The 72,089-nt window shown below is 29.4% G+C and overlaps 2 protein-coding genes across 3 annotated transcripts; both read right to left on the reverse strand.

Annotated features, from left to right (window-relative positions):
- Nucleotides 1-18,574: 18,574 nt before the first annotated feature.
- Nucleotides 18,575-32,581, reverse strand: LOC100206697 (protein DGCR6). 2 transcript variants are annotated; one of them, XM_065792150.1, is made up of 5 exons: nt 32,052-32,578; nt 31,604-31,764; nt 30,099-30,205; nt 25,789-25,887; nt 18,575-19,121 (listed from the first exon to the last, which is right to left on the reverse strand). In XM_065792150.1, the coding sequence occupies exons 1-5, from the start codon at nt 32,330-32,332 to the stop codon at nt 19,023-19,025; spliced, it is 747 nt and encodes a 248-aa protein (XP_065648222.1). In that variant the 5' UTR covers nt 32,333-32,578; the 3' UTR covers nt 18,575-19,022. The 2 variants fall into 2 exon arrangements, with proteins under 2 accessions (XP_065648222.1, XP_065648223.1); XM_065792151.1 differs by lacking the exon at nt 25,789-25,887 and having other exon boundaries at nt 32,052-32,581.
- A 23,508-nt stretch (nt 32,582-56,089) lies between these two features.
- On the reverse strand, nt 56,090-56,647 carry LOC136078417 (histone-lysine N-methyltransferase SETMAR-like). The gene has a single exon (XM_065794189.1). It carries the CDS (start codon nt 56,645-56,647, stop codon nt 56,090-56,092), a length of 558 nt encoding a protein of 185 aa, XP_065650261.1.
- Nucleotides 56,648-72,089: the final 15,442 nt, after the last annotated feature.

Here is a 72,089-nt window from a genome sequence, read left to right on the forward strand (position 1 = left end):
CCGTCTTGTCCCTTTCAACGCACTACAGTTACTTTGTCTTGATCACCCGAAAAACCTGTTTCATCACAATTCTAAATATGCGACCCAGAAGTTATACCAGTCTGTTAATATTGCTTGGCGACGCATTCAAAATAACGATCAATTATTTCTGGCGTACAAGAAGCGGCTCTTTTAGATGCTAAATTATCCGCTTTTCTTGTTGAAATTTCTTTTGACCATCTTTTCATAAAGGCATAAAACCAGTCTTTACCAGGCTTGCCATTTTTGAATAAGTGTAATTGATCTTTACGTTTAAGGTAGCCAAATACAAATTCTAGGATTTCATTTCCGGTTAAACCATAACCCCAGCCACCAAGTAATTGGAACGCATGCACCATCAATCTTTCTGTTTAATTTGAGAGTACCGTTGTTATACCTTAGCCATGGAAGCCTTTGTTGTTGTTACTTTTGAGATCTTTGAGCGTTGAGACTGGAAAGCCATTTTTAAATGCAGCTTTTCTCAGTGATGTTTTATTTTCTTTCATATCAGTCAATGTGGCTAGTATATCGTCTTCCTTGTATGCTTTTGTTTTTTAAGTTGACATGTTAAAGTGAGTGAGTTAAATTGAATTGAGTGAGTGATGATATTGAGATATAATATTGAGAAATAATATAATAATTGGTTTTTAATGAGTGAGAGTTTATTATATTAACAAATAACATTATATTTTATTCACAATTAAACCGGAATTAACACTAAGTTGATTAGATTAAGTCTTAGACACTTGCGAAAAACTAAACTAAGTAATTAATCGTGTGTGCGGTTTTATCAGAAAAAAGAGTTTTTTTGACTTTTTTGATTTTCTATTTAACTTTTTATTCTAGCTGCATAAAAGTTATACTATCAGAATTAAAATTCCAACAAGATAGTGCTAAAATTATTTTTATATCAGTTTCGGTTCAAGCGCTATTTTGTTCGTAACGATAAAAAATATATAACAAATTTTGACTCCCCGTTAAAGTTGTTTAAAAAAAGAAAAAAAGCCAGTTGAATCGGCATAAATTTATATCAATTCAAATAGAGGAGATAGTTCTGTATTTAAATATATTTTTATTCTTTTCATAGCCATATCCGTCTTTATTTAATAATTTCGATCAGTGTGCGGAATGATTTGCTGTGCGGTTTGACCCGGTTTTATTCTATATAATATACATATATATATATTTTTTTTCCTGAAAAATTAGTTACTTATTTTTTCGATGGACTGCACCAATTATTTAAATGGTTTGGTTCCTTGCCACAAGCATACCTTATAAGATATTGGTAGTGATTTGGCACATCATCTCCAATGGTGTCTTTGAACCCCTTCCATTAGAAAGGAGTTTTATCGCCGTGTTACTGTCCTTTTGAAACAGTCGTATCCAAACTGTAATTTTGGAGAAAAGGTTGCAGTAAGTTTGAATTATTATTTAATGTTTTATTTTAAAATGTTTCACACAAAAATAAATTAATAAAACCAATGACTCACTACTAATTCTTTAAAATGTTTAATGAAGCAGAACATAAGTTATTGTCATTATCCTAAATAGGGTAAATTTAAATCCAACATCTAGATCTAGGTCAAGATGTAGATCTAGATTTAAAAAATCTTGAAGTAAAATTCTTTATACATGTCACATTCATGTGTTATACGAGGTATATTTTTAGTTTTACATTTTGTTATTCAGGGTGGTGTTGTAAAACGTGTTTTGAATGTTATTCGTAAGCGACGTGAGTGAAAAATAACAAATTTGTCAGAGTCTAAGAATGCAAACAGAATGCTTAACATCGCTGGAATGAACGATGCCTCATTTGATGATGATATACAAGTAATACTCTCAAATTTTTTAAACTAAATATCATTTTTTATCAATATTTTTTATAATAATAAAAATGCATTTATTATATTTTTGATAATTACTGTAACAATTTAGTTATAAGAGTTATTGCAATATTTTTTGTTAGTGTGCTCTAGTACAAAGAGTTCCAGATATTGAACACGACCGTTATTTACTGAGGAATATGCGCTGTTCTCTGCCATATTTAGAATACAAAGATCACCTATTCCATCTCGAGATCGTTAGAAAACAATACCTATACTATTGGCACATTTACTATATCATTGATTGTTATATGTGCTACAAATTTTTTTAGATTATGGACAAGTTCGAAAGAATGAACATTATAACAAAAGAAACAGCATTATATAGGCTAATACAAGTCGTTGAGAAATTGTATCCTGGTATGTCTATTGCATCTGTCCTAATTAAATTTACCAACAACAATACCAGAAGAGGGATGCTGTGCCCAGTTGTTATTGGTGGTGTAAGTTTAACGAAAAATTGTTTAATTTTTTTTCTCAATATTAATTAAGATAGATAAAAAGATTCAAAAAATGATTTTCTTTTTTACAAAATATTTAGGCTGAAGATATTGTTTTTTCTCCTGGGCCTCAACTCATCTTAGGCAAAAACGTAAGACTTGACGGTAAAGGAAATATTATTGTAATCGGACAACGCCATAATGATGCACTTCGTTCAACTTCTGGCATATTATTATATAATGAACCTATCGTACTCAAGGTCGTTCGGAGGAGTTTTAGGGCTATTGCAGCATTATGTCTTTCAACTACCATTTGATTGCACGAAAAAGCTTTGGTTAAAAAAATGTAAAATCTTGTAAAAAGTGTTGTCGTGTTATATTGACATTTTATATTGGCTTCTGAACCATGAAAAAATTATTTGCTTATATATAAGCAAATATATTTATCAAATATATTTGATGGCTTTTTTTAAAACAAATAAAATATAGTTTTTATCGTTTCTTAGGTCTTCTTATTTATTATGTTTAATTATGGCGTGACTTAAAATATTTAATTGTCACAGGACATCTAAATCACTATCATGTCGCATGTCACCAAGACCAGTTTTTCACGCCACATTTAATTTATCTAAATATAAAGTTAAATGTCGCGCCATATTTAATTTTAAAAAATCGCGTGACAACTATCATTATAAATGTCACGCCAAACGTAATATGTGAAAGCCGCGTGACAACTTTAATTCTTTATGTCGCGTGAAAAATCGGGCTTTGTGACATGGGAGTTTCATTAGACAATTTGGCGTGAGATTTTTTACAGTGTATATGCTTATTGTTATTCATGTTAAATTTGAAAATTGTTGACACTTTGTTCAGACTTTATATGACTGACACGATCCTCCTCAACCATTAACTTAAAATCATAAATATTATCATACTTATAATTAATATTTTAGAATTTTATACTTATAATTAATAAGTTTAGAATTTCCTTCAATGTTATTGTTGCCAGATGTACTTCGGAGAACCCTATACTCTGAAAAGTATGAACGCTTTTGGTCAAATTTTTTCCAGGTCCTTAAAAGTTAAAAAAGTTATAATTTAGAAAAACAAATATTGATTAGAAATTACTTTTAAATTGTAATTATGTAGAACCAAATGAAATACCAAATGACAAGCAAATCTTTTTTAAGCGCATATACAACAAAGCAAATTTATCATCGGAAAGATATAAACTCTTTGTCTGACGTTAATTTCGCTTACAACCAATTCTTAAAAGATACTCTTCGTCTGACGTTAATTTAGCTTACAACAAATTCTTAAAATCTTTTAGTGAGGCATATGATGAAACTTTCCGAAACGTAAATTAAATTTAAAACAAAAAAATGTAAAATCGCCGTCGATTACAAACAGTCAAAGAAAATTTTCGAAAGTCAAACAAATATTATATATTAAACAGTTAAAAACTAAAACGATTAAAAGTAAAACCATCTACATGAATTATGCGCAAATTTTTGAAAGACTTAGAAAACATTAAAAAATTGAAAATACCATTCTTTTTTTTGTTTTAGAAACTTGCACAACATACTCGAAATGTGAACGCACAATTGTTATATATAATTATTTTAACCATATTTATATCTAAGTTTTTGAAAGTTCGACGAAATAAACCCAGTATTGAATTAGCTTTACAAATTGCTGCATTAATTTGCAACTCCCATTTTCGATTTGATTAAACCATGCTACCATCTAAACGTGATCATAAACTATGATCACGTTTAAAATCAGTTACTGCCAAAATTTGATCTTGGTTTGTATCTAAATCATCACATAAGTGGTTTGATTTTTTTTTTTGCCAAATTGTATGACTTTGCATTTATCATAATTGAACTTTGTTAACCAGATTGATGACTATAAGATAGTTTAAATCTGCTTAAAGCTTTATAGGAACTCCAGCCATTTTACTGTCATCTTCATACAACTTTATATAGTTTTGGATATTATCAGGTTAGTCATTGATAAAGATTAAGAACAAATGTGAGCCTAAAACTGAGCCCTGAAGCACACCGCTGATAACTGGTAACCAGTTTAATACAAAATCTCTTAAAATAACTCGGTGTCTTCTGTTATGTAAAAAAACTTCTATCGATTTAAAAAAATCTCCAACAATACCATATGGCTCTTTTTTGTTATGCATGTAGCATTTTATCAAGTGTCTTTGCAAAATCAAAATATAACAAATTCACAGAATAGTTATTTTCTAAAACATCTAAAACTATATCTAATGTTTTCAACAAATTAGTAGAGCTGGGTGGTAGCGCAACTCAGTCCACTAATCCGCGAAAATCATGTGAGAAATTTCCCATGATATCAAAATAGTCACAGATGTGTGCATTTTGATTTAAAATTTTTAAAGAAGAGGCATTAATGCTTTGCAAACAATGTATGCGGCTAGCTTGATGTATTATTTTATCATGCACGCATATGCTTTAATCTAAACTTTTTTATCATCTCATTGAAGTAATCTTTGGCTAAAATTGAATAGTAATTTTTTAATATACAATTACCGAACATCTCCAATTTCCTTATAATGACAAATTATAAACAATCAAATATATTCAATGTTCATTACATTTGAAATTTTTGAAAGTAAAGTACTCATTCTTCATTCTTATCACTTTTTAATATCAGTTTTTCAAAATATGCTATATATATATATATATATATATATATATATATATATATATATATATATATATATATATATATATATATATATATATGTATATGTATATATATACACACACACACACACACACACACACACACACACACACACACACACACACACACACATATATATATATATATATATATGTGTACATCAATTCTTGTATTTTTAGTTTAGTATATTATTGTTAAATAAAGCCTTTATCAAGAGGTCTTTATTTTATGAGTTCATAACAATTTTTTAACGCTAAAAAGAAAAAAGTTAATGAAAAATATCAAAAATCTTAAAGTAAATGAAAAATATTAAAAAAACCGACGATTGATTTTAATCATAATGCACCAACTGCTTTAAAAGAATGATGCATAGGAAGAAAATACTTGAAATTTTTATTAAGGATTGTGGAGAGGATGCTCCGGACATATTTCGCTCATCATTAATTTCGTATTGCCCAATGTTTATGATGTAATCATAAGTGACTAATGACAAGTGTGATTCCTATGAAAGTGTTATTTAAACTTTAGAAAGTTTATTTCTGGAATAACTTCGAATTACATTAGCCAATGTCTTCTTGAAAATTCAGCATTGAATTTAAAGTAGCATTTAACCAAGCTCACTTTCTTGACATTGCTCAGAGTAACTCTGAGTCTTATATGCAGAAACCGCCCTCATTGACCACCAGTACTAATATTTTTGCTGCTACGAAATTACCAGAAGAACCTTCTGCAATACCTGATATTGTTCATCCACGAACAAACTGCATTTATGGTGGTAAAACATCGCACTACCAACTTAATCAAACCTCTGCTATGAAAAATTATTTAATCTAAAAATGTTACCTGTTTTAAATTGCGTGAAAAAGGACATTTTCCCAAGGTTTGTTTTGGTAAGCTAATGAGCAAAACTCCTAGTGTTTCAGCTGCAATGCATAAACCAAGTTTGTGTACTATTTCAAATAGTTGTCCATAGAGCCTCAATCATGCATCTGTTGTTGTCAGAATTTATGATGTATCATTAACTACAATAATTTATTTATATAGTTCAGATAATTTTATAAGAAAAAAATTATTGATACATTGAAAATAAGTATATTACCCAGTAAAAAATCTGTATGACACTATCAGCTATGGAGTCTGAATTAGTGGGTGTTGCTCTGTTAACCTTGAAGTAAATGGTTTAATGTATAATAATATTCAATTTGGTGTCTTGGAAAGCCTTTGTAGTGATATCATACTTGGCTATGACTTCCAAATACAAAACTGAAATCTGATTTTTCTATTTGATGGAGAAAGAGAAGATTTAATAGTCACAAAGGAAAACAACCTAAATAAAGAAAAACAACCTAAATAAAGAAAAATAACCTAAATAAAGAAAAATAACCTAAACAAAGAAAAATAACCTAATCAAAGAAAAACAACCTATGTGCACTGCAAATAGCAAAAATAAAAATACTTTACTTGTTTACAAGTTTTTCAGATGAAACTCAGCATATATAATGCATAAATATACTCAGCATATATAATGCATAAATATACTCAGCATATAGGAACCAAAATTACTCAACTAAAAAAAATATTAAAGAAGTGAGGTTTTTTGTAAAAGTAAAAAAATTACTTTAATTTTTTGCTGATGATTTTTGGAAATTTATTTTATTCTCATAGTGATATAACAACATTATTTAAAACGGTCAACATTGAACTTCTAAAACAAACCGAATGGTTAAATATGAATAAACTTTCAATTAATTTTTAATTTTAGTTAATATGATTGTTGTATAAAAGTTTTTGTCTTGGAAATGAAAAAAATATTAGTTCAGTTTTTTCCAAGTTCAGAGAAATTAAGTTTGCATTTAGCCAATGAACTAAGCCTTTTAGATCTAAGTTTATATTCTTACACAAGGAATGATAAGAATTATTAATATGCAAGGTATTAGTATTATCATAAAACAGATGGACTGATGAGAAGTAGACAGAGTTATTTAGATCATTAATATAAATCAAAAACAATAAAGGGCCAAGAACAGAACCCTGGGGAACACCACAAACTATGTTTTTGTTATTTGATTTGTAACCATTAATGCTAACAAACTGTCTCTGATTTGAAAAATAAAATTGAAACCAATTACAAGCAACTCCTCGGATTCCGTAATGTTCAAGTTTAGAAATTAAAATGCTATAATTAACAGTATCGAACGCTTTTTGTAAGTCGATAAAAACACCACCAACGAAATGACCAGTAGTATCCAGTGCCTTTTTAATACTTATTAAAGCGTGGCAAATAGAGTGTTTTGATCGAAATCCAAAAAATGAAAATAATTTAAACAGTTAAAAGAACTCAAAAATGATAATTGTCAAAATGTCAGAACAAATTCTATATAAAAGGAGATATTAAATAGCTTGGAGAGAATACGAAAAAATTCAGAATTAAAATCAATAAGAGTGCTTGTGGGAATGCTGTTAGGACCTATTGATTTTCTAGGTTTCAATTTAGATATAAGTGATGAGATTTCAGAATGGTTTGTTGAAGATATCAGTAAACTATGAAGATTTGGATGTTTAAGATACTTTTTAAAGCTAATGTAAGATGAGTGAATTTTAGAATTAAGTTTATGAGCTATATTTCTGAAAAAGTTGTTGAATTCTTTGCAGATTCGAGTTGGTTCAGCTATGTATACATCGTTAACTTGTAAGCAATTTGGTGGTACATTATTTACATTTTATACATTTGTTAGACTTTTTATGCCTTTCCAGGTAACACGAAGATTTTTATATTTTCTGAAAATAATTTTTTGAAATGTATTTTTTTACTCAGTTTTATTAAATTAATTACGGTATATTTATAGCGTTTAAAGATAGTTTTTAGTTAAATTCTATTTGTTGGATCTTTTATCCTTAACACTTTCCCTTGAATAAGATTTCGAGTTGGAATTAATTTTATTATTCCTTTAGTAATCCATGGCTTGAATTGACGCATGTAGCTTATAATACTAATTTTTTGAGTGACAGTCTAACAACAATGTTGTTTGAGAAATAAATGATTCAAAACTGGAGTTAACATTGTTTTTATTGGTAATGTCATTCCAATCAACTTTTAATAATTCAAATATAAATAATTCTTTATTATAATTTTTAAAGTTCCTGCGGTATAAATTATGATTGCGTGGTATAAATAATTAGTTGAAATTAGGACAAATAAGAAATTGAGGTAGGTGATCAGAAATAGAAGTTCTTCGATTTCCTGAAATAATTTTATTAGTGGTTACATTTGAAAAGATATTGTCAATGATTGTAGCATAATGGTCAGTAACTCTCGTTGGAAGCGTAATAAATGGGCGAATATTATAAGAAGTAAGTAAGTTTAAAAACTTAGAAGTTGCTATGTCGGAGTTTGACTGTCTCAGATCCATGTTAAAATCGCCAAGTAGAAAGACAGATTTGTTTTCAGTAGATATTTTTTGGAGAAGGACAGACAGTCCTTCAGTTTTTTGTCTGGAAAGGTCTTAAGTCTTTAATTACATACATTATAGTCAATTATAAAAAAGTAATTATAAAGATTTACAACATTACAGATAATTTGAATTTTTTTTTTCTTAAATGAGAGAAAAAAAAAGTTTTTTTGAATTTTTATTACTCTTGTTATTATTATTTTTTTTAATTTCTTTTTGTTGAACAAATATTTTTGATTATGAACTTTTATGTTTTCTTTGTTCATGTTTTTTTTTGTTGGTCTTTGTTTTCTTGAATGAGCTTTTAAAATTTTCCTTTAGTGAATAACTTTGAAATTTGAATATATATAGCATTGCATGACCGTAAGTTGACCTTCATGTTGCATGACCGTAAGTTGACCTTCATGTTGCATGACCGTAAGTTGACCTTCATGTTGCATGACCGTAAGTTGACCTTCATGTTGTTGAGGTTAAACTACTTCCTTAAATATTATTAAAAATAACTTTGAAAGACTCTATTAAACTATTTTGCATTTTATATAAACTTCTTTGAAACATTGTGCTTTTTTCTCTTATTTTTAATTTTAGTTAAGACGTATTTATATAAATGTCAAGAAAAAACTAGAGACTCGGTGATAAGACAAACCTGTCTTCTTATTGTCTTTTCCATCTTTATAATATATAAAGAAATATATTTTCCGTCTTTATAATATATAAAACACGGAACTTGTAAATACTTGTACGGCCTAATAAATGAATTAAAAAAACAAACTTTTTGTCGTCAAAATTAAAATTTTTAGAAATAAATTTAATAGTGGTCTATTCTCTGACCAAAACACAATTAAATTTGAAGATATAGTTTTTATAACACGCTGGTTATCAGCCCTCATTAATAAGTTATGCAAGTATGAAGATGACGCTATTAGATCAAAGGTGCTGATCAAGCGTGCAAATTCTCCCCTATCTTAGAGTCGTAAAATTGGCTGGGAATGCTAACTAAGAATTCTAGCCAAATGAATTTAAAAAACTTAAAAATAAATTTAAAATGGAGTTTATCACATCATAAAAAAAACAACGTAAAATAATTTACGAAGGACATGTGTATGTGTTTCAAAAAGAACTTGTAAATGAAATTCATTCATTTGATTGCGTTTTACGCTGAAACAGAGAATGAAAAAGAGAATTGAAGAAGAGAATGTAAGGCAAAAAATAAAGTAAGTCTGTAAGATGAAATTGTAGGACATGTCAATAAACATACGCACCTACCTTTGATTACGTATTGTGAAGTTACGTATTTGGTATATATTTGGTATTCGTATTCGAATACCAAGTATATACCAAAAAGATGTTTTAAATAATTATAAAAATTTATAATAAATATCAAAATTTATATAAAAATTTTTTATAATTTTTTTTGGGAGGAAGGGAGGGGGGAGGAGGATTTATTACGGGGAAATTTTTTCTCGCTGGGATTATTTTGGAGGGATTTTTTTCTGTTCACGAGAAAGGATTTTTTTTCGTATATGAAAAAGTATATTTTTGCGATGATTTTTCCTTTTAAGGGGATTTTTTTCAGGGGGATTTTTTCCGGGAGGATTTTTTTTAAAACCATTTTTATAAAACAAAATAGTTTTGAAAAATTTTTCTCAAGTTTTCATTCAACAATGAAATGAAAAAACAATGTAGCTACAACACATTTAAACGAAGGCTAAAAGAATTAATATTTAAAATTGATGATTTGTTAACTTACTTAAATTTTTTTTTGTAAATTCTTTTTTTACCTTCTATTAATCGATGAACTTTTAAAAATGTATACATAAATATCAGAAGTTTTATGCGATTTATTTGGATTTATAGTATATATATCGGATTTATATGTTTACAACAGATTTTTTTCTTTTTTCTGTAAAGAAAAAAGAAAAAACAGTGTTTTTGCTTATCTTTTACCAATATTACGAGAAATTATCACGAGTCTCCACGTTCAGGATGGAAGAAATAAAAAGGAAATCGTGTCTAAGTATTTTTTTTTTATTATTGTTTAGATTAAAGTTTATCAATTAGGAATAATGTTTAAAGACTTTCGTCCTATTAAGATTTTATTAGAAATTTAAAACTTCGGATTACAATTTGCAAAATATGGTTTATAAAACATTTATTCAAAATGTAATTTTATAGCATTTTGTTTCTCTATATTTTTAAATATTTAAGGATTATTAAAAAGTTTAACTTTTGAACATTTTATTACATTTAAGTATTATTACTCCGCAACAAAAAACTTAATCTTCCAGGTTAAATATAAATAGTTTCATCTTCGCAACTCACCTTCAAGAAAACTCATTTCTTCATAATATTTATGACGCAAACCAATAACAAATTAAATGGCATTTTGACACAAATGTTAAACCACCTAAAGCGTTTTGAAGTAAAGATAACAAAAGAATTCGAAAAGTGACTTAAAAATTAAAAATAGTGCTTTGGTTAAAAAAGAAGAATGTAATTTTGGTAATTTATGTTCAGATAAAAATTCCGATACAAAAAAAAATAACTGGTCATTGACACGCACGATTAAATTTTGTAAGTCTAGGTTGTAAAAGCTGGAACGTTTAGTTCAATCGTATTACGTTAAATGTGTATGATTACGTTAAATGTAATGTATGATTAAAGCTTCAAGTTATAATAACAAAGTACAAACATTTTAGCGATTAAAGATTATTTAAACATTTTAATAATTTCAATCATTTAAAACCATCGGTAATGCTAGTTGAGAAAAACTCGGTCAAAAAAATAGCAAAATATTTATCTTTTTTTTATTTTTTTTTCAATTTATAGTTACTGATTAAAATGGAAATACTAGAAGGTGAAAGAAAAAACTCAAAGATTTATTACCAAAATGGTTATTATTATCGCAAATATAAGAAATCAACAGAGTCATCAAACTTGTTAAATATTACATGTGGAGTTCCTCAAGGAAACATAATAGGACCTCTTCTTTTCCTTTTTTAAATTAATGATCAATACAAAACCTCGGATTTAATAACAATTATGTTTGCTGATGACACTAATTTATTTATGTCACACAAAAGCATTCCTACTTTATTTAATTGCGTGAACATCGAGTTAATCAAAATATTTGACTGGTTTAAGACAAACAAATTTATTTCTTAACATTAATTAAATTATCTCTTAACATTAATTAACTAAATGGGTTCTTTTCCATCCTCTTATCAAAAAACATAAACTGCCAATTAACATGCCTCATCTTGTTATTGACAATATACAAATTAAACAAATAACAGTAACCAACTTTCTAGGTGTTTGTATAGATGAAAATCTTACATGGAAAGTCACATTAAAAACTTATCAAGTAAAATTTCAAAAAATATAGGAATATTGTACAAAGCAAGAAATGTTTTAAATAAACGCACTTTAGTACAACTATATCACTCATTTGTTCATTGTCACATAAACTATGCAAACATTGCTTGGGGTAGTGCAAAGAAAATTAAACTTAAACCTCTTTACTGTCAGCAAAAGCATGTAGCACGTCTCATATATTTTAAAGACCGTTATACTCATGCCAAGCCTCTATTATTTGAAATGAAAGTTTTTAATATATATATGAACTTAACATTTTTAATATTCTTTTTTCTATGTTTAAATGTAAAACCAATTCATCCCCTATTTCTTTCCATAATTTGTATTCATCGAAAGATAAAAATAAATACATTTTACGGAATGATATTTTTATTAAGCAGCCCATTTTTCAAACAAATATTTTTAAATTTTGTATTGATTATCGCGGACCATTCTTATGGAATAAAATAGTTTTAAAAAATTTTACTAAGGATTTTATACATCAAAGTAACTACTTTTCTTTTAAACGAAAGCTTAAAGAACTCTTTTATTATTTAATGACGATCATTGTATATATACATATATATTATATATATACATATATATATATATATATATATATATGTACACACACACACACACACACATATATATATATATATATGTGTGTGTGTGTGTGTGTGTATATGTATATATATATATATATATATTAATGACGATCATTGTATATTTATATATATATATATATATATATATATATATATATATATATATATATATATATATATATATATATGTATATATATATGTGCGCGCGCGCGTGTGTGTGTGTGTGTGTGTATGTATGTATGTATGTATGTATGTGCATATATATTTATATATATGTATATATATATATATGTATATATGTATATGTGTGTATATATATATATACACTTTTATTATTATGTATTTGTATTTTAAATATTGTAACGAAATGCTTATTTATAATGCAATAAAAAGAACAAAAAATATATATATATATATATAGTGGTGGTTTCAAATGTAAAGATGAGTTTTGCAATAGTCGTGCAACAAGTGAACAAACGCTTGGGTTAGTACAAATAACGCCGCATAATCATTTACCAAAGCTTCAACAAAAACAAATTTTAAAATCAAATCAAATCAAATATTTTCAAAATAGTTATAACATTTCAAGAAATTTACAATAGTACAAGTACTAATATAAAGTAAATACTTGAATACACAACATAACCTTATAGTCATTGATGAAACTAGTAATAATAACTGATAACAATAATACTAATTATAATAATAATGATAATAATAACAACAGCAGTAATAATAATAATAATAATAATAAAGTATCAATAATATTAAGAACAATTATATAAGCTTCTATAGCAACATCTTGACAACGTTTATTTTTCTCAAAAAAGTGTTGTTGTTTTTTCAAGATTAAAACCCTAATTTGCTACAGTTTTTCTGAAAAACTGTAACAAGTTAGGGTTTAAATCTTAAAACAAATATATTTTTGTAAAACTATTTTCCATACCGGTAAGAATAAGATAAAATAACATGACTCGACTATTGTTATATCCATTCAGGGAGGATATCTTTTTTTTAATGTTTACAACCCCTCTCTCAACTCTTTATTCCGCAACACAAACGTTGAAAAACAAAAGCTGCTGCGCGGAGAGACAAGTTGAGCGTAATGCTATGTGCTGAACGTGATGCGTTGGTGTTTCAATACTTAAGCTTGGTGTTTCAATACTTAATATATCGTTTACCAGTTTGCATGTTTGCTTGTGTTTTTTGTTGTTGGTAAACTATTTCTTGTAAAATGAAGCAAAACAGATTATAAATGAACTTGTTTATGTATAAGATTTAATAGATTTTGAAGTTGTAAATTCGATTTACTGAAGTCAACAAAGCTTTGTTATTAGCAAGTTTAACACATTATATTAATTTATGTTTTAAAAGAAGTAAAATTTTTGTAAGATTATGGTAAGCTGTTAATAATACCCCTCCTTTATCTTTTTGAAAATAGTTTCTATTACCAGTCATTTTTTTATAAAAAAATATACTGGTTTTGAATAGGGTAGTTTTCACAATAATAGGTTCGCAAAAAATGGCGAGAAATCATCAACAAAAGTTATCAATAGCATGTAGAATATGTGGAAATCTTTTAGGATTGGGTAAAATGCCTATCAATTGAATGCAAATTTACTTGAAATTTTTTCATTATGTTAGAAGATGAATGTTATTTAATGGATATAAAACTTGCTCAAGAATTTTTATTTTGTTAGAAGATGAATGTTTTTTAATGGATATAAAACTTGCTCAAGAACTTGCATTAAAAAGTAAAACTATAGGTAAAACAGATTTTGGCAAATTTTCAAGCATGTCCAATCATGTTTTTTGAATAGCATGTCCATCATGTTTTTTGAATAACATGTTCAATCATGTTTTTTGAATAGCATGTCCAATCATTTTTTTTGAATAGCATGTCCAATCATGTTTTTTGAATAGCATGTCCAATCATGTTTTTTGAATAGCATGTCCAATCATGTTTTTTGAATAGCATTATTACAGATTATTTTGAAAAAAGTTGCTCTTCTGCAAGATACAGTTGGAATACAAGTTTTGTGTGAGTCAGAAAGTGCAGAAAATGTTTTGAAAGTATATAAACTAAGAATACTTTATTATGAATTGAGAAAAAAAAAGAAGGTATTGTATTGAAATAAAAATATTATTCATTAAATTTACTCATAATTAAAATTAATATATAAAACTTGCTTTTAAATTTTCTTATTGAGGTAGATTCGTGCTTTATACAAAACTCCTATGTTTATTGAAATTTTAGTGCTTATGCAGTTGATATGATGATTCCGAGTGATGTTTTTATCATGATAAATGACTAAAATTTTTGTTACGGAAGCCCTTTTTATTTTAATTTGATCGATAAAAATTTTTGGAAATTTTAATGGCAAAAATCGCTTTTTGGAAAGCAAATAGAATAAGGTCCACTTTGTTTTATTATTTTTTTAGAGTATTTTAGTATTAAACTCTACCAACTTGATACATGTTTAAGCTCCTGGTTCATTGTTTTAAAAAGTTCAAAGATATCATTGTTAGATAGGAATAAGTTAGTATCATCTACAAACATAATTCTTGTCAGTTTAGAGGCTTTATTTAAATCATTAATATAAATTAGGAAAAGGAGTGACCCAAGAATGGAGCCTTGTGGGGCTCCACATGTTATAGAAAGACAAGTGGTGTGATAACCGTCATTACTCGGAAAAAATTGTTTACTATTTGACAAATATCTTTCAAACCATTTTAAAACTTTATTTCTTATTCCATAGTGTTTAAGGTTATAGATTAAAATTTGGTGATCAACCGTATCAAAAGCTCTTGATAGGTCAATTAAAAGTCCTAGTGTATATAGCGATTTTTTTAAATAATTTCGAGATTTACCGTACAAATTGGATAATTACTTGAGCTATCCTTTTTAAAACCGAATTGAATAATGTAAAGTAATTTATTATCATGAAAATATTTGTATACTCTGTTATATATAATTCTTTCTAGAATTTTTGAAAATGTGGAAAGAACAGAAATAGGGTGATAGTAACTAATAATTGATTTGTCCCCGTCTTTGAAAATAGGAGTAAATTTGGCAATTTTTAACTGTTTTTTAACTGGGAATACACCTTGATGGGTAGAAACTTTCAAAACTCTAAAAAGAACGACTTTTAGCTGTTTAAAACAATCTATAATAACGTCTCAATTTATTTGATCTGCTCCAATTGCTTTATTTTTTTAAAATGATTTGAAGGTTCTTTCAAATAATAATTTAGAAGACAACTCAACTGAACCAATGCAATTATTCATGGGTACTAGAAAATCAGTAAATGAAGATTTGGTCTTGGGGATTTTTTTGGACAGTGCTGCACTTACATCGATAAAAAATTTGTCAAATTCTTTAGCTATAGTTCTTGGTTTATAAAAACTTTTGTTATCGACTCTAATTTGTGAGCTGTAAGTTGAGAATTAGATAAAGGGGAAGTTCGTGTACCTAGGGCCACCCCACTTTATTTGAAAATCATAAAGTTCTACGTTATGCTTCTCAGTCAAGTGATTATAAAAAATCTTATTTTTTAATCGTATTTTGTCTCAGAGAGCGATGCCACGGCAAGTTAAAATCGGAAAAGGCTTTTTGATGGTCTTTAACTAAAGTTTTGCAGTTGGTATATTGTTTTACAATTCTACAGGAAATGCTTTTCCATATGTTCTTGTATTATTGTTTGTTACTTAAATACTAAATGCAATATTCAATATGTTTCCTCTCAGTCCGGATTTGTTAATAGATGACGTTTATCGCGGTTTTCAAGTCTTGTACTGAGAGGTATATGGTTTGCTTGTACCTAAAGATATTGAAAAAATTTAACTGAAGTATACAGTAACAAACAGGCTTGGCAAGAAAATAAAGTAGTCCAAAGAAACAAATCTTTTGCGCACATGAATTGAGTCAATGAACAAGAAGCGACAGCTAAATAACAATATTTTGTTTTATACTGTTAGTATATACCCATAGCCGCCGAGAGAAATTTCGGGCCCCTGGGAAGTTTTCTTAATGGGCCCTCAATATGATCAATCATATACCCAGGACCGCCAGAAGCGTGCTCTGGTTATTGAAAATTAAAAATGAAAATTAATTATATCTTTTAAAACTCAAAACTATTTCAATCTTTTAAAAGTTAAAGTTAGGAAAAAGTGTACAAAAAGTAATGTTAAACACTGTTTCATAATAGAGCTTTGCAAGCCTTTCGACTCGCAAACAAGTTAATAACTGATTCAAAATTAATTTTCATAGCCATTTTGGCTTCAATAGATAAAAGTCCTAAGTCATTTAAACAATTTTGTGTCATTGTTGATCTTAATACGTTTTTTATTCTTTTCCACATTCTAAAAGATCTTTCTGCTTGGGCAATTGGCACTGGAGTTGTGCAAAATAGCCTTATTGCAATTATAATGTTTGGAAACAGCACATCCAGTTTTTTTTTTAAATTTCATTTAACAATTCAACGGGCTGAAGAGAAAAATTTTGTATATTGGCATCATATGATGATGCATGATATGAGTTCATTTTGAATGTCTGGAGATAAGTAATGCGTGTTTATCTACAGGAAATGTTGTTGGGTGTGGTTCTGGACCGCTTAGAATGACATCTTCTACTTCTTTTGGTGTCACATTTACTTTTATCAATCCAATATCGATGTTGGCACAGTCGGTATACAAAGATATGTCAAAATATCAGATTGCGCGGAAATTCCAACAAATTCCGTTTAGTGCCTTGCGCTTAATGGGTTCAAATCAATGTTTCCATTATTGCAATAGTCATCGTTCTGTGTTTTTAAAGAAATTTCAAACCCCATATTTTCTAGTGTTATCATACCTCTAGAACTTTTTTCATTTCTTTTTTGTCGCTCTTTTCATTTTTCATATCCAGATTTATGGCGAGAAATCATATTCTGTATTTCAGAAATTAAAACTTAGCTGTTTTTACAGAATTTATAAATAAATCATGCAAATTAAAGTTTACGAATAATAACATTTTTTTAATAATATTAATATTTGAATAATAATATTTTATATTTAACGCAATTGTAGTATTTATCAAAAGTTTTAATTTAACACGTATGTTATTTACAAAATGTAAACTAAAATTAAAAATATACGCTTACAAAAAACATCAGCAGTGTCTAAAACGAAAATTTTAAAATGCATCATTTATGAGAGATCAAGTCATGCAATCATTTCAACTGTTAACGTTTTAAAAGAAAATTAACAAATGAAGAGTTAACAACGATTGAAAAAAATTCGAATTTTAATATTACAAAAGAAAAATAGCAAGAATAAAAAGAAGCGTATTTGTTAAAAATATTTTTTGTCTTTAAGATTTTTTGGAAGCGATAAATAAGATTTAATAAGTGATGAATAAAACTTCTTGAAAAAAAATTATTTGTACACACACAGGGTCCCGGGAATCTTCCCCGTTTACCTCCCTCTCTGCGGCCATGTATATGCCCAGTGGGCATGGGACCTAAAAAAGATGTTTTTTGAACGTTTATAGCAGCCGTGGCGCAGTGGTTAGAGTTCTGGCTCAGAACCCAGAGGTTCGATGCCAGCTCCAGCCATTTAAGCGACATTGGTACGGAAGGAGGCGTGAACTTCTTGTTAAATGCTCTCCCGCGGTGCTCTGTGATAAGACCGTAAGGACTTCTGGGAGCACCTAAAATAACTACAAAAAAAAAAAAAAAAAAAAAAAACGTTCAAAAAGACGTCCGTTTTTTACGCCCACTAGGTAAGTTTTTTTTGTTACATTTTGTGGTACAATTTCATTGTAAAAATGCGTAGCAACGAAATAAACATAGCCTTGCTATGCATAAAAACTGATACTGAATCATTTTAAACAAAGATTAGATGTAGATACTAAAATTTTTTTAATGTTTTATATATAATATTTAAAGATTTTTTGAAGAAGGTTTTTAATCTTTTATCAATAAATACTTAAGATATATTTAAAAGTATATGTAAGCTAAGTTATTAGTTTAGAAGTTATGACTACTTTAGAAGTTACATACCACGTTAAATTAAGAAAGGATTTTTTTTTTATAAAAAGTTTTGGTTTCAGCGAGTTAAGTTTTTATAACAACCACATTAATATGTTTAAAACTTTAAAATGATTTTACAAAATTTCAACGCCATCATAACAATTCCATCAAGGGCATCGCCATGTTTACTAAACAATTTTTATTTATTACCAATAAGACATTTAAAAAGTTTAATGTAAATCTTTTTTAAGTAATTCAACTTAATGCAAGTCTTTTTTAATTGGTTCAATTCGAAGTAAGTCTATTTGAATTGGTTTATAGCTTTCAACGATCTTATCAACGTTTAATGTAATGCAAAGTCCATCAACCTTCAATTATTTTTTAATAACTTTTATATATAAAAAAAAAAAAAATCGGTACTCTTTAAAACAATTAGATCGAAAAAAATTATTCTGCATTTTTTCTTTTAAATCTCGAGTGCCGTGTATTTAGCGATCTTATATTTTTATATTCCACCCTATTCATACGACGATGTTGTTAAGAATCGATAAGCTTAGATATAAACTCAAGAACATACATTTGCAATCTGACTTCATCAGGATTGTTTGTTAGATAAAACATCGGAAGACCAGCTCTCTAAAAAAAGCAAACAAATTTAACGAACAAATTTAACAAGCAAATAAATTTTATGATCTTATAAGACTCTGTTTAAATAAAAAATTTATAAATTTTTCAATATATATATTTTTTTTATAAATGCTCAAAATATAAAACTGAAATATAAAATTCAAAAACAAATCAAAAGAAGAAAAGATTAGAGTACCGCAAACCGGATAGTGCGCAAAAGCGGACACGTATCGAAAAAACTGATTATTTTCACTAAAAATAAAGATATTTGCAAATTTTAAAAAAGTTTTTAATTTTTAGTGTGTGCAAAATAATAAAATTTCAAAAAAATTATTAAAATCATTGCTTTAATAAGATATTTAAGTTTAAACAAATCCAACCCTAAAAATCAAACTTTTTTTTGAAATTAGGTTTTTAGCATGAAAGATTTAAAAAAGCAATTTAAAATCAAAGTAATTTATTTTTTTGGAAATTTTCTACTAATTTCAAAAATAGTTTTAGATTTTCAAAATCTTACTCCCTTAAAAGTATTGACGGAAACAAGGTTTTTTTAGTTTTCACCCATAGCGTTCTCTACTACATAATTATATAATTACATAATTATATAATTTCACCTTTAGTTTTGGCTTTACCATCTAAAATACAAAACTGATTTTTCTTATATTGAATAGAAAATGTTATTAAACCAAACAAAGAATATAAAGATAAATTTTGTTTAAAATTTATCTAATATTTTTCATTTGGTTTAAAACATTTTCTATGTAAAATTTTCTAGATTTTGTTAACAAAATCTGAACAATTTAAAAAAATCAAAAAAACTACTATATGAGACTTTTATAAAATAGTATACTATATATATTATAAATAGTAGACAATTAAGTAGACTTCTAAGATACTTTTAGTGCAGATTCTTTGCCAGATCTTGGAGTGATAGTGGTACATAAATTAAAAAAAAATATTTCTCAATATTAAACAATGATGTTCTTCCATATCCAATAAACAATAGCCTGATATGATCATAAAAATACTACTTAAAGATTTTCTGCAAACATGATCTTTAATTATTTGAAAAATTACAAAACAAAAAAATGTCCATTGCACGAATTTTCACTCGGAACTTTTAATCCACCACGATCCAAACGTTTAGAAAACTGACCATACTTCTGATAATAGTATGTTATTTGATCTAAAAGTTCATAATCAGTTCGTTCTTTATCATTTCGTGTTTTTTTCATAACCAGCAATGTGAATAAGTGACATTTTGACATCATTAGCAATAAAAGATTCCAGATCTTGAAAGTTATCAAGAATTTCGCAGCAGTCTATAGACAATTTGTATTGGTATAATGCAAATTGATGACCAGACTTTACATTAAAATTGTCAATATCTACATTTAATTTCAAAAGTAAAGATGCATGTTTGATATGTAATTTTTCAATAACTTGTAGAACACAAAGAAAATATTGTATACTATATTCTCTTTCCAGGTGATCTGATGTAAATTGACCAAGAAGTACATAGTTTTGCATAGTGTTAAGTAAATATCTACATAAATCTACTAGTCCATAACAAGTTTGATATATACAAGTTGCAGTACCTTTATAAAGCTGTTTAATACGTTTATCTTTGGGACCTGCTATTTTAAAAGCTATATCACCAAATTGCAGTATTAAATTTAAACGGTTGTCATTAGGATTAATGATAACAGTCTGCAAGGGATTATTATGTTTTGTATCAGCACCGATGGCTTTGACATTTAACAATTTCCACCAAATAATAACTTTATTGATAAATACAGCTGTGTCGTTAACATCACTATGAATCATGTCAGGATGTTGCAAAAGACCAGCATAAGTTTTTTCAGAAAATACTCTGAAAACTGTCAAAACACACTATCATTCACCAGGTTTAGGAGAAACAGAAGTTTCATTCAGGTCAGATAACTTTAGAAAGCTTCTAGATTCTGCATTGGAAGCTGCTTTAAATGAGTCCTTTTTGCAACCCAGGTTACTCCGTTATCGCCAAATATTAATTCCTGAGTTTTTTCAGTTAACCAAAGATTACAAATACTTTTTATGAGGTGTAAAAAATCTTAAACTAAATACTTTCCATCTACTGTTAACAATGGTTTTCCTGGAACGAATATGCACATTTAAAAAAAAAGCCTGATTGACACGATTTCCATCACACACAATAGCTCCACATTCGCACTGACTGAATCAATTATTTGATTGGTTAAATTAATCTGTTCAAACAAAAAATCAGATCATAATTTTGATATTGGTATTATTTTAATTAACACCTTTGGACCCCCATTTAAACAAACAGTCATAATCACTAACAATGTTTTGGACAATTCCAATGGGTTATCCTCTGATCTATTAAAAATAGTTCCACCACAGTAAAGTAAACTTTTTTTAACATATCATTATGTAGTATGATAAATAACTTCTGCTTATGCGGGAGAGAACTAAAAATTAAATAAATTTTTTTCATTAATATTAAAATTTTTTGAAGTAATTCGAGTGAGTGTTGAAATAGACGGAAGTTGATCCTTTCTTAAGCGATTATATAATGCCCTTGATGTTGAAAAATAAAAGAGTGTATAACTATTTTTCCAATTGTTTTTAATCCCATAACTGAAATATGTTGCAAAATTACTTCTTTTTTATTGTCCATTTTCAAGGAGCTAAAAAACGAAGTATCTCATCAAATTTAGGTGTCAACAGTTATGATTTGATTCACTGTTAAGCTAGAAATGTGACACTTAATCCCATAATGAAATGTTTCAAAAGCAAGATTTTCATAAATTTTAAGTACAAAAAAAGGTATTCCATTTATAAAAATTTGAAGGTTGTATAACAACATAGCCATCAACCATAAACGATATAACTGGATGCTGGTGATCACTGCCATTGATAAACTTGTTTTTAATCATTAAAATTTAATGTCACGAAAATTACCTTTATTCCTTTTAAGAAATGTGTCTAGCTCACCATCTCATGTACTTCTTGAAATATGTTGCATAATTACTTCTTTTTTATTGTCCATTTTCAAGGAGCTAAAAAACATCATCAAACTTAGACCAGATGTCAACAGTTATGATTCGATTTATCCCTTTTAAGAAATCTTAAAAGTCTTAAAAAATCTTAAAGATCTTTTGCTAGTTCTTTTAGTTGGATAAAAGTATTTGTGAGTATCTGAGATAAAGGTATTTCCAGCCTAAGAGAATAAGCATTTTTTGGTTGTCGTTTTCCTCCACACACTATAACTGTATCAAAATTTGGAGGCCAGTGTAACTCACAGATAACAGTATACTTGGTAATAACCAAATTAGAGTTTAGAATAGCTTTAATCCATTTTTCACGCTCAACGTTATCACTTGGAAACCGATACACTGATGTTTTATTAACTTCACTAGATATTTTGTTTTCTTTCACTTTTATAGCTGGTGTGACAAGCATACACACAACATTTATTTGGCATGATGATTTAATCTAGATTTTATAAATATATTATTCACTTTAAGTTAAATCTAAAACTCCATGTTTAAATTATATAAGTTTATTAACATCGTATTATATTCTATTATTTAAATATATAATATGAGCGACACGACATTTTAACTAATCTGAACATGGAGGAATAATTATTTTTTGCCATAATAAAGTAGGTCTCCACAAAAAAATCCGGTTGCACGATGAATAGGCGAGTAGTAGAGAACGCTATGTTTTCACCTTGAGCCAGACGCAACAAATCGCCCTATAATCAATTAAAATTTCATAAGTTAATCTGTTTATCATTTTTTCACTCTAATTGAATTTTTTTATTATGTTAAAAGTAATTTGTTTAATTATTTTTTCACACTGATTGAATTTTTTTCATTAGGGTTTTTTAAGTTTTCACACTTTTGTAATTAATTAATTAATTTTGTATTTTTGCACTTATACTGTTGAAGTTAAAGTAACAAAAGTACACAAAGTAACCACCAATGTGCATCGCTTTTTCATTTTCAAAAATCTCTATAAATCTGTAATTGAATTGAATTTACTAAACTTAAAATGGCAAAAAATAAAATAAACGAAAAGCCTTACACTGAGGAGACAATAAAAAGCGTATTGGATAAGATTAAAAATGGCAAGTTAAGTTTAAGAGCAGCTTTGGTAGACAACTAGATCAAAGGTACAAAGGGTTTATGGGTCAATGGGACTCAGAACTAAGCAAAAGAACAGCTACAAACATCGCATCTTTGAGAGCAAGGTACCAGAAATTATTGCCTGTTATTTTATTGTTTTGAAAAATTTTTTGATTTAGCAAAAATAGATTTGAGTAAAGCCATGCATTTGTGGAATAGTGATGAAACTGGTTTCAATGGTAACAAGGGTGATGTGAAAGTAATTACTAGAAGAGGTGCTAAGCGTCCACTTGTATTAACTGGAAATAACAAAAAATAAACTACACTGTCCTTAATTGTATTAATGCTGATGCATTCCTTCTACCATCTTTTGTTGTTTACAAATCAAAAAATTGACTATATGTTTATTGGATTAAAGGAGGCCCACCAAACACACTTTATATAATACCACCCTCAGGTTGGATGAAAAATAACCAATTTTTGCAGTGGCTCGATAAAATGTTTATTCCTCACATTCAAAAAATTGGTGGTCAACATATTTTACTTTTGAATGGCCACAGGACACACGTGTCATTAAGTGTAGCCTTAAAGTGTAAATAAAACAATACAATGTTTTATTTACACTTTAAGGCTACACTTAATGTTGGTGTATTTTGAAATGTCAAAGATGTTTGGCATGATATTTTACAAAAATTTTATGCTGAAAGTGGTTTTAGCAATTTGTCCAAAAAAATTTCCCCAAGCACAGTTGTATAGAAGCAACAAACCTTACACTTGTACTCAAATTATTGCTGGTTTTAAAAACACTGGTCTCTTTCCATTAAATCAAGACAACATTGACAAATCAAAATTACAAATTCGTCAAACTTTTAATAATGCTTTAATAACACCATCAGCAGTTATAAAATAACCACGCAGCCCAAATTCTTTGCCTCAAACTGCTCAACAAAAACGAACCTTAATTCCGCATGCAACTCTAACTTCAATTCTAAATTTAAATTTAACTTCTCAAGAAGAATTGGCGACTTGTGTAAAAATCAGTTTTGAAAGAACTCTCTTGAACCAATTTCAATTCCAAAATGCTTATTAGCATTCGGAAAAAAAAGCCAGAAATGTCATAACAGTGGTTGGTCAAGCTTTTACAGAAGAAGCATGGTTAAACCAGTTAAGAGAAGAAGACAATGCAAAGCTATTAAAACAAACGTATGTTGAATTGCAGCAGTAGAAGTAAAAACTCCTGCCAAGAAAGCCAAAAAATATATATTACAAAAAGTGCCCAAAGTTTTCCCAAAAAATCTAGTTGCAGTTTGTGGCTTTATAAGCCTTGTCTCCCAAAAAGATATATAATAGGCAAAGAATTCTTTTGCACAAAAAGTCACAGAACCTAGTTTATAAATTTTTTTATTTTATTTTAAGATCAAGCTTGCTTATGTTTTTTTATTAGTTTTATTTTCTTGTTTTTTCTGCTTGTATTATTATTATGTGTTTATTTTAACATTAAAAATAAAAATATTGATTGTTTTTTTCATATAATTTGGAACTGTCCGCTTTTAGGTACAATTTTCCCAAAAGCGGACACTTTTTAAAAAAATAATCTTATTTTCCATGGAAACTTGAAATTGAATTTTTTTAACACTGAAACAGTGGACACTTTTTAAAAAAATAAAATCTTATTTTCCATGGAAACTTGAAATTGAATTTTACACTGTAAAGAACCATATTCCAGGAAAAAAATCCTACAAATTCTCAATAGTAAAAAAGTTATTTAGCTTTTTGTGAAGTCCGGTTTGCGGTACTTTTACTCTATAAATTTTAAAATTAGTTCATTAGCGTAGTCATCAGGTTGAAGTCATCAGGTTGCCATCAGGTTTTACAGTTATCACACATCAAGATTTTTTGATCATTAGTCTGGCGAGCTTTTTTAATTACATTAGGATTTTTTATGGGTAAAATATTTAGCCATAATAACAACTGTGTGGTTTCTAGTCTGCGGCTGGACAGTTTGTTAGAAATAAACAAATCTCATTTCAAACAAATTGTGTTACCAGCCATTTTTTCTAATATAAAATAAAGAACTTCTAAGTACTTTATTGTGACTTTCTTCAAAATTCTAATTTGAATATAAACTTAAACAAACTAACAGATTAACATTAACAAAAAACACACATTTCGCTGATCGGCAACAAATAACTGTGATTGTATTTTCGTTTTCATATTTTTCTTGCATTTGTTAAACCACCATCACTATGCTCTTCTCAATCAACATAATTATGATTTATTTATTGTAGCATATTGCATTATTGCATTAGCAACAAAATATTTCAAACAACCATAAAAAACTTTGTTTTTATTTAGCTTTATTGTTATATTATTAACCTGTCTGCAATACATTAACCATTATGTAAACCTTGAAAGAAGGGAAACAAGAAAGTAAGACAATACTTTGCAACTCATTGTAACATTTAAGACAATTAGTTAATGTAATTAATTCAATTAGTAAATGTAAGACAATTTAATTTATGATTAAATTATCAGATTACCTCAAGTGTACTCTGTTGATCTGAAACTTGTTGGTCTAACTCTAATAATAGTTTTTGATCTAACTGTGCCATTTCCTTTTCACACTTTTGATAAAATATCTAACATTAAAAATTGATAAACAACTATATAGCTTTATACATTTAGTGATATATAGCTACATTATATACACTTAGTGTTTATCCATCTATATTATGTGTTATATAGCTACATTATATGTACTTCGTGCTTATATTATACATTATATACACTAAGTGTTATGTAGCTACATTATATACACTTAGTGTTTACATACCTACATTATATACACTTAGTGTTTATATAGCTAAAAAAAATTACTTCCAAATTTTTAAAATTTAATTTCAAAACATTTAAATCATAAAAAAATTGTTATTTTATTTAAGAACATTAAAATCATAAAATAATATTAAGGCAAACAATTAAGTTGAAAACATTCAGTAATTGTAAAGTATTAGTACAGATTGTAAAGATTTTTTAACATTTAGTTAAAGGAAATAAATAATTTTAGTTAAACAATGTCTTTTATTTTTAATGTATTCATCTCACTAAAAATCAGGGGGCCTGGTACAGTCAATGAGACAACTATTTTTTAATATACTATTATGTTAATACAGCTTGTTACAATGTCTTTTAACTGTATAACTCCAAACTATATACTTTGTAGAACAAAGCTGCCATGTGGAGAAAGAAGTTGTGTGCAAGTGTGCAAAGAAACAAGTTGTGTGCACATTGGTAGTAGTAAATAACAGATAACAATAAAAAGCTTAAAAAAGTTTTTTTATCAAATTTTTTGAATCAATATTTATTATTGATCCAAAAAAGTTTTTAATACTCAGTAACTACTAAAATGTTCCATAAAACAATTTTCATAATTGATTTGAATTTAAAAGTCATTAAAGAAGCTTCTTAATAAATCATTTACCATTCATGATGGTATGTTTTACAAATACCTGAGTGTGATTTCTTTTATAATATTCTTTGTGATAATCCTTAAGCTGATGTCTTTTAGATCTTTTCTGAACAGTGCATCTTCTATAAAATCTTTAGGATTCAGACAGGCATATAAGCTTTTTTTTGTCCATTTCAAGTCAAGCCTCACTCTACCATATAACGTTCTCCTTCTTATTGCTATTTCCGACTGCAATCATTTCATTCACTTTCCTGAAAACAAACATCTTTATATCAATTCAAGAAATCAATACAAGAAGGACTTACACAAAGACATACTATATTCTGATCAATAAATTTTGTGTTTTATCTCAGAAGTTAGGTTCTAGAGACTTTTTAAAAATCTTGAATCTTGTTAATGAAGCTCATTAACAAAAGGCAAGTCTAATACTTAATCTCTGATATTTGGATCTTATTATAAGAATATAATAACAATTAATAACAATTAAGAATAATAAGCTTTAGTATTAGTCAATACCTTATTGCACAAACTCTTGCTATTATAAAAAGATGTTTTTTTTCAGCAAAATCTGTTGAAAAATCTGAAAAAAAAAACAACTAAAAAACAACCTCAAAATGGTAACATAGATCATCACAAAGTAAATCATAGAAAGTTAGTTAGTGAGAAATTGATGCAATTATCCAGGAAATCAGATATGAGAATAATGAGGTAATAGTTTTAAAACTATTACTAACTAGTAAAAATAAAGTGCCACCAACAGAGGGAAGAGAAACGGAGCACAACTTAATTACTCAGAAATCTGAATGAGAATTTATAAAAACTGTTTTAAATGCCAGGTTGTTGATACTAGAGTTATTAGACTATTTAGTGATATCATATAAAAGCACCAAAAACTACTCTATAGGTAAATAAAAAGAGCTTAATATTATTAGAAACAAAATGATCGAGATTAAACTTGGTAGTTTCTTAAACTCAACCATTTAACTAGTACCACATAAATAAAACATGGAAATAAGTGCTACTAAATCCTATTAAGAATTTCAAAGAAAACATAGAGAAAGTTTGAAGTCCAAACACGATAAAATCATAAAAAATAATGTTAAACAATTTGATTACATTTTTAATAATAAATATTTTTAATAACTGAAAATATTTGTGGCCTTAACGAAAAAAGAAAATTTTTTTATTAATTTAAAAATTTAATTTACAGAATAGGGTCAGGTCACGTTATCCTGCTACTGACAACATGTACAACCTGCTTCATGTCCTGCTGCCTTGAAGGATTTGCTCTTTTAGGCAAAGGCTCGGAGAAGCCAACTCCAACTTAAAACACCCTCTGCCTTAAAGTTATTGGTTGAGTAAAGGCTAGAGATGGTGTCTCGATAAAAATACTCATCTTGGGCAGATGTTAAATGCATCCGGCTACTGTCTTGTAGAAAGCCTCCTAGGTAAAGACTTAATGGGTTAACAGATTCTATCTGTTGACCAGCTTCACACCCTTTCTTCATCTATTAGGCTGGTGCAGATGTATTTATAATACATTGTCTCCAGTTTAGGATGTTGAAAGAATGATCTTCTTGACTCATTGCATAAGTTTCACTTGTGCCTCTGTTTTTATGACAAGGCAACTCAATCTATTATCTCCTAATGAGGGTACAGCTCTAAATCTAAGTTTTATAGTTCCGAGGTTGGCTATTCGTACTTTTGATGTGCATTGTTGAGGGCATATTTGGAGCCCTTTGTTACGGCTTAGGGTTTATTAGTAGATATGAGGCAATTGTTTGGACTATTAGATAGTGTACTGAGTACTAATCTGTGCTTTGATTTAGTGATTTAAAAATGTAATTTGATTTAACTAATTTAAAAATGACTAAAGTATCAAAAACTAAAAACACAAAAAACAATATTTATCACCAAGTTGTCTAAGTCTATTATTCACTAATATTCGTAGTCTTCGAAGTAACTGCCCTTATGTTGAGTCTTATCTCTTGTAAAGTTCACCAGACCTACTTGTTTTTGAGGGACTATTTTGAGTTCAGCTATCTGATCTTGTAATCTTAGTGTTGATGGTTATCTTCCTTTAATTAGTAAAGACTCCAATAGTTACATGCTTGGCCTGGGCATTTACATTTGTAAGAATTCACCTAGGTTTGAATCCACAGACTATTTTTTTACGTTCTTTTGTTTAACACCGTTTTACTCTATTACTTTTCTTTTTGTTCTATATCGCTTTCCTTCATCTCAAGACTCCATGCTTTTCAATTTTATTTTTGATCAAATTACCTCAAATTAATTATGATCAAAACCTAACCCTTTCCTTTTCTACTTCAGCCAATACTGTTGTTGATGGTGACTTTTATGCTCATCACACTGATTTGTGTTAAGGCACAAAACTTTTTCCTTTCTATATTTCTAACATAAAAAGTCAACTTTCCAACTTGCTTTCCAGATAATCTGAATCATTTACCTTCTCTACTTGACTTAGGTCTTGTTTCTGATCCTGTCAGTGCTTAGTTTCTGCTATTATCTCATTCTATATCATCATTGGAATTCTTCCATTATTGCACCTTTTATAACTACTAATGATCTCACGGAAAGAGTCCACTGACTCAGACTCTTTCTGTAATTTTCTTTGTGATGGCCCTTGGGTAGAAATCTTTCATCTTTCTGCTGACAAATGTGCTTCTTGTATAACTTCTTGCAACAGCATGAGAGGAAAACTATGGAAAGTGAAGTCAAGCTTCACTTTCCATAGTTTTCCTCTCATGCTGTTGCAATATCTAATCGTAACCATTACTTTCATATCTATTGCCAAAACAATTCTCCAGAAAACAGGTGTCTGTTTTCTACTGATAGAAACTATTAAAAAAAAGGTTTTGTCTGATGCCAAAGCCCACTATTTTCAGGTCACAAAATTTTTTATTACATCTCAAAAATTAGGCTCCAGAGACTACTGAAAAATCGTTAAAAGTGTCTACAATAAGGGCAAATCTATTATTCCTCTTCTCTTGCATGGTTTAGAATTTGTTATCTCACCTAAAGACGAAGCTGACTTGTTTGCTAAGCACTTTTCATCAATCTTATCTCTTGATTCCACCAATCACATCCTACCTGGTATAGTCGACAAAAAGATTGATTGCTTAAAATTTGTTTCACTTCAGCTTCTGTATCTAAAGTGATTTTCTGCTTAGACTCTACAGATTGTGGCCTGGACAACATACCTGTTATAGTCGTGCAGAAATATTCCTTAAAAGTATATTACTTTTAAAAACACATAAAAAGTAAAATACTTAGATGAATAAAGATAAAAAATTTAAAGTTAACTAAATTTACTATTATTTATAAAAAATTAATTAATGTAACCATAATATTTATTAAAACCTTTTTCTCGTCAGCATGATGTCTCTCCAAAACTAGTATGTGATGAGGTCGAGTTTGAGATCTTTCAATACTTTCTTGATGACGTTTCAGCATAGCTATTTTTTTCACTAAAAACAAAAAAAAAAAGTATAATATAGATTTGTTCTGAATAAATAATTATGTTAATTATGTGCATAAATAATTATCTTTGAGACAATGGACAAACTTTCATTTTAATAAAACTAAATCAAATTATAATAATGCAGTGACTTGTATAAAAGGTGAACTTAATGGTATAAGAAATGAACTTTATTGTATAATAAAATGTTTGTTTAGGGTTAAGATTTTAAATACTAGCTACATTATATGTTTATAGTGTTTTGCAACACTTTAAACATAAAATGTTCTCACATAATATATCCTAATAATCTTCTTTAACAGTGTTCACATTTTTAATGTGACACCCTATATAATTAGTTAATGCTGATCATATACTGAAAAACTTTTTTCTGTACAGACTATTTTTTTTTTATATGAACACAACTTTCACACATTTTTACAAAGTTATTATTGCTATTTTAATATTTCAATTTTTAGTATTGAAATTTTTTTAGTATTGCCAGCAATATTTTAAAAAACTAAAATGTTCAGCTGCCTTATTTTTACAAAAAACACATACTATAAAATTTCAATGGTAAACATAATTAGACCAAATTATTCTTACTAACTTCGGGTTAGTAGTTTTTTAAAACATATTTTTTATTTAGTGTGCCAATATATTTTAATTTAATTTGAAAAATTAAAAACTCAAAGGAAATTTAAAAACAGTGAAATACCTCAAAAATTTTTCCATATTTTACTTTTTTATGTAATGTTTCAAAAGAAATGTTGTAAGTTCAAGCAGCCTTCCTAATGATAAATCCATGTTTTTTTACTATATTTACAGCCGTTTTTAGGTCTGCTTGTTTGTAACTTGTTTTATAACCTTGCCTGTTTTATTTTATTTTTTAAATTTTGAGGAATAATTCTTTAAATTAGCATAGTAAAACTTTACTAACTTATATCCTTAGTTATAAAAATGTAATATTTAAATAAGCAAATAACCAGATAGAGAAGCTAAACCCTAAACTTTGGTTTTACTAAAACAATATTTACTTGTTGAGTAGCAATTTTTATGTTTTGATACGCACTTCTTAAGATATAACTTGATAAGTCACCTAATTGCTCGAACCACAGAACTCTTGCTGTTTGTGTGCGATAGAAAAAGGGCAAGAAAGGAAAAATTTTTGCACAGCCAAAAATTTACTTCTATATATTATATTTAAGCCAACCAAATCAAAATAATACAATATTTATCTAATATATTGTGTCTGTGGCTTTGACATTTACTAAATTTGGTACTGATGTTCATTTTCGTCCTATTGTTCATAGTCAATCCTATTGACTGTATATCTTTGAATAACTGTTGTCCCCTAAAATTATTTAATCAACTTGATGCTGAAACATATTTTAAAATAATATATTACTTTTATGTTCTTCTAGCAATTTTGCTCTCTGTGTGGAAAGATTTTTTTCAGTAATAAACTGAATGTCTTGAAGTCCTTTCACTATTTCAAAAACAGTACCATCCAAAATTGCGTGAGCTAGTTGACAAATCACATCATAAGATAATTTTTTTTTGAACTCGCTAAAAGAAAATTTAGAATTTAGGCTCTATTTTACGTAAATAGTTTTGTTTGTTGTAATTTACAACAATAACAACAACAACAACAACAATAATAATAATAATAATAATAATAATAATAATAATAATAATAATAATAATAATAATAATAACAATAATAATAATAATAAAAATAATAATAATAGTAATAATAAAAATAACAATAATAACAATAATTATTATAATGACAATAATAATAAAATTAATAATAATAACAAAACAAATACAACAACAACAACAATAATACTTACGATGAAAGCGGTCTAATCATTTTTTGTAAACTTGATATATATGTTTCAAGCTTTCTTGGATCTGGCTTTTCCTTCAAAAAAGTATCTATGGTTGGCGATTCGTGACTTTCAATGGAAGGAGCACACGGATCGTATTCCACACTCAATAGTTCGTTTCTTTGGTTCATGAATTCATCGTCAAATAAAGGAATTTCTTTTTCTGAATTGCTGGATCCAAAATTTAGCTGATCTGATTGAAAATCATCAGACGACTTTAGCCAGCTCTGTGGATCATAAGTCATTTTAAAAATTATAAACGTTGTTTATCTTTTTGCAGATATGAGAAGAAAAATACGAAAGTTAAGAAGATATCATAAATACGGATTTATGAATAATACAATCGTAATACAATCGCAGTGGCTACGGGTACGTCTAGAGGCATTCTTAACAAAAAAAAGTTAAATAGACGTCCAAACTTTCGAACGCGGAGGAAAAATCTTTGATGATCGAAGGTTTCCGTTAACAATGACTTTAAATGTTGGTAAATGTTAATTCTTTAAAAGAATTAGAAAAAGGTATTAGGAACTGTTATAATTTAAGTAATAATGCAATATAATATTATTGACGTCACTTCCCGTCTTCTGATTATTACAGTTATTAGTAACGCTATTTATATATAATCTATTATACATACGGTTATTAGTTACGCTATTTATATACGATAGATGTTTGTAGTTCTTGTATAGCCTTTTTCTTATATTTGATAAAAGCCAAAATATACATGAAAGACTTTTTAATTATGGTTTACGACAATACTATTATTATGGTTTTACTATTTTATTATGGTTTACAACAAGAACTATGAAGTAGAATATAGCGTATATATTTATATAAACGAGAGAGTAGATCTATTGCATCCGCAAGAAAAAAGGCATCAAGCGAACGACGATTTGTTAGTTTATAGCATGCATTAGACATGCTATCATGGAGGGAAATTTTTTAAAAATTGATCAAAAGGAAAGCGTCCAAATCAAAGATATATGTTATTTAAAAAATATAAAATACAAATATAATAAATACTATCTTATATATGTTGAAGCAATCAGATAAAAGATTGTGGACCGGTGTCATGAAATAAATTACCCCCATAATAAATTACCTCCCGCAGCGTAAAAAGGAGGAGCACATTCTATCATTGGCATTTGACTATATGAAGACAATAAGCTTGCCAAAAATACGGTATAAAGTTGTTGGACAGGTAATACAGGTATTACCTGTCCAACAACTTTGTTACATGAGACAGCTATCAGTCAACTTTTTTTCTATACATAACATTAAAGAAGAAAAAATTTATATATATATATATATACCATGAAGGTCAAGGAAGAAAAGGGCCTAATGAAATTGCGATTTTTTTAAATGAATATTTGATCTCACTTCCACCAAAGTATAATACATTACGTTTGTTTTGTGACAACTCTGGTGGACAAAATAAAAATCAAATCTTATCATATTTTTGTTTATACTTAACTGACAGTGGTAAGTTTGATAAAGTCGAACAATTCTTTCCTATGAGAGGGCATAGTTTCCTCCCTTGTGATAGGGACTTTGGTATAATTTCAAGTGTTTTAAAAACATATGACCGTCTTTATCACATGCGTCAACTCACCGAGCTTATTATTAGCAGCTCCAGATCACAAAAGTTTACGTTGAAAGAAATTGTAGATGCAACTGAATTTTTTGATTTTGAAGCTGGGAGCCGAAAACATTACAAAAAACCTTGCATTTCTTCAGAAACCAAGGGTAAAAATATCCCAAAAGAAAAGAAGGTTCACTTTTCAATTAGTAACTTGTTTCATTTTGTATATGAGCATGATAAAAAAGGCTACATTAAGGCATTCACCAATATTAATGGTTTGGTCTGTCATACTTTTTAATATTAATATCCAAACATACGGGTACTTTTAATATCCAAACATACGGGTACTGTACTACAAGTGGATAGTTTGGCTTATCCAAGTGACAAAGTTACACTGAAAAAAGTGAAGGTGGAAGACCTTAAAAAATTAAAACAATTTATTCCTGAAGAATTCAACGAGTTTTATAACGAGCTGTACTCCTAGCCAACTAATGAATGTGAGAATCTCCCTGATAGTGACTTTGAGAGGGAACTAGATTAATTCTTACTGATAGCTAATTTAGTTAAATATATGTATTATATTTATTACTGGGACGTTAAAACATTGTTTTAAAGTACATAGTTGTAGTTCTTACGAAGTTTTAATTTGTTTTCCTTCCTGAAATACTCGATACTTTTTTTTAAAAGGGCCAATTTTTCGAAATTTCACACATTAATTATTAACAAACGAAATGTTATAACAATTATCAAAGTGTACTAAGATGTTACTCTTGCATATATTTTTTAAAAATATATAACACAAGTTCTGTATATTTAGTATTAAAAGATATAAAGAGTTTTTTTTTATTTTCTCAAAAACGGGTTTTGAGCAAATCAGCCCTTTTAAAAAACACTGATTCATATATCTTAAGCATTTTTTAAATATTTATACATTCGATATATATGTATATCAAATACTACTATCTATCTACTATCTATAATTTCTACTAATTTATTGCTCTGTTCTATTAAGAACATTGAGTACTTTTATATATATATATATATATATATATATATATATATATATATATATATATATATATATATATATATATATATATATATATATATATATATATATATATATATATGTATATATATAAAATCACTTCTACAACATAAAATTACAACGAAAAAGTCTGAGTTAAATCTGAGTTTTTATCTAAGTTAAAGTTAACGTATATGTAAAGAAAGTATTTGATGTAAAGAAGTGTATTATTAAAGAATAAAGAAAAAATATACACTATGTGAGAGCAGAGTATAATGATACGTAGCAATGAATATATGCGATGAAGGTGTCCACCAAATGATGTTCTCTATTTGGAAAGAATTGAAAAGACAACAATCAGGTAGATGTGCGGTGCAGTTAAGAAAACAAGAAGGGTAGTGGTGATCTTATATAGAGAATAGGAATAGTGAGTGAATTATTTAGCTTATGATAAGTTCTACAAAACTGCGAATGTAGTTTATTTTAATGTGTGTTTTGTTGAATAAAATTATTTTGTAACTGTTCATTTTTGACAAGTTTGTATATTGTTGTAAAAATAAAAAGGAGATCAAAAAATAATTATATTGCATGAACTTTAGTGAACTTTTCTCTTTTCCTAATAATAATGTTTGAGATTATAGAGTTTATATAGCGATCGCACGCTGTAACTGACCACGCTTATATGTTTTTTTCTTTACAATTCGACCACGGCTGTTTTGACGTTTTAGCAATTTAAATGCACAAATAAAACCTTTTCGTTACGAATAACTTTTAATATCGTTGAACCTTTTTAAATTTTTTATTTTATGCCAAGGCTTTAGATAAAATAAAAAGTTAATGATCGTTTAAAATAAATGCATTTTGTGTAAATTAAATGTTATATTTAAATTTTTTTTAAAAAAAACATGTATTTTTTATGAAAAATTTAAACGTTTGAAACTATTTTTCCATGTCTTTCTAAAAAAATTTTAAAAGATTATTTTTTCAAGTTACTTTTAGGTGGTAGATTCCCTTTATTTAACAGAAATTATTAAAAAAAATTGTTATCATATTTAAGCTAAAATTTAATGAAGAATACGTTTTTAAAGTTATTTTTTTGAATATTTTTAACAGAAAAATTGATTTAAACATCTTTTTTTAAAAGTATTAAATTTTTCAGGTACAGCGACGTCCTTAGCAACCATCTTCTTACTAACTCTGACTTGGTTTTATGGTAAAATAAATTACCAGCTTTTGACAATATTAAACTCTTCAGATGCATGTTCAGTTTAATTTATTAGTCATACTTTTAAATTGCAATTAGGTTCAGTACAAGTCTTGCTAAACATGCAAGTGCATGCTTTGTTTAGATGCGACTAAAACACTTTTTGAATAAAAAACATACAGTGTTGGAAAAATATAACGTGACATCCGTTTTAAATGGCAAATTTTAATCAAAATTGCCAGTTGGTTCATAAAAAAATAACTTTTTATCTAGTAAATGATTTTTTTAAGACAGCTAGTATTTTTTTCATTAAAAAAATGGTTTTGAGAATATTTTTAGATTTTTTTAAAAATCATATTTAATAATGAGTGAACAATTTTTTGACTAAATTCTCTGGAAAAAAATAGTGGGACACATAACATAAATAATTTATTAAGAAGATGGTAGAATTAAAATTTTGTGTGACCTCTTTTAGCTTTTATAATAGCATTTTAATGTTTTGGCATTCCACTAATTTTTTTGTAATATCAGAACTTATTTCATCGTTTGTAACAGTTGTTTCTAGTTCTTCCTTTTGCTTCAAGTGACAATTACCTATTTATTTATCTAAAATTGACCATAAATTTTTGATAGGATTTATATCTAGATTTTGTGCTGGCAATTTAAGAATATTTATTGATTTCATTTGTAAAAATTCTGTTTTTTTTTTTTTCGACTTATGCTTCTTCTCATGTTGAAATATAAAATCTCTACCTAATCTCAATTTATGCGCTGATAAAGTCAAATTATTATTCAATATATCAATGTACATATCATTGTATCTTTGATAAATTTAAGTTTTCCAACACCATTCCATGACATACTGCCCCATACTATTATATTTCCACATCCATGTTTTACTGTTCCTTGCGTGCAACTTAAATGGTAAGCTTCACCAGTTTTTTGCAAACGTTTTGTTTACCATCAGAATGTACCAAATAAATTTAGATTCATCCGACCACAGTATTTTCTTCCAAAATGAAATTAGCTTATTAAAAAAAGTTTTAACAAATAATAATCATTTTTCTTATGTTGCTGTGTTAAAAATAGTTTTTTAAATGGTGTGTAGCTTTTTTACATGGTGTGTAGCTTTTAAACCCATTTCATGTAAACAATTTCGGATTGTTTTATTAGTTATTTTAGTTCCCTGTGTTATTTTCAATATATTCTGCAACATTTCTGGATAACTCAAATCTATTTTTCTTGAATAATTTTACAATCAAGTGATCTTTTTTTTGATGGTAGTCTTACATTTGCGCTCACGTCCTTTTAAAATCTTTACAGTTTAATGATTTTCAAACTTTTTAAAAAATGTTTGAAATGGTGGAACATGGAACTCCAGTCTGTTTTTCAATAGTTCTGTTAGTTTTTTTGTTTAACTAAATCCAAAATTAATTTTTATTGATTCTTATATTGTTTTGCTGGAGCCATGATTGTTAAAATATTAAGAATTAAAGAATTAAAATATAAAGAATTAGCTCCTAAATATTTAAGATAATTTTTCCTAGATAATTTTTTCAAGAAAATAAAAGTGTTTTACCTTCAGAAGATTATTACTATCTTACAAAATAAACTATAAATTAGAATTAAATATGATATTTTTAATGAAAAACAATTTGTCCTATGAAATTTTTCCGCATAATTTAACAAAAAAATCAAACACATCTAAATTAATGATTAAAAGTACACAAATGAGTCAATTTTGTCATCTAAATTGTGCAACATTTGTTTGTCTGTGTCGAACGATTTAGATAAAACAAAAGATTACCGTTATTTAGAATAGGAGCAGACAATACACCATTATTACTAGCTAGACAGCATCATTTTTATTTTTGTTCCATTATATTTTTCCAACACTGTAGTTTTAATTTAGAAATTTATATTTAAATAATATGTTTAGAACTCATTCTGGAACTAAAAAAAAATTATTTGCTTGTAATCATTTCAGACACATTAAAAAATAAGATTTAACACACAATAGCATTTTAGTTCTTTACTGTCAACAAGGAACTTTAATCAGGAAACATTTTTCGAACAAATAATTCTTGAAGAAAAAGATAATTATAACATTACGAATAATTTTGGTTTATTGAGACTTTTTTAGTAAAAGAGATAGCTACTTGCTCAGACTGTGGAAATAATTTTAAAGTTAGAAGTTATGAAGCAACAAGGATTTAGTTTAGAACTACACCTATCATGTATTTGAAGTTCTTGTCAATCACATCAAACATTCGAAACTTACAAGAATCCTATTGTTTATATATAAAACAAAAACAATATCACAAAATATTTTGGCAAAAAGTTCTTTGCTACTAATGATTAAATGGTTGTAGCATTAGAGCAAGTTATAAAGTTTATAGAGCTATAAAACCTTTTACTTCATTATTTGCTTTTTTTTTGTTTGTTGCTACCTTCAATTTTTTTAAAAGCTTACAACAATATTACTAATGCTTTGCATGGTATACTAGTGTTTGTAAAATAATTATGATTAAAACATCCAAAGAAGCAGCAAAAATAAGAAAACAAAAAAATTGAAGAAACAATGACCTGTACAGTTTCTCTTGATGGTTAATAGCAGAAAAAAAGATACAGCTCACTGTATATCCAAAGGATGTTTTTATATTAAGGAAAATTTTTAAAATAAGTATTTGTTCTGCATAATTAAAATTAACAATGATATATCTGGTTTAAGACCAATAATATAAAAACTTATATTGATAGTTTTCAAAGTTTTTTTTTCAAAAGCCACTAGAAATGGATTTCAACAAAAAATGAATATGTATGAAGAGACTCGTGCTTATTTTGCTGGCTTATGTTAATGAATTTATAGTATTTTTGTCAGTTCAATTTTTTTTCTTAGTGTTAAATATTTAGCGATTTTGTTAACTTAAAATCATGATATCTTAAGATCAACATAAGCTTTTTGGTTAAAATTTTCACAGTATTTTCTTCATTTATAATAGTTGGAGTTATGACTTAGTTTTAGTTCAACTCCTTGATTAATATACAATAAAGAACTGGCGAAAATTTCTTGAACTGTTTTAGTTTATTAGATATTTTGTTTACAAAATTTTTTCAGTAATAATTAAGGCAAAAAGACTTTATTAAATACTTTTTAAATTTATTTTATTCAAAATATTATATTTTGAATAAAAACAAATTAGAAAACTGTTGCATATTGAGTTATCTGATTTTTTTTTTTTTTATAGGTTTAATTGCTATATTTTTTATTTTTTTATTTTGTTTCTATTTTTACAAAGAATTGTTTAAAACCTTTTTCTTAAAACTTACTAATCAGAGTTTGAAATAATAATAAGTTACTATTTTAAAAAGACTACATTATTTGAAAAGAAAAATTTTTTTTGTTGCAGTTTTTGGAAAAAAATGTGTATACAATTTAAAAATATTGTTTGTTTTTTTTTCAATAATTTAATTTCACTTTTTAACAATTTAAATTAAATTTGTTAATTTATTAAACAATCATTAAAAGTAATTTGTAAGAGCATTTTGTGTAACTTTAACAAAACATAATTTTGAAAGTAATTTATTTCAAACGCAGTTAAATAACACAACTGTTGCAACGTTAATAAATACCAGAACTTGTAATGAAATACATATATATTATAAGTAAGCCATCTTTACATGCATATCTATATTCACTAAAAAAACGCCACGTATATATATAAACATTGTTCCTGCTTGTCCGCATATAATTAAGCTCTACGGCTTCACATCCCGGAAACGTATTGGCTTTCGTCCCCTCGTCGACCGTGTAGTTCTTCGATTCTGGATATGTTCTTCCTTAGTTACAAGTAGTTCTGGCATATCATGTATATCAGATCTATCACTATTGAAAGGGTCGAGTTTCTCATTGTTGATGGGATCATCATGTATATCGTCTTCATTATTCATACGTGTGTTAGGTTCATTTAGGTGTTTGTTTATTTGATCACAGTGTGCTAATGTACCGGAAGAGTTATTCCTCAAAATGATTGCAGTGTTAAGATCAGCCTGAGATATGAATGCAGCAAGTTCAGGTTTGGAATCTGGTTTTTGTCGATACCATAATGGTGTTCCACTTTCAAAACTCAAAGTGAGAGGAGATCTTAGCTGTCTCCCCATCATCTCGGAAGGACTTCTTGATCTCCCTGCATGGGGTATTGTCCTATAGCCTAAAAGCATTCTGCTTAAATATCCACATAATGAACCTTTATCTGGTGAATACGCTTTTAACCCCATCTTTACTGTCTTTACCATTCTTTCAGCCGCTCCATTAGATTGAGGGTGGTATGGCGGGATTTTATACGGCAAGCAACCTATTTTCTTTAGCCACTGCTGCAAGGTGGTATCATGAAATTCGGCAGCGTTGTCGGACACCAAAACTTCCGGAACTCCATTTCTCGAAAAGACATTTTGTAGTACTGCCTTCACTGTGGCAGCTTCACGGTTATTTACCTTAATAACTTCCGGCCATCCAGAAAAGGAGTCTACTAAAATTAAAAACAGTCCTATGCCCTGCATATGGGCATGATCCATATGTACTCTACACCAAGGTTTACTTTTATTTGGCCATGTATGTAATGTCCTTCTTCACTTTTATTTCTTGTCCTTTATTTATTTGTCCTTTATTTATTTATTTATTTATGTAATGTCCTTCTTCACTTTTATTTTATTTTATCCTTCTTCACTTTTATTTCAGCACATTTTCCACAGCTTTTTACATATTCTTCGACATCTTGACAGTAGCCAGACCACCAGGCTTCTAACTTTAATCTACATCGCGTTTGCATTGTGCCACAATGTATGTCATCATGGACCGATTTGATGAACATCTTTCTCATTGTTCGTGGAGGTATAATGAGATCTCCATTACATATGATTCCTTTTTCGATAGTCAGTTTATTCCTAATAGATTTATAAGGTCTTTCTGTTACAGAGCATCTGCCCCAATTATTTTTGCTAATTCTGGTTTTGATGTCCATCAATACTCTATCATTTTCCGTTTCTTTCATTATTTGATCAAGGTTAACAATATCTGACTCGACTAAGTGTATAAATGTCCTTTGGTCCTTCTCTTCATCTTGTGATAGAAAAGACAATCTTGATAAGGCATCGGCATGAGGAATATTCTCTCCCTTCTTATAGTTTATTTCGTAATCGAATGCCATCATTTGTATGGCCCATCTTAAAATTCTAGCGGATGTGACTTTGGGCAGTTCTTTATTACTATCAAATATAAATTCTAGTGGCCTGTGATCGGATATTAGTTTTAATTTTCTACCCAACAGAAAATGCCTAGCCTTGTGAGTAGACCATACAATAGCCAAAGCTTCTCTTTCAATATTAGAATATCTTGTCTCAGCGTCTGATAAAGTTCGCGAGAGATACAATACAGGATGGCCATTTTGTGAAAGTATTCCAGATATAGCTTTTTCACTGGCATCGGTTGTCAATTCCAGATCTTGGTTGATGTCATAAACCTTTACTACAGTAAAGGTTTATAACATGTAAAGGTTTGTTATAAGATATATTATCAGGTATATATATAATATCCGAAATATATATTAAAATAAAAAATATATATATTTTTTCAAAATAGTTTATACGCTGTATTTATTGAATTTTACATACATTTTATCGTATAACAAGAAATGACTTTCATATTTTTTGAATGGCATTGCAAATGGCGGAATCGTTTATTTAATGGTAAAAAGGGAAAAAAGAGAAAAATGAAAGAAATTATTTTAAAGAATAAAAAAGATAAGTTAAAAATAAAGTAAAGTAACAAAAATATTAAAAAGTATAAACGAACTAAAAGATCCAAGAAAAAATAAAACAGGAAAATGATTAAAAAAGTAAAATGAACAAATAGATTTAAAAAAATAAAACAAAAACAATCAATTAAAAGTGAAGTAACAAGTTAAAAGAATAGTAATTCAAAAAATGTTCAAAAAAATAAAAAAAAGAACTAATTAAAACAAAAATAACTTGCTACAAATTTCCTACGCTTTTCTGTTTCCGCCAAGAATAACTAATATAATTTATTATATTTTGTAGAAGTTTTTGTGTTTGCTTTTTCGTTTGCGTAAAGTTTGTTATTATTTGTGCTGTCGTTGCTAATTATTTTTATTGTTGTTTTTAATTATGTGTTTTCATATTTTTTTGTCTTTTTATTTAATTAATTATAGCTTAATCATTATTTTTTTTTTAATTTAATTTACGCTTACTATTATTTAGTAATATTGTTGTTGAATTTTTTGTTTGTTTATTTTATTTAGGTGTAACTCCAATGACTAGTTTTTAACTATGAGTGACACCTAATATAATTAGGGATGGCAAACATTTTATATGCCATATTATTGGGCCTAGCCTGTAAGGGTTAGTGTAACGGTCATCGAGCACAACTATTTTCCAAATCACAGTTACTGTCACCGCGAAAGAAGTTGTTTGTCTCTGGAAAACGCCTGGGCTAGTTTTTTAGTCATAAGTCAGTTATAAATCCATGCATAGGTATTTAATCCATTATGATTTTCTGGAGTATGAATGGGCTGGCTTGGTGTAGTTAAAAGATAAATCTTTTACGCTGGTTACTAACAACACAAGACTACTGATCGACATAAACAGCACAGACTTACATATTACACCTATACACCCTTATGAACATACAGCCTGTTTACACCGTTTGGATGCTTTTTGTTTGTTTATTAGGTAAACTATTTTTGTTTGAACTCATTCTTATTGATATAATATTTTCTTTTAATAGATAGTATGTGGTTGGAATGTAGATGCAGATTTGTATGTTATGTATATGTGGTTATCATGTGTGATTGATTTTTCATTTTAGGATTCATATAAATATATATATAAGAGTTATTCTTTTAAATTATCAACTTTCGACATCTTTTATTGATGTATGACTTTTCGTTGAGGTTTTGTTATGGTCTCAAAATAACGTTTAATTCGGACCATAGAGAAAACTTTACTTTTTGGAAATTTCGATTTAGATATGGTCTCAAAGTTACTTTTAATTTGAACCGTATAGAAAGCTTTACTTCTAAACAATATTTTTTCCCGATTCGTACATCGTTTTTATATCACGACTTATACCATTGTTATATCACACATAAAAAATTTTTAACCGCTCATTTAGCTAAAATTTTCTGGTTTTATTTTAGTATTTAGTTAGTCTTATTACAATATTTATTAATATATTATTTATCTGCTGATTTTCGTATTATTACTATTATCAAGGAATTTTTATTTTATGTTATACATTCATTACTCAGCTTTGTTTTAATTTTCATATGCACAGTTTTCATCTTTTATTATTATTCATAGAATTTCTTATATCCTTCACTACATGTTTACATTTATGCGGGTGACATTTTAAATGGTTTTTGTGCGACTTTTTTTTTCTTTTTTCGCTATCATAGACTATTTAATTATTGTAATGATTTTGGGTTACGCGGGTTGCTCATTTTCTTACATTTTTAATTGGTGAAAATATTTCGAATGAGGTATTTATGACAGCGTTAGAGTTTATTGAAGACTATTGTTGTTTTGTTGACTTTTAATGAGGTATACTGCTTTCTTATTGTCTTGGGTTTATTTATGCTAAAATTACCAATTTGGTTTTATATGTTTTAGAATAAATTTATTAGTATTTATGTGTTTCTATTAGAATTTTAATTTATTGTGTTTTTTTTTTATTTTTTTTATTTTTATTTTTGTTTGTTTAGTAGATCTACACTTTTCATATCATATTGTCAAAAAAATATTGGTGGTTATTTGTAGTGAGTCCTTTTTTACTGCAGTATGAAAGGCGTAAGTCGCGGGGTAAAGCATAAGTGGTGATGACGTTTGTCTGATGGGATAAACTAATTAAAAGTGCTGATTCTCATCAAAACGCCAGTAATAACAGACGTGACTCTGAAGAGATGTTTATTACTTTATCACCACACAAATTATGTTTTACACATCAGCATTAATGTTTTTTTTTTCATTCTGAGGCCTTACATTGTTGTATACATACTTTTTATTTTTGCAATCAATTTTTTGTTTTATTAGTTTTGTTTGGTAATATTTTTTGTATATCTTCGTTCATATTAGTGTTTATAAAACAGTTTATTGTTTATTATTGTTGTTAGTACTGTTTAGGTGCATTGTCTGTCTTATTTAATTTTAAATATTTCTTTATTAATCTTTATTTTTGTCTTGACAACTGTCAAAATATGCTTTGTTCGAAAAATAGTTCTCCTTTATTCTAATGTACTTCATTTCTTCCCTCAGGCGTTCACTGCTCGTGTGTGACCATTCGGCGAATTTTATATGCCAAAGTTTTTAAATAACCAAATTTTGTAAAATTAAAAAAATTTATAATTTTCAATTTTTGGTTAAATAAATGGAGATAAAAAGACAACACCGTTAGGACTTCTTGGGGCACCTAAAAATAATTTTAAAAAATATGTATATATATATATACATATATATATATATACATATATATATATATATATATATATATATATATATATATATATATATATATATATATATATATATATATATATATATATATATATATATATACATAGTGGATAAATTATTAGCCTCATCATGTTTAAACCCAATATTTTGTAAATCTGTAAGCAAATTTGTCTGGTGCATATTTTGTATTCACACATTTAATTATTGTTGCAATCAACAACTCTTTAGATTATAAAATAGCATAACTTAATTTAGTGTTGTTACAACTATTAAATAATTTGACTGTTGACAAAATCGACTAATATATTTTCTAAAGTCAACTAAAATCTATTAATACATTTTTGAAATCGACTGAAATTGAAATAAGTCGGTTTAGTCGAAGTATGGAAATAATTTAATTTTTCGAAATAAATTTTAATAAAAATAATTAAATAATTTATATTTGCCTTCGATTTTTAATATCATATCAATTAAATAATATTGGAGGAGAAAAGGGCCGCTTTGACAATGAGATAATCTATTGCCTGACCCCAACGATTTAGGGATCTTTATACTTAAATACTTGCTATCAAAAAACTCATTACAATCATATTTACAATGTGATTATATAGGTTAATGACATTTAGATTTTGGAGCTTCACAATTTAATTTTTCTCTAAGGCCCTGAGCCAGTTTGGAGCAGCCCTGGATGAAAGTATTTAGGGGTCATCCATAAAGTATATCATGCTTTAGGAGGAGGGGGGCGGAGAAGGGGGCTAGTGGTTCTGTGATTACTCATACCGAACTTGTAACTAAATAGTTACAATGTTATAACAAGGAGGGGTCTAAAATGGTCAAAAATTGCGTGACATAATTTTTGGACAACCTCTAATAGTTATAATAGTACATACTATTTTAACTAAATGAACAAACAAAATTAAAGATTGAAAAGTTAAATCAAATGAAAAGAGTATTTTAAATGAATAAGTATTTTAAGATTTTTACTCAACTCAATTGACTTTTAGTCGATTCGTAGGAAGTTGTTGGTCAATTAAATTGACTAATCAATTTTTCAAAGTCAAATAATTTTTGACTAGTCGACTTTTAGTCGATTTAGTCAAAGTTAAAAACAATATTAGTTAAATTACGGTACATTTGATAAAATCATAAAATGTATAAAACTTGATATTTGTGGTAACAAATAGAAGTAGCCTCGTCAATAATTATTTTCAGTTTACTTGTATATGTTGATCTAATGATATGCATTTGTGACTTGTAAGTTAAACAAAGACTGTGAAATGGGACATGGTAAGCGTTTAACGAATGAATGAAGAAATAGCTGTAATCAAAGCATACAAAGATACAGGCTTAGCTAATCAGGAAATTGCAAAGAAAATTAAAAGATATCCAAAAGTGGATAGTAATTACTTCAAGATGGGTGTTAATTATGGAGGTTATAAGGGAAGTGGTGGCAAATGTAAAATTGATATTTGTACTAAACAAGCTATTGTACATCGTGCTGCTGCTCAGACTGCATCTCAAATTCATGCTGATTTACAATTACCTGTAACTGTTTAATGTGTGAGACAAGACTTACATGAATATCCAAACACAGTTTGGAAAAGTTTACCACATTTTCTATCATACTTTCTACTAACTACTTTTATACTAACCACAAACATTCTTATTTTCGATGTTTATGAGTGGTATTTATTTATTATATTTATAGGACACATTTCATCCATAAAAGAAACGGTAAGTTACTCACAACTATTAGTTACTATTTTCTATTTGGTTTGTGTTATTTTTATACATTAAAATTGTTTATTTTAATACATACGCATACATGCATGTGTACACGTTTGTCTCACTGTTGTAAAAAATGACCAAAAACTACTTTGAGCTGACCCGAGAAAACCGCTTTGACAGGGTGAAACTACAATGTTTCCTGACTCCAAAAATGTAAAATTTAAAATCTAACTATTTCGTCCGAGAAAATAATTTTGATATTTAGTTTTTAGTACTTTGCGCAATAGGGCGAAATGACAGCTTTTCAAATTTTGCATTTTTACAGCATTCAAAAACTCTTCAAAATAAGCATTTATTACTCCAAAACATAACTGTCTAAAATTCACTTGAATAATAGTTTATTCTGACACAACTGATATAGTTTTTCATTAACAAGATGGAAATAATAAACACTTTCTTAAATAATTCTTTTAGTTATTCTAAGCCAAAACACAAAAACAACCTCTTGATTCTAAACACATAAAGAGCAAATGGTACATAAAATAAATTCTTCTCAATATTTGATTCTTCACAAATGATTGCTGTTGTAGTCCACAACACATGAAAGATGCCTCTTTGCATACTCAGGATGATTGCGGTCTCTTTTGTATCTCTGCCAACGTGAGCTGAAATTATGATGCATTGATTCTGTTGCCTGCTCACTAAAGATCCCCAAGGGAGCCCTTTTGATCTCAATGAATTGCTTCACAGGGAAGAAAACAGCATGAACTTTTGGAGTCACACTGATGTTCATGATTGCCAAATGTGAGTCTCTGAAGCGATCAATTTTTTCAGAAAAGTCATCCTCCAGAACCATACCAAAAAATGCTGTCACCACAGACTTAAACTTTCGAAGGGCATCAATGATTCCAAAGACTTGAAAAGCAGACTCAGTCTCTGCAATTCTTTGAAGGAGGTCAAGATTGCTGAGAAGCTTGTGACAGGCATTCCCTGCAAACTGCCCACCATGGTATGGTTCTTGTTGAATGTGGAGAGCTGAGGGCCACTTGACAACATTGGGCCAAACTTCTGTCATGGCTTTGTACATGTGATTGACCACACCAAGGAGAAGATGGAGTTCCATTGGTGGTATGAGCTCCAAGATGAGTTTGTTTTCAGAACCAGATAGCAAAGGCTCATGCACTACATTGCCAAAAGATCTTGCCTTTTTGATATCACCACCAGACTTAGCAAACTCTTTATAACAGGCAACAAGTGAGCCTAGTGTCCTCAAAGATCCTGATTGAGAAAGATGCTTTGATTCTGTGTTGCACCAAGAGCAAGGGTGAGTACTTGCATGGCTCTGAAGGCCACAAAGGATGTTGGCAAGTTTCATGTCGCATGAGACAACAAAGTTGACTTTGTCTAACTTGATTAAAGACAAGATCTGCCTCACATTTTCAAAGTTTTCTGGTAGTCCTTCTGATAAAGCCACAAGCATTTGACGCTTTACACTACTGTCTTTGGCAGTCCTCTGAGTTAAAAGTTTTTTCCGTGGTGGTGACCTTGAATCACAGTGAGAATCCAACTCCATGATGCCAAGAGAAACTTTCAGAAATCCTCCACCTCCATCAATTCCCAACTTGACAATATGATTCTGGAAAACTCTTCGAGAAAGCAGGACTTCATTCAAAAGCTCGGCAAGATCCTTGCAATGCACAACCACAAAGTCAGTGGAGTTACTCTCTGATAAAACTTGGATGCTGGTTTGAGTAAAAAACTCAGACAACTGTTTGCCAATGGCTTCAAACTTAGCAAGAAAACTAGTCTCCACAATCTTGGTGTCACTGACTCTGTTGATGGTTGATGCCAATTTCTTCATGCCAAGGTTGGACAGTCCTGTGTTTAGCTGAACTTGTACAAGATCTTCAGTTTTGATGCTGGGTTCAGGAAAAAGAGCTCTTACACTTGAGCTTCCTAAAAATGAAATTATATAAACACTTTTTGTAATTTTAAGTTTTAAAATTAAAGTTATTCCCTCTGAACCTGCCATCTTTATATGTATATATAAAAGTATCACCTGTTTTAACTCTAAGTGGTGGGCCGCCTTTAGGATGCGATATTTTGACAGTACCACCAGGTGTGGAAGGTTTAGTAGAGATGACTTGAGTAGCTATTTGCTCTGCAGCGAGTGGATCAGCTGTAGCTAGCTGCTTGAGATTCTCTCTAAAAGTGAATGGAGTGCACTGATGAGGCAGACCTCTTCCAACTAGACTCAAACAATCACCACATCTTTGAGGGGTACAATCTTCCACAGGTTTAGAATAGTCCACTGGGCTCTTCTCATTCAACTTCAAATGTCCAACTTGACAAATAAGACAGTTGCAACCTTGATCTCTTGTTGGTGGTCTAACTTTTATAGATGAGAAAGGAAACAAAGGTGGCAGGTTAACATCTTTTCCTTCATCTTTTCTCCGAAGAATTGTTCGACATGAGTCACAAATGCCTCTTGGCACTCTGGTATCAGTCAAATCAAGACTTGTATGGTAATGCACTCTGGTATCAGTCAAATCAAGGCACTCTGGTATCAGTCAAATCAAGACTTGTATGGTAATGCTTGAGGATCTTTTCAACAAGGAACTGTGTCAACTCTCGAGAGCACTTCTTCAGACACAAGACACAGACAGAGATCCAACAATCTTCATGATTTTTTGAAAAATTTGGCATTTTGAAATTTTTCTCACACAACTGATAAGTAAAACACTTTAAATAAACATGTTCACTGCCAATTTCCGGAATTTTTAGCTTGTTTACAATTTTGATGCAAAACTTAAAACAAACATGTTCACTGCCTATTCCCGGAATTTTCGGCTTGTTTACAATTTTGATGCAAAACTTAAAATAAACATGTTCACTGCCTATTCCCGGAATTTTTAGCTTATTTACAATTTTGATGCAACAAAATGTTTATAATATAGTTCAACCATGAAATTGGAGGTAAAATTTTATCTTCTGAGTTAAAATAAATACAAATTATACTTGCTATATAGACTGTTATGTTTTAGAGTAATAAATGCTAATTTTGGAGAGTTTTTGAATGCTGTATAAATGCAAAATTTGAAAAGCTGTCATTTTGCCCTATTGTGCAAAGTACTAAAAACTAAAAATCAAAATTATTTTCTTGGACGAAATAGTTAGATTTCAAATTTTACATTTTTGGAGTCAGGAAACATTGTAGTTTCACCCTGTCAAAGCGGTTTTCTCGGGTCAGCTCAAAGTAGTTTTTGGTCATTTTTAACAACAGTGGTCTCTTCTAGTGTAAGTGTACATGATATTTAAATGTATTTACATATTTGTTTATATTTACACCACACGCATCTCTTACCACCCTCATGAAATCTCTAAGAATGTTGGAGCTGTATTAAAAACTGGGTTAGGGATTGGATTTTTTGGCTTTTGTAGTGTAGTCCTATTATATTGCAATATTGACCAGCATGATGTAAAGTGCAGGCGGTGAGATCTTTTGCAAGGACACGCCCCTGACGAGTGGCGTTAGTGCAGGTCTTGGGCTCTCCGAAACGTCATTGGTGATCGCAGTACATTCCTGAGGAGAGGGGTCACCATTATCCACTACTTAATTTTGATTGGTTATCATGGCACCAACATTTTTTACCTCTTACAACCAAGTATTATAGCGCTTTGTGAGCTTTATATTATGAATTTGTTACATTTACGACATTTATATACTTTTATCTCACACAGGTGATATCAGTTTTCAATTTATAATTTAGAGTTTACACCATAAATAGTAGCACATATATTAGCCTATTTTTTCTTTTTATATTGCCCGTACTATCATATTTTATATTGCCCGTACTATGATATTTTGTTATCTACTTATTTTATTTTATTATTTTTGTATGGTGCGATAATTTTAGCCATAGTTGCCGTTAATAAACCAGTGGATCTATATTGACTTATTTACTCATAGGCCATTGTTTTATCATTTGTTTAAGATGACTAGAGCGTGAGTTATTGTTCACCCTTTCCCTGAGTCCTAAATTTTATTCCTCCTACACAATAGTCTTTACATTCATTTATGATTCTCACCCAATGACATCATCTACAATCTACTTCTACTTTCACATCTCCCAGGTCTACATAACTGGACGGCTCCGTTGGTCACTTTTTGCGACCATTGTGTCGCATAAACAAACAACTTTTTATATTTTCTTATGATTTTTATTTTTTATTCAATGACACCATCTACAATCTGTTTTTATTTTCACATCTCCCAGGTTTACGTAACTGGACAGCTCCGCTGGTCGCTTTTTGCGACCATTGTGTCGCATAAACAAATAAATTCTGTTTTTTCTACAAATAAAATACTTTTAATTTTTTTTCCATTTATAATTAATTAAACATATCAATTTATAAATTTTTGATTTGCAGTAGAAGATAATAAATAAGAAATAAAGTAGATTTAATAATTGTTTCACTGCCATTTGTTCAACTATTAAATTAGAACAAAAAATAAAGGTGAGGCTAACTCTATTTTCTCCACTGTATATATATATACAGTATTGAACAAAACATTTGCAACTAACATCGAACAATGATAAAAAGTCTTCCTAATTTTACATGTCTTAAAAACGAAACGAACTATACTACTACAGCAAACAGTTCAGGAAACTGGAGTCATAGCATGCCATGACATGAGCAATCAGCTGACAGGTGACAGCACACAGGCAGAATTTCGTTGACAAGTGCCATTTTGCAGCGGACAAAACAAGTGCAACTTTTTTGGTTTGTTTCATTTTCTTAAGTCTGGTCCGTGTCAACGTCACGGAAGTTTTTTAATAATTAAAGGAAGTATCCAGAAGTTTCCAGAAGCATGCAGAAGCTTCCAGAAGTTTCCAGAAGAAGCATCTGGAAGCATCCAGTAGAATCCAGAAATATCCAGAAACATTCGGAAGCATCCAGACGCATCCAGAAGCATCCAGAAGCATCGAAAAGAAGCATCTAGAATCTTCCAGAACATTTCATTTCACTATATAAGAGCAGAACACAGGTTCATTTTACTATATAAGAGACATGTAAATCGACATGTAATTCAGTCAGTATAAGTCAATCAGTCAGTATTATCTAGGCAGTTTATCGAAGTGAGTTTTATCAAAGTATATTATTGAAGAACATCAATACAAGAAGTGAAATACAACAAGTGTTTCATTACATCAATACAGTCCACATCCAACCAAGACGTTGTGTTCCACAGAGCATTATTGTATCATCACAAGGTATATGTAACATGGTAAGCCTTGAGAAGCGTGATTATTTATTTTTATGACTTCAAGTGCAAAAATGGCTCCCGAAAGTCTTGGATTGGAACTAAGAAAGAAAATTATTGGCGATTACGTAAGTGGAATGTCACAAAAAAGTATTTGTGATAAATATCGCGTGAAAAAATGGACCGTATCAAAACTATGTTCCAAATATCGTTCTCTGGGGAAGTTGGCAGCAGATAACAAAGGTGGAAGACCGCGTTCCACCACTTCTAGAGAGGATTCTATGATCGTCAGATCCGTCAAGAAGGATCCCTGAATATCATCAGTCGAGATACAAAAGCAATTAGAGCTGCCTGTATCGGACCGAACAATCAGACGACGTGCTGTTGAAGCCGGATTGTTTTCTCGGCGCCCTGCAAAGAAACCGCTGATTTCACTAAAAAACCAGAAGAAAAGACTCCTGTTTGCTACATCTCATATTGACTGGAATGTGCAGAAATGGCGAACTGTCCTGTTCAGTGATGAATCGAAGTTCAACATCATTGGGAGCGATGGCATTTGCCGTGTACGTCGACCGGCCGGAAAACGCCTAAATTTACGTGACTGCCATAAGACCGTGAAGCATGGTGGAGGCAGTGTAATAGTCTGAGGGTGTTTTTCTGTTAACGGTCTAGGTCCAATACATCGAAACGATGGAATAATGGACCTTTTCATGTATTAAAATATCCTGAAAGATGTTATGTTACCTCATGCTGAATGGAATATGCCAATCAAATGGGTTTTTCAGCAAGACAACGATCCGAAACACACTGCAAAAGTAGTCAAGCAGTGGTTTCAAGACAACCACCTATCGGTGATGGATTGGCCGCCTCAATCTCCGGATCTCAACCCTATCAAGAACCTGTGGGAGATCGTCAGCCGCAGAATCAATCGTGAAGGTGTTCGTAATAAGGATCAACTGTTTGAACAAATCCAAAAGGCCTGTGCAGCGATTCCACAAAGTTTCATTGATCACCTGATCGAATCTATGCCTCGAAGATGCAAGGTTGTGATCGACAACAAAGGATTCGCCACGAAATATTGATAGCGAAATACAGCTTGGTCAACATTTTGTCGAGTTGCACTTGTTTTGTCCAGTAGGAAATCAACTTTTTTTAATACTTTTGATTAATTTATTAATTTTCGTGTACAAATAATGAACTTTGTGATGAATAAAACTTGAAGAACTTTGTCTTTAAACAGTAACATAGTTATTTCTCTAAATTGAAAAAATGCAGCACTTTTAAATAACGAAACTAAATTAGCATTATTTGGTTGCACTCGTTTTGTTCGATACTGTATATCGCGAGGTTAGAATTATTTTGTTCTAACTCCATGTTTTTCCGAACTGAGAAAATCAACTTCAAAGTTTTAAAAGGACCTGTAGACCACTTAAACATAAAAGACGTAAACAAATTAGATTCACATTAATTTCCCATACTTGCTACCACAGTTTAAAAGTAAATCCTTCAAAAGATATAATGTGCAGGTATCTGAATTACCACACCCTGATTTGGAGATAGAATAATATAATACACACTTATTTTATAAAATACAATATTATTTTGTTCTATCTCCATTTTTTATATAAAAATATAATACAAATTAGTATTTTGTATATATATTGTATATATTGTAGCAAGGTAAAGAACTGTTTGGCATACCTCTGTTTTATTGGAATAAAATCTTACTTTAACTAGTAAAAAAACTTTATAAATACAATATTTATAAAGTTTAATTATATAAAGTATGTACCAAGATTTTTACAAAAAAATAAAATTTTGGTTGAAATAAGCTCCAAGAACATATTATCCAAAATACATTTCACAGTGAAATGAATTTCAAAGATTAAATTCAGCAAGGTAAGCACATCTGGTTAATTCATTAAAAACAACAATTTCAATAAGAAGCCCATTTAACAACATAACATAAACATAAAACATAAACATTTTGACATTAAAATAAATTATTTTAAAATACTATTATAAAATGTTATGTCTACAGCAGGCATATACTTGAACATACTTTGAAGGTCCTTAGCTTTATCATTAGAAATTTGTCACAGCTAATAAAGATCGTGGATTGTTAGGAAGACGCTTAATTCGTACTTCTGAACAAACATCAGTAAATGACTTTCTGTAGTATATATGATCTGAAAACTCTGCCCTGTAAACCAGATGCTTTATTTGGGTATAGGGAACAAGGTTATAATTAAAATAGCCTGCAATAGCTGAAAAATGCTTAAAATCCAATCTTTTCATTTGGTAGACAGAAAAAGGATTTCTCTTTTGAATATTAGCAATTGCTCTGATTAAACCAAGTGGACTAAATATTTCAAGAGGAGCTAGTGCTCTATCAATTTGACTATGTATATTGTCAACTTCTTGTATACTAGAATGCCCTGATTCACAGAACTTTTGCTCTATTACCCTGATTTTTGGGTAACGAATCAAAAACTCACGTAAGGCAATGGACATGTGACTATTTCTATTTTGAGGCACGCAAGAATTAAACCATAGTATGAGTTTATTAACATCTGGGTGGTCAGCAATTATCTTCTCTAGCTAGCATGTTATACTACTTGCAAGGTCATTTCCTGCACGACCTGAAATGCCTTCATGCCAAAGCATACAATAACCTTTTTTATTTAGGGAGCAATGCCCAGTTAAATTATAAGCTGAGAGTTTACGTTTGTAAAAAAATGCTCCTATGTTTGATTTTGGTAAACTTATTACATTTTCAAGGTCAATGCATACTACAGCTACATTTTTATCCTTAAGTTTGCGGTCTTTTTCACGTTCTGCTCGATTTTCATTCTTCAACATTACATGTTTGGAAAATTTTTGGGTTTGCTCCTCAGTTGGATTTACTACATTATGGTATTCATAACATGTATCACATAAATCAGTTTTTGGCTTTTGAAATTCGATGTTAAAGTCATGCTCAAATTTGAATCTATACATATGCTTCTTAACAGGGGCAATATTCTTTTCTTTGCAATAGGTAGAGTAAAGTTCATACATTTTATTAAGATTTAAAAAAGCTTCAAAATATTCTTTTTTTGTTCTTTTACGACAGTAGTGTGATGGTACACGTGGAAATTCATTGATATGATCTTTAACACTTTGTTTTGATCTTTGATCAACAACCTTTTTGGTGTGTTTCTCCCATTTTGAAAAGGCTGGGCTTCCAGTAGCATCATTCTTGTTTTCATGATGATAATAAACTCTTCTACTACTTATATTTAAAGTATTGAGGTAAAATTCTTTACAAACTCGAGTTTGCAAATCACCAACAAAAAAGCTGTAATAAAATGAATATGTTTTTCGCGAATTTTCATTGATGGTTCGATGACGTTTCTTCTGGAGTCGTTCAGTAGTTCTACCTACCTAGGGTATATATATATATATATATATATATATATATATATATATATATATATATATATATATATATATATATATATATATATATATATATATATATATATATATATATTTTACCTTCTACGTTTTGTTGTAATTTTTAAACAAAAAAATCTACCGCGGCTGCCATTTTGATTTTAACGACTTTCAAATATAAAACAGATAAAACGGAGATAGCACATTATAATTTTAATTTATAAACTGCATTAAGGAGGTGGAACAAAATGCAATGTCAGGTATATTAAGAAATAATTTATTTTTTACTGATTTGGTAGTAAAAAATAAATATTTTAACTATAAAAAGAAAAAAAATTTATCTAACTCAAATTTTTTGATTTGTGGAGATAGAACAAAATAATTCTAACCTCGCGATATATATACCCTGTAGTACCAATTGAAGTGCGAAGTTTGTTTAAACTTGTCATGTTAACAGGCATGTGCTTTTTATATAGTTCCCGCATTTATTTGTATTGTTTGAATAGATTCTAGATGACTCGTTGTTCAATGGGGAACAATGGTCATTCTAACAAGACAGTGCCCCTTCGCACAAAGCGAAGACAAGACAGAGGTGGTTGACAGCCAATGAGCCCGATTTTATCTCTACGGATGCCTGGCCGTCAGCATCACCAGATCTTAATCCATTGGATTATGCAATCTGGTCTAAACTGGAGGCGAAGGTGTGCTGCAAACCTCACACTTCCGTTGGTGCCCTCAAGCGATCACTTCTCAGAGAATGGGATGCTTTATCCATGTATACCGTGCGTAAATCAATCGAGGAATGGCGTCCAAGACTGGAGGCGTGCATACGGGCAAAAGGGGGTTATTTCGAGGACTCTCTTTATTAATGTGTACTTTAGCATTTTAACTAAAACATAACATGCATATAATATGTATATATTACATTTGTTCTTGCATTAAAAACATGTTCTCTTAAATTACTGAATTAAAATTTCGCACTTCAATTGGTACTACTAGGTATATATACCTAGGGTATATATATATATATATATATATATATATATATATATATATATATATATATATATATATATATATATATATATATATATATATATATATATATATATATATATATATATATATATATATATATATATATATATATATATATATCAGGCAACCAAAAAAGTTCGTGCGGTTTTGCAGATCCATAAATAAATACACATAAAAAAATTTTTAATAAAGTTTATTCTGAAATATAGTCTCCTTCAGCAAGAATGACTTTCTCCCATCGTAAAACATGCTGGTATATTCTATTTTTATAAAAGTCTTGAGCTTGGTAGCTAAAAAATTGAATTAACTCATTTTCGAGATCTTCTCCATTTCGAAACTGTCGATTCCTCGTATGATTATCCAGGCCCAAAAACATGTGGTAGTCGCTTTGCGCAAGGTCTGGTGAATACGGAGGCTGAGGTAGAATCTCCCATTGTAAACGTACTAGAGTTTCCCGCGTGATTTTTGCGGTGTGCAGTCTAGCGTTGTCCTGGTGGAATACAACACCTTTTCTGTTTGCTAAAGCTGCTTGTTTTCGGTAAAGAGCAACCGAAACTCTGTCCAATTGGGCTGAGTATATCTCAGCAGTAATGGTTTGTCCACTTGGTAGCAACTCATAGTGAACTATACCTGCTGTAGTCCACCATACACACAGTAAAACCTTTTGTTGGTGAATGCTTGGTTTAGGAGTCATCGGTACTGGATTGTTACTGGCTAGCCAATGATATGTTCGTTTTTTGTTCCAGTACATAATTCATTTTTCGTCGCACGTCAGCATCCGGTCAAAAAACGGCACTAAATTGTGGCGGGAAAGCAATAAAGAACAAATGGTTAAGCGCTGTAGCTTGTTTGTTTCACTCAACTCATAAGGTACCCATTTGCTCAACTTCCAACGTTTTCCAAGTTGGTTCAAATGTAAACGAATAGTTTCATCACTCACATTAAATCTTAAGGCAAGGTCCTGACATGTTTGACTGGATTCCTGCTCGATTGCCAGCTTGATTTCCTCGTTGTTTGCGATGGATGGTCTTCCAGATCTTGGTTCATCTTCAAGGTTTTCATTTCCAGAAGAAAATTTTTTAAACCACTTTTGACCCGTCCGTTCTGCTATGGTACCTTCCCCAAAAGCAGCGCATATCTTACGACAAGCTTCTGCAGCTTTGGTTCCAAGTGTTATTAAATAATCTAGAAAACTTATTAATTAAAATAAGTAAATTAAAAAAAAAATTTTGTAAAATTTTTATACAACTTTTTCGTTCTTTTTTTTTTAGAGTTGTTGTTGAAAAAAACGTCTTTTATCTTGATTTAACAACAATTGAAAGTTTTGATATGCAATTTATTACCAATTTTTATCAGTCCATATAATTAAAAAAACTAATTTGCTATGTTTCTTATATTTTCGTTATATTCTTATCTACTTTTTTCCTCAACTTGCATCAATTTTGGTATTGGAAAATAACAAACGCTCTAAAAATAAGAAAACAAAAACAGTAAATATTAAGGTATATTATTTTTTTGACAACAATTTTCTTTTCTTTATCAATAAATTTTTTTTTAGCTTATTTTATTTAGGTTTTCTATTTTGCATAGTCTTCCGTTCTTTTCTTCAAGTTATGCTGATTTATTCTCTAATTTCTTAAAGCTTTATTTTGCCGCAAATTTTCAAAACGCTTATTATATAAAAATGCGGTCAAGTTGTTTAAAAAAATTACATAGAGTGTGGACGTACAAGATGTGTGACTGCACGCGCTTCCCAGGAAGGCTTGATATAAATAATTTAACATCTTTGCTTCCAACAAGGCTGCAAGCAACCACTATTAAAGTTGGAATTTACTGGAAGAGAAAAGATTAAGATTGTAGAACAAGATAATGATTGACAGATGAATTAAAAGATTGCGAATTATATGAATCAGGAAAGCTAGATGAAGGAAGAGAATTCCAAAGAACTGATGTTCGAGGAAAAAAACTAGAGGAACAGGAGTTTTTAGGATCATTTAGGAACATTCACAGAAAAACGATGAGACTTAATTGAATGAGGAGTAACACGGGAATGAATTTTAGTAGATGGCACAAGAGACGCTAGCTCTTTAGAGCAGTGCATAGCTAGCTCTTTAGAACATAGCTCTTTAGAGCATAGTATTAGTATAAAAGAGAAAGAGAAGCAACATTATGACGATGTGATAATGGTTGGAGGTTGGTTGCAAGAGCAGGTCCAACTATGTTAAAAATGCGTTTTTCCATCTTGGGCATCAATAGAAGATCCGCCCCAGATATGGCAACAGTATTCCAGACAAGGCCGGATTTGGGATTTATAGAGATAAAGAACAGAATTCGGAGTAAGAAAGCGTCGAGCTCGATAAAAAGATGCAACCTTAACAGATGCTAATTTTGCAATGGATTTGATATATGTTTTCCAAGAAAGAACGGAAGTAAGAGTTTATCCTAGAAGATGAAGGGTAGATGACTCATTGAGTACATTACTATTCATAAATATAGGAAGATCTAAATTATTGCGATAACGATTGGCTTGAAAAATTGATTTTTAACAGGATTAAAGTTTAACAGCCATTGTAAGCCCTATGCTGTAGCAGAAGAGAGATCCTTTTCAGGCTCAAATGCCCCCTCCAAGCAATCAGAGAGTGTTGGCTTCTTATCATGACAAGAATAAATGGTATCATCAGCAAACAATGCCACCTTAGATGTGAGAAAATCTGGAGGATGTAATCTAAAAAGAGTATAGGGCCAAGGATTGAACCTTGAGGAACCCCTGAAGTTACACAATATGAGGAAGAATGCTGTCCATCGAGGACAACTTTTATACTATAATTGGAAAGAAAGGATTAAATAATCTTAAAGATGTTATCCGATACACTGTAAGAAGAAAGCTTATGGAGAAGACCAGCATAACAAACTTTATCGAAAGCTTTAGAAATTTTAAGAGCAATGGCCTTAACCTCTTCACCTTTATTTAATGCACAATTAAACCTATTGGTTATTACTGTTAGCAAATCAGCTGTAGTACGAGAAGATCGAGAGCCTAATTTTTGTGATGAAATAAGAGATTTCATGACCTGAGAATAGCTGGCTTTGGCGTTAGACAAAACCTTTTTACAATGGTTCCTAGCAGTACTAAACAAACATCTGTTTTCTGGATAGAACAGACATTATTTTGCTGATAGATATAGAAGTAACGGTTTCGATTAGAAATTCCAGCATCACAATGTGAGGAAAACCATGGAGAAGAGTGAGGCTTGACTTGGAATCGTCAAGAGGGAATAAAAGATTCCATGCCAGCCTGAATCCATGAAGGTAATGTAAGAAGCACATTTATCAACAGGAAGATGATAGATTTCTACCCGAGGGCAATCACGAAAAAAATCATGGAAAGAGTCCCAGTCAGCTTTAAGGTAGTTGTAAGAGGTACAATGATAGGGGAATTCAGATGATGAAGAAGGATGAGATAATAGTTTTAGAGAGATCAAACCGTGATCAGAAGCATCTAAAGGTGAATGTGAAGAAACTGAGCACTGACTAGGATCAGAAACAAGACATAAGTTGAGTAGGGAAGGTAAATGATTCTGGTTGTCTGGAAAGCGAGTTAGAAAGTTGACTATTTGAGTTAAGGATTGAGAAAGGCAAAAGTTGTGGGCTTTAAGGCCTGCAGAGTCACTGACACAAGAGCCAAGCCATTCAGTGTGATTAGCATTAAAGTCACCAACAACAACATTATTGGCTGATGGATAAAGAGAGAGGGCTTGGTCAATTAGATCAGAAATAACATCGAAAAGAGTGCAGTCTTGAGATGGGGGCAATATAGAATAAAGAGAATATAGAACAAAGAGAAAGACAATCGAGTGAAATGGTGCTAAACGAAAGCACGTAAAAGAATAATCTGTGGATTCAAACATAGTTTTTTGACAAATGGGTGAATTCTTACGAATGTAAATGCCCAGACCAAGCATATGACTATTGGGTCACGTTTGAGTCTTTGAGTCTTTACGAAAGCATGGGAGTCTTTACGAATTAATGGAAGATAACATCAACACTAAGATCACATGATGAGACATCTGAACTCAATTTAGTCTCACAAAGAGCAAGTAGGTCTAGTAAACTTTGCAAGAGATAAGACTCAACAGTAGAAAAGTTACTTAGAAGACCACGAATATTAGTGAATGATAGAATTTGGTGATGACGATGGTTTTTTGTGTTTTATAGTTTTTAGTACTTTATTGATTTTTAAATTTGTTAAAGAACTTGACTCAAAGCATAGACAGTACTCATTACACTGTTTAATAGCCCAAGCAATTGCCTCATTACTTTTAATAAACCCTGAGCAGTAACAATGGGATCCAAATGTTGCCTTGACGGTGCACACCAAAAGAACAAACAGGGACACCATCCATGCGCAACATGGCACTGTTAATACTTAGATATTTTTCAGCTGTTGATGGAATCAGTCTCCCTGAAAGCTTCCACAGAGTTTGGGAAACCTGACAATCAGCCCGCCTCAGAACCATAAAACTGAGTTTTAGTGCTGTATCCTTATTAGGAAATAATAGAATGAGTTGCCTAGTCATAAAAACAGAGACACAAGCAAAACCCATTCCCTAAACTGGAAACAATGTATTATAATTACATCTGCGCTAGGCTAATAAATGAGGATGATGTGCGAGGCTGGTCAACAAATAGAATCTCTTTATCCCTTAAGTCTTTACCTAGGAGGCCTTCTGCAAGACAGTAGGTCGGATGCATGTAACATCTGGCCAAGATGAGTATTTTTATCCAGACACCATCTCTAGCCTTTACACAACCAAGTGCCCCAAGGCAGGGTGTTTTAAGTCGAATTTGACTTCTCCTAGCCTTTGCTAAAAAAGCGTATCCTGCAAGGCAGCAGGACATGAAACAATTTGTAGTGGGTTACATGTTACCAGTAGCTGGATAACCTGACCTAGTATATATATATATGTACATATATATATATATATATATATATATATATATATATATATATATATATATATATATATATATATATATATATATATATATATATATATATATATATATATATATATATATACAGTTATGGCCATTGAAATCCGACCACCAGTATCATTTTACTTAAAGCTAGTTTAATGTAGTAATAAACAATTGTATTATAGCAATAAAAGAGTAACAGTAACAATTAATGATTATAATGTAACATATCGTACATATTCAATGTTTTTAATATTTAGTGGCACCACCATGTGCTTTTAAGACTGCATTAATGCGATCTGGCATTGAATCCACGAGAGCCTGACAATATTCTGGCGTTATTTCAGTAATCCAAGCTTGACGATTTTTGTGCGCTAGATCATCCAGTGATGTAGGATTAGTTCTGGATACTGCTGACTTTAACTTGACCCAGCAATTTTCGATTGGGTTCAAGTCTGGGGATGATCCCGGCCAAGGACCCAGAACCTGAACGTTGTGATCCTCTAACCAAGATTTTACAAGACGAGATTGGTGACACGGTGCACCATCATGCTGGAATATTTTGCAACGACGAATTTCCATCAAATTTGGAACCTTTTCTTGAAGGATTTTTAGATATTGTTGGGAGTTAACAGTCTGTCCCTTTTGCATTAAATAAATACCACATCGACCAGATGAAGCTATTGCGCCCCACACCATAATTGAAGGACATTGCTTGACAGCTAGTACGGTATACCTTGTATTAAAACGCTGATTAGGTGGGCGATGAACTAATGACTTATGCGGAGCGAATTGCTTTATTTGTGTCTCGTCGCTAAACATTACTTGGCGCCATTTGGTTATTGACCAGTGTCTGTGAGCTCTACAAAATGCGATCCTATCACGGATGTTCTTTAAAGACAGTCGCGGTTTGAGGGCTGGACGACGAGAACGTAGACCTGCATCTTTCAATAAAAGTCTTCTAATTGTTCGAGTGCTGACTGTAACATCATTAGGTAGATCTGCCCTGATTTGTGTGCTAGATATTGTTGGATCTCTCACAGCAGCCCTGCGTATCATATTGTCTGTTTGTTTGCTAGTAATTCTAGCTTTACCAAAACGTTTTCTGGGCGCAGTGGATCTCGTGTCTTTGATTAGTTGTATAATATCATGAACAGTAGATTTTGGCATTCGCAATTTTGCTGATATCTGACGCTCACTTGCACCATCCTCCCATAAAAGTTTAATATTAGCACGAAGACCTTCCTTCGTAGTCATAATTAAATTGTGACAGTTAAATGATAATCTATACACTACAATGAGATATATAGCTTAATAAATTTTACAGTGCAATAAAATAAACGCTAATGTGATTGGCTAAAAGCTAGTTAACTAATCATTGATGTCAGGGAAGAAAATAAATTGATTATTCGCATGCATAGACTGTTTTTCTTTATATTCAGCAGTGGTCGGATTTCAATGGCCATAACTGTATATATATATATATATATATATATATATATATATATATATATATATATATATATATATATATATATATATATATACATATATATATATATATATATATATATATATATATATATATATATATATATATATATATATATATATATATATATATATATATATATATATATATATATATATATATATGGGTAATGCCATATTAAATCACCTAGTTGTTTGAAAGTGCCCCAGAGTACGACTTCAGATTTGCTTCAAGTTTTGACCACCCACAGATTTAATGAAAAAAACACAATCCTTAAAGTTCTTGATTAGCTTAACCATTTAGAAGTTATGATTGAATCAATATTGACCAAAGTAGGAAAAATTTGAGTATCTGGAGCTTACACTAAGAGTTAGTTAAACACTTATTTTCTGTAAAAAATCCAGGAAGTGGAAATTAACCCACTGAGACAGCATTGTTAACTCTTATCAAGTTCCAACAATCTTACAGCCATTAATCAAGCTTAGACTTGAAAACATCCAAGGATTCTAAAGATACTACATGGTTAGGTAATATATTCCAAATAGGAGCAACACTGTTGAATAGGAAATTGTGTCTAGGTTGATAATTAGTTATTTCACGGTCATATTTACAGTTATTTCCTCTGTTTAGATTGGAATGCTTTCAGCTCAAATTTATTTATTAGTTTAACTTCTTCTAAACCATTTTTAATTTTTAATACTTGGATTAAATCACCTCTTATTCTTCACGTATAAATATCTGTAATATTTAGACAATACAATCATTCGTCATATGTCAAATTTCTCAACAAAGGAGCAATTCTAGTAGAGTGATGTTGCACTCTTTCCAAACTTCAACTTTACCTTTGAAGTAAGAAGACCAAACGGGCACTGCAAATTCAATTAGGAGCCAAACAAATTTTGTATATAATACCCTGAGCCCAGCGTGGAAAATAACGGGCGGTCAACGGTCACTGACCGCCCGAAATGACTGAAATTGCTATTTTGACCTCTCAAAAAGAATTCTTCCCGGTCGAGGTTGAACGGTTGAAAAAAAAAAGAGTTATATAACGTTTGACAAATTATCAGGATGTCTTTGAAAATGCATATATCAAAATTTCATAAAATGTAAATCTTTGAAAAAAGCTTTTAAAATAATTTTATCGTTTGTACGCTACTTTAAATCGCTTTGTTAGTGAGTATTATAAATGACGTAAACTATTAATTTTTTTTGCTTCACTTATCAAGACTAATTTCATTTTACTGGTGGTGAAATCCATAACTGCTTTTTTCACAAATGATTGAAGTTCTTATTTTATTATTGTTTTAATAATAATATAATATTAACTAAGAATATTTTTTTATTCCTACATTTTAATTATATTTTCTTTATATCATTTTATTTATATTTCTAATAACCTTTTGCTGCCAATTGCAATGAAAAAATACCTTTATTTTTTATTTTTAGTTTAATTTATCCGTAGTCAATAAAACTTACAAATTATTGACTAAGAGCCGCACACCAAGCCCCTCTGTGATGAAAATAAATTTTATAGATTTCAATTAGTTGAGACTCCGGAAAAAAGAAAGTTCATATTTGAAATTGTCGAAGTTCTGTGTTCACCGCATTTTGGGTCAAAGCATTCCATGGGTAAGACAACACGGTCGGTGAGAAAATTGTTTCTTTCTGAGCAGTTTTGAACAAGTTGTCGTTTGAGTTGCTTTGTGTGTCCACGCGGTCGAAGACTCTACTTTAAAGACTTTTTGTTCGGTTGACGCTGAGTGACTGAGAAGTTAACTTTTATATTTAGATAAAAATAAAATTACCAAATGCGCATTTGCTTTTTTTTTTCTACTATTGAAATCTTAAATATATATATATATATATTGTAGTGTAAAGTTTCGTTTTAAGTAACATAAGTAATTTTGATATTATTTCATAAAACGATTGTCATGATTTTATTAAATATTAGTTCAGCATCTGCCGGCGAGAGGCATTAACATTATTATCAACTAACTAACATTAGCAATTTATAAAATGATTTTAAATGAAAATGAATGAAAGATATTATGATACAAATGATACAAATGAGATCTAAAATGTGCAACCATTTTTCTTTTTCAACGTCGGTAACGACTGAAGTTCTTATTTAACTATTATTTAAAATTAATGTAACTTAGAACATTTTTTCCTTTTGTTTCATTTATTTTTCTCGTAACCTTTTCTGCAATTTCCGAAGTCATAGCAATGAATGAGTTATTTTTAAATAAATCTCAAATTAACAATTGCGAATTTGCACATTATTTATATTATTAAATTGTAAGAGAATCGTCTAACATCAACACTTCCACATGGAGGCGACTAAAAAGAGACAAACAACACTTTCATTTTTTAGCACCAGCATGATCGGAATTAAAACCACCTGTTGAAAAGAAGAAACTCAATAGTAGAAAATTACAGCTAACAACAGCTCAAAAATGGGTAAACACTACTCTTGCAAAATATAATGCAAATGAATGGCTAGAGATATTAAATTATGGAAATTATGTTACAGCATTAAAATGGACTGTAAGTCGTCAGTATACTAAACAAATTGATATTTATAAAGGATATACGCCAGAATGGGAAGCGATGAAGGTAGTTGTAGGATACAGCACAGTGCCGCAGTTGATCATGCAAATGGTTTGCCACATCAAAGAGCCTACGAATTAGCAATGAAGAGTAAAGGAATGGATGTAAGCGAACGAAATGATAAATTAAGCAACCTGCAGAAAGAAATGCGGCAAGCGGAAATTTTATCGAGCTGAAAGCCATGACCACAAAAGATCTAAATTTAACAAGAAAAAAATTTGAGGTAGCATACTTTATTGCCAAAGAAGAGCTTCCGCTTTGCGTATACCCTAAAATACTACGTTTGGAAGAAAATCATGGTGTTGAATTTGGCCAAGCATATAGAAATAAAATAACTTGTAGAACTATTATTGATTATATTGGATTGAGTTTGTCAAATATTCTCAAAAATAAATTAAAAACACGAAATTACTTCAGTATTTTAATTGATGCATCAACAGATGTATCTTTAATTAAAAAAGAAGCTATATTTATTATCAGTTTCGAACCTACTCCAAAAGGAAAGACCGAGATATGCATTAAGTGTTCTTTTCTTTCTATTTCTGATCTTGAATATGGAACATCTGAAGGAGTTTTCAATAAAATCAGTCAATCCCTTGAATCAGAAGGTATCGAAAATTTTAAAACTAAACTAGTTGGTTTTGGTGCTGATGGCGCAGCTGTAAATAGAGAAAGTAGGACAAGTGTAAATGTATTACTTCAGAACAAAATTCCATGGATAACTTTTGGTTGGTGTGTTGCACATCGCCTTGAGTTAACGTTAAAAGATAAATTTGCACAAATAAAAGCGTTTAATGATGTCAATAACATCATTTTGAAAATGTATAACATTTATAAAAAATCCCCCAAAAAGTTACGACAGTTAGGAAAGCTTGTTGCTATCCTTGAAGAGGGAAATTCATTTTCATTGCAGATATTCGCCCCAAAAAAGCATCAGGTATATTGGATTTGTTTTTTCAATTCTATTTATAAAAAATACTTTATAAAATAATAGACTTTATTACATGCTCGTTTTTTTATACAACAAAAGTTTTTTATAAAACAGTGTTTTGAGCACTTAAAACTTTTTATAAAATAAAATACTTGTGCAATAATAAATAGGAACATGATGGATTGCATATAAAATTCAAGCACTTGAGATGATCTTAGACAAATGTGGAGTATATAAGAAACATCTAGTAAACATGACTGCAGATTTCAGTTTTACTCAAGGAGAAAGAGCAAAATTTAAAAGGTATCATCAGAAGTGGAATCACGGACGAATACTTTTTTTATATAGCATTATTCATAGAAGTTTTATCGCCAGCAAAGTTGTTATCTTTATCTTTTCAAAGCAACGAAATTGATTCCGTAGCATCATCTGGATTTATTGAACAAACTAAAAAACAGTTAAGTCGCTTAAAGAAAAAAGAATTTAATGATTTACGAACAGTCAAACGTTTCCTTTTTAAATTATTTTTATATAATATAAAAATGTTTATTTTTTATTAAAAAAAACAAAATACAAATAAAAAAGGAATACGAGTTCGTTCAATTTAAAGTATCAAGTTATTTTTATATTTACAATTTTTCGTCATGTAGAATAATTACTACAATGAAAATTTAAACCAAAAAAAAATTAAAATTTTGACCGCCCAAAAATAAACAATTGACCGTCAATTTTATGTATTACCTGGTCAGTTTGACTACTCGCCTTTGATTTCTTATTTTCCACGCTGCCCTGAGCATAGGAAATTTTAGAAAAAAGTATTTTTCAACAACCCTATCATTCTATATGCTTTTCAACAACCCTATTATAACCCTATATTCATTCTATATGCTTTTGAGGTACAAAAGCCATTATAAGATCCTTCCATTTTAAGTTTAAAGAAAATAAAACTCAAAGATCTCTTTCTTAGTTTGTTTTTCAAGCGATTTCATGTCCATAGAGTATTCATAACTAATTTTTTTTTTCACCTAAGTGCATAACTACACATTTATCAGTATTAAATGTAATAAGCCATACTTTTTACCATTCAACAACTTTATTTAAATCTAATTGCAATAACTCAGCATCATATCTATCTTTGACCTGACTAATTAACTTTGTATTATTCGCATAAATTTTCGAGTTAAAGTCAAAATGTTTTACTAGGTCGTTAATGAATCTTACAAATAAAATCGGCCCATTTACTGATCCTTGTAGCATGTTGCATGCAATATTTCTCAACTCAGAGACTACTTCACTTTGTACAACTCTTTGTCTTTTATCTTTATGATAAGCTTCAAGTCATTTTAGGAGTTTACTAGTGATCCTGTTATTACTATATTATTTATAGGTACATCTTTTAGATTTCTACTTCAAATCAAAAGTGATTCAATGTATAAAACATTTCAAATGGGTTCACAGTGTCCTCCTAGCCTTCCTAGTCTTTTGCAAATCCGGATAAAAGTAATAGACAAGTTTTCTGTTTTAACTGAAGCAGTTTGTTTTTGAACAACATTGAAATGACTAAAAAAAAGAGATTTTGCTAGAATAATTATTTGTAATGAGAGCTACCACTGTTGGAGAACATTTTACTCATCATATGATTGTTCAAGCCTTTTTCAACAATCCCATCATTCTATTTGCTTTTGAGGTACAAAAGCCATTATATGATCCTTCTATTTTAAGTTTAAAGAAAATAAAATTTCAAAATCTCTTTCTAAGTTTGTTTTTCTGAGTGATTTCATGTTCATCGAGTATTCATACCTAATATTTGTACTCATATTGTTGTTTAAGCCTTTGAGTATATGGTTTTATTCCGAGCATTATATGAGCGTTTGAGAAATAACTTTAGCTACCTAGTGTATGACCTTTAACAAAATTGATCTCAAAAGCAATTAAACTTTATACTGTATTGTTAATTTCCAAAAGATTTCACAGTTTGGAAGACAGACAGCGTTCATACTTTTTATTGGTTAACGAGGTGTATGTTAAAGTAACTGTTACATATCATGGACAAAAAACCTATGGTCATGCTAAGGAAGATCCAGAGAAAATTGCCAGAGCACTTCTTGCTGTAATGATTAAATACCTATTTGTAAGACCTACATTTATTATCAATATGTCAGTATTGTTTTAGATTGTACACTGTTGTTTCTAATGTAATAGAATCTATTGAAAATACATTTAAAGTTTTATAGCACTTTGTGCTACTAATCGCACTTGGAGCTCCATTGTAAATCTATTTTGTTTGTTTTTTTCACTTTTTAACACTTGTGGTTTGTGTACAGGGACCTCTTTAAAAAGAGACAACGGATGCTTTACGTTTTTATTCTAACCTTATTATTGACTATGGAAGTTTCAAAATTCAATAGAATGAAGCCTTGGCATGTATCTTTCCGGCAAAAAAATAGAAGCAAGATATCTTTTATCTGTGCAAAGATAAAGCTCATAAAGTAGGAATCTTTGTTGTATTCTTGCATTTGTTTATTTATATATAAATAAAAACAACTCTCTGAGCGTTTTTCAACCTTCCCTTCTATTACATAAAATCGTATATAAATACAAAGTTATAATTTCCATGACAATTATAAAACTACAATAGTCATTAAAATAATAACTATAAATGAATGCGTGACTTTCATCACGTTTATCTACGTGACTTTTACCACGTATACGTAATAATTTTAATTCACCAACTTTAATAGAACATGCCCTTTTGGTGAATTAACTCATAAGTCTAATCGTTGTGGGGCTCTTATAATATTCGTCCGGGCGTTATCTTTTGTTCGTTGTCTTCGTTTATTTAGTTATCTTCGTTTATTTCGTTCTCTTCGTTTACTTCGTTCTCTTCGTTTATTTTGTTCTCTTCGTTTATTTCGTTGTCTTTGTTTATTTCTTTTTCTTCGTTTACTTCGTTCTCTTCGTTTATTTCGTTCTCTTCATTTACTTAGTTTTCTTCGTTTATTTCGTTCTCTTCGTTTATTTCGTTCTCTTCGTTTATTTCGTTCTCTTCATTTACTTAGTTCTCTTCGTTTACTTCGTTCTCTTTACTTCTTATATTATTTGCACCATTTTTTGCCGTGTCATATGCTAACATTCGGACTGTACGGTTTAGTGCTAGTAAATTTACCGATATTTTAAAAAACCGGTAACTCGGTAAAAAAAAGTTATTACCGGGTTACCGGTAATTTACCGGTTTTTTATCTATAGGCTTAAATAGTAATAATCTAAACACTGAAAACAACAAAAAGCATAACAAATGAATATATTAGTAAAACAGCATCAGTTTACAGGTCCATCCTAGTTAAAAATAAATAAATTAAACAATCAAAAAGATTTTTTTTATATAATAAAATAAAATTAATTCATTTATTATACATTAACATTTTTGTATTTTAGCGTTAACATAAACATAAAGAAAACTTCATTTTTAAAATAAAAATAATTAATATAGTCAATTCTTTTCAAGGAGCATAAATTGTTTATTGAAGTAAGCTCTTAAAAAACACATTACATTTAATGTTTCGTCGTTTAAACTTGTTCTGTACCTTGTGCCAATTAAACCTGCTGCAGAAAAAGCTCTTTCCGACTCTACACTGGTTGGGCGAACTGCTTAAATATACTTTTGGAGTTTGTTTAAATATTTTCCTTTAATATTTTGTTCCTTGAGATACGCCATTTCTTTCCTGACTATATTTAAAAGACCGGATATTGTCTTCGGACAACATTTTTTTTTTAATTACTAAATCAAGTTTTTCCTTCATTGACATTGCTTGACTTGATTTCGCCAATGCTGAAAAAACCGTAGATTCAATAGTTGATTCAGTTTCATACACTTGCACAACTTCAGCTTCAGTAGTTTCGGAATCGTTTTTTAAAAAATGTTGAATGATTTCTACAATATTTTTTTTCCATAACCAATTTACTTTTTGTATTAAACACGCCATAATTATTTTCATTATTTAAAGCTGTACGTGGACATGGTTCATGAAGATATGAATATATATCAGAATATACGGTTTATCTCTCACTTATTCGAAATATTAAATCTTAATTCAATTCATTACTTAAGAAATTATTTTGGTTACTTAGTTCATCCAACATGAACCTAATTGTCAAATCTGCAACATATTTGACAAGGGACACGAATCAAATGATTTGTGTCCCTTGAACAGAGAGCTTCCACAGCTACTTTAACAGGTTGCAAAGCCATTATTATATTTGATACAACATTGAGATCATTTTCTGATAAATCTATATCAGATTTGATATCGATTAGACTCTTACGAACACAATTTTTAATCTCATAAATTCTTCCAACATTATCAATATACTGCTCCACCGTGTTTTTGTGTCAAGGATTAGCGTAAGTTCTTTTTTAAAGTCATCCTTAACATGTTTTTGGAGGATGTCATTTTTTGTTGGTGATCTACGGAACATGACAACAATTTTTCGAATTTTTGTTATTATTGGACCTATACTTTCATGTTGAATTGATGAATCAGTAGTTGATGTATCCTCAATAACGTTAAAAACCCCAATATCTTCTATTACATTGTCCTCTTCATCTTCACCATGTTCAAATTCAGTAATAGCCACTTTTTGATTTTCTACTGAAATATTATGCGAAACAGATCATATATACAGCACCTTAATTACTGATAACTGGATGCCGTGGGCTAAACAAAGTTGATGATTTACGTCCAGTAATCTGCCTACCTTTTTCATTACGGCGGCTCCATCCGTAGTAATGGAAATAATATTTTCTATCGCAATACTAAATTCTTTAAGTGTTTTTTGAAGATACGTTACACATTTTTCAGCAGGCATCGATCCTTTAATCCTAACCAATCCGAGATTCCAAAATACATTATCATACGAGTGGACATTCATATTCATAAACCTTCGATTTTTGAGAGATGTCCATTTATCGAAAGTCAAGCTGAATAATTCACCACAGGGTATTCTTTCTGATAATTCTGTAACGATTTGTTTTCGGATTTTGTCACCGTACTTCAATACCATTTTCTTAATTGTTTTTGGAGGCTTTAGGCAATCATATTCTTTGGATTTAAATAATTGCTGAAGATCGTATGATGTGCAAATTTTTTTAAATGATATACAATCTCGCGCTGTCAGTCGTGCTAAAACAGCTGGAAATGAGTCATCAATTGTTTTTTCATCAAAATATTTTTTGTACTGTTTTTAACTAGACTAATATTCATCGATAAATTTTAAATTTCATAGTAAAATATTTTAGCTTTTAAAAGTTATGACCATATAAAGTTTAAACCCCCCTCAATTTGAGGGGGTTATAAATTTTATATAGTCATTATTTTTGAACACTGAAAGATAATACTATGAAACTTAAAATTTATCAATGAATATAAGTCTAGTTGAGAACAGTACAAAAAATATTTTATCAACTTGTTGCTCTCACGTTTGGGGCAGGGGGGCACAAAATTTGGGTTTTTTTTGTTCCCAGCCTCCAATCATCGCAATTTTTTGCAAAGCATCCTTATTTGACATAAAAATAAACATATAAACATTTTGGTGTTTGCTCCATATCTGGAAGTTAGCTATCTCAAAGACTAAAAAAAGCTGGATCCGCCTCTGTATATATATATATATATATATATATATATATATATATATATATATATATATATATATATATATATATATATATATATATATATATATATATATATATATATATATATATATATTTAAACAACTTTAAAAAGTACTCTACACAATAGAGTGCTCAATGTTCTTAAAAGAACAGAGCAATTATATATTAGTAGAAAATCACTTAACTAAATTTATATATATATATATATATATATATATATATATATATATATATATATATATATATATATATATATATATATATATATATATATATATATATATATATATTAGTAGAAAATCACTTAACTAAATTTTTTTCCATTTGACACTGTGTCTTATCAACAAAGATTCATCAGAAATGAATCTTTGTTGATGAAACACAGTGTCAAATGGAAAAAAATTTTGTTAAGTGATTTTCTACTAATATATATATATATATATATATATATATATATATATATATATATATATATATATATATATATATATATATATATATATATATATATA

Source organism: Hydra vulgaris, chromosome 03 (genome assembly GCF_038396675.1).
Source record: "Hydra vulgaris chromosome 03, alternate assembly HydraT2T_AEP".
NCBI classification, from domain to species: Eukaryota; Metazoa; Cnidaria; class Hydrozoa; order Anthoathecata; family Hydridae; genus Hydra; species Hydra vulgaris.

Coding starts and splice junctions, on each gene's coding strand:
- LOC100206697 (XM_065792150.1), bottom strand. CDS start 32,332: ATGACTTATGATCCACAGAGCTGGCTAAAGTCGTCTGATGATTTTCAA. Junction 30,206..31,603: donor ATTGCTAGAAGAACATAAAA/GTAATATATTAT, acceptor TTTTGTTTTTAG/TGAAAAAAATAGCTATGCTG. Junction 25,888..30,098: donor ATCATGCTGACGAGAAAAAG/GTTTTAATAAAT, acceptor TTTTAATGTTAG/ATATTTTATCAAAAGTGTGA.
- LOC136078417 (XM_065794189.1), bottom strand. CDS start 56,647: ATGTACTGGAACAAAAAACGAACATATCATTGGCTAGCCAGTAACAAT.